This window comes from Cyanistes caeruleus, chromosome 4, assembly GCF_971803275.1.
Source record: "Cyanistes caeruleus chromosome 4, bCyaCae1.hap1.1, whole genome shotgun sequence".
NCBI lineage: Eukaryota > Metazoa > Chordata > Aves > Passeriformes > Paridae > Cyanistes > Cyanistes caeruleus.
This window is the reverse complement of record NC_141704.1, coordinates 72,890,203-72,959,850: the sequence shown is the minus strand read 5'-3', so window position 1 is coordinate 72,959,850 and position 69,648 is coordinate 72,890,203.

The following is a 69,648-nucleotide window of genomic DNA, read 5'->3' as shown; positions in this document are numbered from 1 at the left end:
CTTAATGCAAGCAGAAAGCTTTTGCACTGCGTCTGGCGAAGAGAACGTGTGACAGGAGAGCACAAGTTTGTGCAGCTCACCCCTGCCACTGACACAAGCACGGATTTGCAGCACCCTATTCCACCCATGGTGTGACAGGTTTCTGCGCTGTGCAGGGCATTTCTCTGCATCTGGGAGTCCAAGGGAAAGTAAAATTGTTGTCGCAGAGAGCAGCAACAGCAGTAGGGAGCAGCAGAAGGAAGTCTTGCCCGTACTTCTTCTACAAGACAACTAGAGACTTGTCAGCAAGCGGCTGAGCAGCATCTACGTTCCACTTGCAGTCTGAAAGTTTCGCCTGCCAGATGCCTGTTCAACACCTTCCTTATTCGCCTGCCCGCAGCGCTCGCGCTTTCCCCCGCCAGCGTGCTCAGACCGGCACTCTCCCTCTGACACACATGGTTCCTTGGCCGGTTGCCAAGAGCTCCGGAAAGCAGCTTCTGCCGAAGGAGGCTCGCCTCTTGCGGTTACCTTCTCTGAGCTCCGGAGTCCTGGCTTCTGCCTTTCTTGCTCTTAATGCAAGCAGAAAGCTTTTGCACTGCGTCTGGCGAGGAGAACGTGTGACAGGACAGCACATGTTTGTGCAGCTCACCCCTGCCACTGACACAAGCACGGATTTGCAGCACCCTATTCCACCCATGGTGTGACAGGTTTCTGCGCTGTGCAGGGCATTTCTCTGCATCTGGGAGTCCAAGGGAAAGTAAAATTGTTGTCGCAGAGAGCAGCAACAGCAGTAGGGAGCAGCAGAAGGAAGTCTTGCCCGTACTTCTTCTACAAGACAACTAGAGACTTGTCAGCAAGCGGCTGAGCAGCATCTACGTTCCACTTGCAGTCTGAAAGTTTCCCGTGCCACATGCCTGTTCAACACCTTCCTTATTCGCCTGCCCGCAGCGCTCGCGCTTTCCCCCGCCCGCGCTCTGACCGGCACTCTCCCTCTGACACACATGGTTCCTTGGCCGGTTGCCAAGAGCTCCGGAAAGCAGCTTCTGCCGAAGGAGGCTCGCCTCTTGCGGTTACCTTCTCTGAGCTCCGGAGTCCTGGCTTCTGCCTTTCTTGCTCTTAATGCAAGCAGAAAGCTTTTGCACTGCGTCTGGCGAGGAGAACGTGTGACAGGAGAGCACAAGTTTGTGCAGCTCACCCCTGCCACTGACACAAGCACGGATTTGCAGCACCCTATTCCACCCTTAGTGTGACAGGTTTCTGCGCTGTGCAGGGCATTTCTCTGCATCTGGGAGTCCAAGAGAAAGTAAAATTGTTGCCGCAGAGAGCAGCAACAGCAGTAGGGAGCAGCAGAAGGAAGTCGTTTCAGTACTTCTTCCACACGACATCTAGCAACTAATCAGCAAGCGTGCGGGCGGCAGCTATGTTCCACTTGCAATATGAAAGTTTCGCCTGCCAGATACCTGTTCAACACCTTCCTTATTCGCCTGCCCGCAGCGCTCGCTCTTTCCCCCGCCAGCGCGCTGATCGGCACGCTCCCTCTGACACACATGGTTCCTTGGCCGGTTGCCAAGAGCTCCGGAAAGCAGCTTCTGCCGAAGGAGGCTCGCCTCTTGCGGTTACCTTCTCTGAGCTCCGGAGTCCTGGCTTCTGCCTTTCTTGCTCTTAATGCAAGCAGAAAGCTTTTGCACTGCGTCTGGCGAGGAGAACGTGTGACAGGACAGCACATGTTTGTGCAGCTCACCCCTGCCACTGACACAAGCACGGATTTGCAGCACCCTATTCCACCTTTAGTGTGACAGGTTTCTGCGCTGTGCAGGGCATTTCTCTGCATCTGGGAGTCCAAGGGAAAGCGCAATTGTTGTCGCAGAGAGCAGCAACAGCAGTAGGGAGCAGCAGAAGGAACTCGTGGCCGTACTTCTTCTACAAGACAACTAGAGACTTGTCAGCAAGCGGCTGAGCAGCATCTACGTTCCACTTGCAGTCTGAAAGTTTCCCGTGCCACATGCCTGTTCAACACCTTCCTTATTCGCCTGCCCGCAGCGCTCGCTCTTTCCCCCGCCCGCGCTCTGACCGGCACTCTCCCTCTGACACACATGGTTCCTTGGCCGGTTGCCAAGAGCTCCGGAAAGCAGCTTCTGCCGAAGGAGGCTCGCCTCTTGCGGTTACCTTCTCTGAGCTCCGGAGTCCTGGCTTCTGCCTTTCTTGCTCTTAATGCAAGCAGAAAGCTTTTGCACTGCGTCTGGCGAGGAGAATGTGTGACAGGAGAGCACAAGTTTGTGCAGCTCACCCCTGCCACTGACACAAGCACGGATTTGCAGCACCCTATTCCACCCTTAGTGTGACAGGTTTCTGCGCTGTGCAGGGCATTTCTCTGCATCTGGGAGTCCAAGAGAAAGTAAAATTGTTGTCGCAGAGAGCAGCAACAGCAGTAGGGAGCAGCAGAAGGAAGTCGTTTCAGTACTTCTTCCACACGACATCTAGCAACTAATCAGCAAGCGTGCGAGCGGCAGCTATGTTCCACTTGCAATATGAAAGTTTCGCCTGCCAGATACCTGTTCAACACCTTCCTTATTCGCCTGCCCGCAGCGCTCGCTCTTTCCCCCGCCAGCGCGCTGATCGGCACGCTCCCTCTGACACACATGGTTCCTTGGCCGGTTGCCAAGAGCTCCGGAAAGCAGCTTCTGCCGAAGGAGGCTCGCCTCTTGCGGTTACCTTCTCTGAGCTCCGGAGTCCTGGCTTCTGCCTTTCTTGCTCTTAATGCAAGCAGAAAGCTTTTGCACTGCGTCTGGCGAGGAGAACGTGTGACAGGAGAGCACATGTTTGTGCAGCTCACCCCTGCCACTGAAAAAAGCACGGATTTGCAGCACCCTATTCCACCCATGGTGTGACAGGTTTCTGCGCTGTGCAGGGCATTTCTCTGCATCTGGGAGTCCAAGGGAAAGTAAAATTGTTGTCGCAGAGAGCAGCAACAGCAGTAGGGAGCAGCAGAAGGAAGTCGTGGCCGTACTTCTTCTACAAGACAACTAGAGACTTGTCAGCAAGCGGCTGAGCAGCATCTACGTTCCACTTGCAGTCTGAAAGTTTCCCGTGCCACATGCCTGTTCAACACCTTCCTTATTCGCCTGCCCGCAGCGCTCGCTCTTTCCCCCGCCCGCGCTCTGACCGGCACTCTCCCTCTGACACACATGGTTCCTTGGCCGGTTGCCAAGAGCTCCGGAAAGCAGCTTCTGCCGAAGGAGGCTCGCCTCTTGCGGTTACCTTCTCTGAGCTCCGGAGTCCTGGCTTCTGCCTTTCTTGCTCTTAATGCAAGCAGAAAGCTTTTGCACTGCGTCTGGCGAGGAGAACGTGTGACAGGACAGCACATGTTTGTGCAGCTCACCCCTGCCACTGACACAAGCACGGATTTGCAGCACCCTATTCCACCCATGGTGTGACAGGTTTCTGCGCTGTGCAGGGCATTTCTCTGCATCTGGGAGTCCAAGGGAAAGCGCAATTGTTGTCGCAGAGAGCAGCAACAGCAGTAGGGAGCAGCAGAAGGAAGTCTTGCCCGTACTTCTTCTACAAGACAACTAGAGACTTGTCAGCAAGCGGCTGAGCAGCATCTACGTTCCACTTGCAGTCTGAAAGTTTCCCGTGCCACATGCCTGTTCAACACCTTCCTTATTCGCCTGCCCGCAGCGCTCGCGCTTTCCCCCGCCCGCGCTCTGACCGGCACTCTCCCTCTGACACACATGGTTCCTTGGCCGGTTGCCAAGAGCTCCGGAAAGCAGCTTCTGCCGAAGGAGGCTCGCCTCTTGCAGTTACCTTCTCTGAGCTCCGGAGTCCTGGCTTCTGCCTTTCTTGCTCTTAATGCAAGCAGAAAGCTTTTGCTCTGCTTCTGGCGAGGAGAACGTGTGACAGGACAGCACATGTTTGTGCAGCTCACCCCTGCCACTGACACAAGCACGGATTTGCAGCACCCTATTCCACCCATGGTGTGACAGGTTTCTGCACTGTGCAGGGCATTTCTCTGCATCTGGGAGTCCAAGGGAAAGTAAAATTGTTGTCGCAGAGAGCAGCAACAGCAGTAGGGAGCAGCAGAAGGAAGTCGTGGCCGTACTTCTTCTACAAGACAACTAGAGACTTGTCAGCAAGCGGCTGAGCAGCATCTACGTTCCACTTGCAGTCTGAAAGTTTCCCGTGCCACATGCCTGTTCAACACCTTCCTTATTCGCCTGCCCGCAGCGCTCGCTCTTTCCCCCGCCCGCGCTCTGACCGGCACTCTCCCTCTGACACACATGGTTCCTTGGCCGGTTGCCAAGAGCTCCGGAAAGCAGCTTCTGCCGAAGGAGGCTCGCCTCTTGCGGTTACCTTCTCTGAGCTCCGGAGTCCTGGCTTCTGCCTTTCTTGCTCTTAATGCAAGCAGAAAGCTTTTGCACTGCGTCTGGCGAGGAGAACGTGTGACAGGAGAGCACAAGTTTGTGCAGCTCACCCCTGCCACTGACACAAGCACGGATTTGCAGCACCCTATTCCACCCTTAGTGTGACAGGTTTCTGCGCTGTGCAGGGCATTTCTCTGCATCTGGGAGTCCAAGGGAAAGTAAAATTGTTGTCGCAGAGAGCAGCAACAGCAGTAGGGAGCAGCAGAAGGAAGTCTTGCCCGTACTTCTTCTACAAGACAACTAGAGACTTGTCAGCAAGCGGCTGAGCAGCATCTACGTTCCACTTGCAATATGAAAGTTTCGCCTGCCAGATACCTGTTCAACACCTTCCTTATTCGCCTGCCCGCAGCGCTCACTCTTTCCCCCGCCAGCGCGCTGATCGGCACGCTCCCTCTGACACACATGGTTCCTTGGCCGGTTGCCAAGAGCTCCGGAAAGCAGCTTCTGCCGAAGGAGGCTCGCCTCTTGCGGTTACCTTCTCTGAGCTCCGGAGTCCTGGCTTCTGCCTTTCTTGCTCTTAATGCAAGCAGAAAGCTTTTGCACTGCGTCTGGCGAGGAGAACGTGTGACAGGACAGCACATGTTTGTGCAGCTCACCCCTGCCACTGACAAAAGCACGGATTTGCAGCACCCTATTCCACCCATGGTGTGACAGGTTTCTGCGCTGTGCAGGGCATTTCTCTGCATCTGGGAGTCCAAGGGAAAGCGCAATTGTTGTCGCAGAGAGCAGCAACAGCAGTAGGGAGCAGCAGAAGGAAGTCGTGGCCGTACTTCTTCTACAAGACAACTAGAGACTTGTCAGCAAGCGGCTGAGCAGCATCTACGTTCCACTTGCAGTCTGAAAGTTTCCCGTGCCACATGCATGTTCAACACCTTCCTTATTCGCCTGCCCGCAGCGCTCGCGCTTTCCCCCGCCCGCGCTCTGACCGGCACTCTCCCTCTGACACACATGGTTCCTTGGCCGGTTGCCAAGAGCTCCGGAAAGCAGCTTCTGCCGAAGGAGGCTCGCCTCTTGCGGTTACCTTCTCTGAGCTCCGGAGTCCTGGCTTCTGCCTTTCTTGCTCTTAATGCAAGCAGAAAGCTTTTGCACTGCGTCTCGCGAGGAGAACGTGTGACAGGACAGCACATGTTTGTGCAGCTCACCCCTGCCACTGACACAAGCACGGATTTGCAGCACCCTATTCCACCCATGGTGTGACAGGTTTCTGCGCTGTGCAGGGCATTTCTCTGCATCTGGGAGTCCAAGGGAAAGTAAAATTGTTGTCGCAGAGAGCAGCAACAGCAGTAGGGAGCAGCAGAAGGTTCGCCTGCCCGCAGCGCTCGCTCTTTCCCCCGCCCGCGCTCTGACCGGCACTCTCCCTCTGACACACATGGTTCCTTGGCCGGTTGCCAAGAGCTCCGGAAAGCAGCTTCTGCCGAAGGAGGCTCGCCTCTTGCGGTTACCTTCTCTGAGCTCCGGAGTCCTGGCTTCTGCCTTTCTTGCTCTTAATGCAAGCAGAAAGCTTTTGCACTGCGTCTGGCGAAGAGAACGTGTGACAGGAGAGCACAAGTTTGTGCAGCTCACCCCTGCCACTGACACAAGCACGGATTTGCAGCACCCTATTCCACCCATGGTGTGACAGGTTTCTGCGCTGTGCAGGGCATTTCTCTGCATCTGGGAGTCCAAGGGAAAGTAAAATTGTTGTCGCAGAGAGCAGCAACAGCAGTAGGGAGCAGCAGAAGGAAGTCTTGCCCGTACTTCTTCTACAAGACAACTAGAGACTTGTCAGCAAGCGGCTGAGCAGCATCTACGTTCCACTTGCAGTCTGAAAGTTTCCCGTGCCAGATGCCTGTTCAACACCTTCCTTATTCGCCTGCCCGCAGCGCTCGCGCTTTCCCCCGCCAGCGCGCTCAGACCGGCACTCTCCCTCTGACACACATGGTTCCTTGGCCGGTTGCCAAGAGCTCCGGAAAGCAGCTTCTGCCGAAGGAGGCTCGCCTCTTGCGGTTACCTTCTCTGAGCTCCGGAGTCCTGGCTTCTGCCTTTCTTGCTCTTAATGCAAGCAGAAAGCTTTTGCACTGCGTCTGGCGAGGAGAACGTGTGACAGGACAGCACATGTTTGTGCAGCTCACCCCTGCCACTGACACAAGCACGGATTTGCAGCACCCTATTCCACCCATGGTGTGACAGGTTTCTGCACTGTGCAGGGCATTTCTCTGCATCTGGGAGTCCAAGGGAAAGTAAAATTGTTGTCGCAGAGAGCAGCAACAGCAGTAGGGAGCAGCAGAAGGAAGTCTTGCCCGTACTTCTTCTACAAGACAACTAGAGACTTGTCAGCAAGCGGCTGAGCAGCATCTACGTTCCACTTGCAGTCTGAAAGTTTCCCGTGCCACATGCCTGTTCAACACCTTCCTTATTCGCCTGCCCGCAGCGCTCGCGCTTTCCCCCGCCCGCGCTCTGACCGGCACTCTCCCTCTGACACACATGGTTCCTTGGCCGGTTGCCAAGAGCTCCGGAAAGCAGCTTCTGCCGAAGGAGGCTCGCCTCTTGCGGTTACCTTCTCTGAGCTCCGGAGTCCTGGCTTCTGCCTTTCTTGCTCTTAATGCAAGCAGAAAGCTTTTGCACTGCGTCTGGCGAGGAGAACGTGTGACAGGAGAGCACAAGTTTGTGCAGCTCACCCCTGCCACTGACACAAGCACGGATTTGCAGCACCCTATTCCACCCTTAGTGTGACAGGTTTCTGCGCTGTGCAGGGCATTTCTCTGCATCTGGGAGTCCAAGAGAAAGTAAAATTGTTGCCGCAGAGAGCAGCAACAGCAGTAGGGAGCAGCAGAAGGAAGTCGTTTCAGTACTTCTTCCACACGACATCTAGCAACTAATCAGCAAGCGTGCGGGCGGCAGCTATGTTCCACTTGCAATATGAAAGTTTCGCCTGCCAGATACCTGTTCAACACCTTCCTTATTCGCCTGCCCGCAGCGCTCGCTCTTTCCCCCGCCAGCGCGCTGACCGGCACGCTCCCTCTGACACACATGGTTCCTTGGCCGGTTGCCAAGAGCTCCGGAAAGCAGCTTCTGCCGAAGGAGGCTCGCCTCTTGCGGTTACCTTCTCTGAGCTCCGGAGTCCTGGCTTCTGCCTTTCTTGCTCTTAATGCAAGCAGAAAGCTTTTGCACTGCGTCTGGCGAGGAGAACGTGTGACAGGAGAGCACAAGTTTGTGCAGCTCACCCCTGCCACTGACACAAGCACGGATTTGCAGCACCCTATTCCACCTTTAGTGTGACAGGTTTCTGCGCTGTGCAGGGCATTTCTCTGCATCTGGGAGTCCAAGGGAAAGCGCAATAGTTGTCGCAGAGAGCAGCAACAGCAGTAGGGAGCAGCAGAAGGTTCGCCTGCCCGCAGCGCTCGCTCTTTCCCCCGCCCGCGCTCTGACCGGCACTCTCCCTCTGACACACATGGTTCCTTGGCCGGTTGCCAAGAGCTCCGGAAAGCAGCTTCTGCCGAAGGAGGCTCGCCTCTTGCGGTTACCTTCTCTGAGCTCCGGAGTCCTGGCTTCTGCCTTTCTTGCTCTTAATGCAAGCAGAAAGCTTTTGCACTGCGTCTGGCGAGGAGAACGTGTGACAGGAGAGCACATGTTTGTGCAGCTCACCCCTGCCACTGACAAAAGCACGGATTTGCAGCACCCTATTCCACCCATGGTGTGACAGGTTTCTGCGCTGTGCAGGGCATTTCTCTGCATCTGGGAGTCCAAGGGAAAGCGCAATTGTTGTCGCAGAGAGCAGCAACAGCAGTAGGGAGCAGCAGAAGGAAGTCGTGGCCGTACTTCTTCTACAAGACAACTAGAGACTTGTCAGCAAGCGGCTGAGCAGCATCTACGTTCCACTTGCAGTCTGAAAGTTTCCCGTGCCACATGCCTGTTCAACACCTTCCTTATTCGCCTGCCCGCAGCGCTCGCGCTTTCCCCCGCCCGCGCTCTGACCGGCACTCTCCCTCTGACACACATGGTTCCTTGGCCGGTTGCCAAGAGCTCCGGAAAGCAGCTTCTGCCGAAGGAGGCTCGCCTCTTGCGGTTACCTTCTCTGAGCTCCGGAGTCCTGGCTTCTGCCTTTCTTGCTCTTAATGCAAGCAGAAAGCTTTTGCACTGCGTCTGGCGAGGAGAACGTGTGACAGGACAGCACATGTTTGTGCAGCTCACCCCTGCCACTGACACAAGCACGGATTTGCAGCACCCTATTCCACCCATGGTGTGACAGGTTTCTGCGCTGTGCAGGGCATTTCTCTGCATCTGGGAGTCCAAGGGAAAGCGCAATTGTTGTCGCAGAGAGCAGCAACAGCAGTAGGGAGCAGTAGAAGGTTCGCCTGCCCGCAGCGCTCGCTCTTTCCCCCGCCCGCGCTCTGACCGGCAATCTCCCTCTGACACACATGGTTCCTTGGCCGGTTGCCAAGAGCTCCGGAAAGCAGCTTCTGCCGAAGGAGGCTCGCCTCTTGCCGTTACCTTCTCTGAGCTCCGGAGTCCTGGCTTCTGCCTTTCTTGCTCTTAATGCAAGCAGAAAGCTTTTGCACTGCGTCTGGCGAGGAGAACGTGTGACAGGACAGCACATGTTTGTGCAGCTCACCCCTGCCACTGACACAAGCACGGATTTGCAGCACCCTATTCCACCCATGGTGTGACAGGTTTCTGCGCTGTGCAGGGCATTTCTCTGCATCTGGGAGTCCAAGGGAAAGTAAAATTGTTGTCGCAGAGAGCAGCAACAGCAGTAGGGAGCAGCAGAAGGAAGTCTTGCCCGTACTTCTTCTACAAGACAACTAGAGACTTGTCAGCAAGCGGCTGAGCAGCATCTACGTTCCACTTGCAGTCTGAAAGTTTCCCGTGCCACATGCCTGTTCAACACCTTCCTTATTCGCCTGCCCGCAGCACTCGCGCTTTCCCCCGCCAGTGCGCTCAGACCGGCACTCTCCCTCTGACACACATGGTTCCTTGGCCGGTTGCCAAGAGCTCCGGAAAGCAGCTTCTGCCGAAGGAGGCTCGCCTCTTGCGGTTACCTTCTCTGAGCTCCGGAGTCCTGGCTTCTGCCTTTCTTGCTCTTAATGCAAGCAGAAAGCTTTTGCACTGCGTCTGGCGAGGAGAACGTGTGACAGGACAGCACATGTTTGTGCAGCTCACCCCTGCCACTGACACAAGCACGGATTTGCAGCACCCTATTCCACCCATGGTGTGACAGGTTTCTGCGCTGTGCAGGGCATTTCTCTGCATCTGGGAGTCCAAGGGAAAGCGCAATTGTTGTCGCAGAGAGCAGCAACAGCAGTAGGGAGCAGCAGAAGGTTCGCCTGCCCGCAGCGCTCGCGCTTTCCCCCGCCCACGCTCTGACCGGCACTCTCCCTCTGACACACATGGTTCCTTGGCCGGTTGCCAAGAGCTCCGGAAAGCAGCTTCTGCCGAAGGAGGCTCGCCTCTTGCGGTTACCTTCTCTGAGCTCCGGAGTCCTGGCTTCTGCCTTTCTTGCTCTTAATGCAAGCAGAAAGCTTTTGCACTGCGTCTGGCGAGGAGAACGTGTGACAGGACAGCACATGTTTGTGCAGCTCACCCCTGCCACTGACACAAGCACGGATTTGCAGCACCCTATTCCACCCATGGTGTGACAGGTTTCTGCGCTGTGCAGGGCATTTCTCTGCATCTGGGAGTCCAAGGGAAAGTAAAATTGTTGTCGCAGAGAGCAGCAACAGCAGTAGGGAGCAGCAGAAGGAAGTCTTGCCCGTACTTCTTCTACAAGACAACTAGAGACTTGTCAGCAAGCGGCTGAGCAGCATCTACGTTCCACTTGCAGTCTGAAAGTTTCCCGTGCCAGATGCCTGTTCAACACCTTCCTTATTCGCCTGCCCGCAGCGCTCGCGCTTTCCCCCGCCAGCGCGCTCAGACCGGCACTCTCCCTCTGACACACATGGTTCCTTGGCCGGTTGCCAAGAGCTCCGGAAAGCAGCTTCTGCCGAAGGAGGCTCGCCTCTTGCGGTTACCTTCTCTGAGCTCCGGAGTCCTGGCTTCTGCCTTTCTTGCTCTTAATGCAAGCAGAAAGCTTTTGCACTGCGTCTGGCGAAGAGAACGTGTGACAGGAGAGCACAAGTTTGTGCAGCTCACCCCTGCCACTGACACAAGCACGGATTTGCAGCACCCTATTCCACCCATGGTGTGACAGGTTTCTGCGCTGTGCAGGGCATTTCTCTGCATCTGGGAGTCCAAGGGAAAGTAAAATTGTTGTCGCAGAGAGCAGCAACAGCAGTAGGGAGCAGCAGAAGGAAGTCTTGCCCGTACTTCTTCTACAAGACAACTAGAGACTTGTCAGCAAGCGGCTGAGCAGCATCTACGTTCCACTTGCAGTCTGAAAGTTTCCCGTGCCACATGCCTGTTCAACACCTTCCTTATTCGCCTGCCCGCAGCGCTCGCGCTTTCCCCCGCCAGCGCGCTCAGACCGGCACTCTCCCTCTGACACACATGGTTCCTTGGCCGGTTGCCAAGAGCTCCGGAAAGCAGCTTCTGCCGAAGGAGGCTCGCCTCTTGCGGTTACCTTCTCTGAGCTCCGGAGTCCTGGCTTCTGCCTTTCTTGCTCTTAATGCAAGCAGAAAGCTTTTGCACTGCGTCTGGCGAGGAGAACGTGTGACAGGACAGCACATGTTTGTGCAGCTCACCCCTGCCACTGACACAAGCACGGATTTGCAGCACCCTATTCCACCCATGGTGTGACAGGTTTCTGCACTGTGCAGGGCATTTCTCTGCATCTGGGAGTCCAAGGGAAAGTAAAATTGTTGTCGCAGAGAGCAGCAACAGCAGTAGGGAGCAGCAGAAGGAAGTCTTGCCCGTACTTCTTCTACAAGACAACTAGAGACTTGTCAGCAAGCGGCTGAGCAGCATCTACGTTCCACTTGCAGTCTGAAAGTTTCCCGTGCCACATGCCTGTTCAACACCTTCCTTATTCGCCTGCCCGCAGCGCTCGCGCTTTCCCCCGCCCGCGCTCTGACCGGCACTCTCCCTCTGACACACATGGTTCCTTGGCCGGTTGCCAAGAGCTCCGGAAAGCAGCTTCTGCCGAAGGAGGCTCGCCTCTTGCGGTTACCTTCTCTGAGCTCCGGAGTCCTGGCTTCTGCCTTTCTTGCTCTTAATGCAAGCAGAAAGCTTTTGCACTGCGTCTGGCGAGGAGAACGTGTGACAGGACAGCACAAGTTTGTGCAGCTCACCCCTGCCACTGACACAAGCACGGATTTGCAGCACCCTATTCCACCCTTAGTGTGACAGGTTTCTGCGCTGTGCAGGGCATTTCTCTGCATCTGGGAGTCCAAGAGAAAGTAAAATTGTTGCCGCAGAGAGCAGCAACAGCAGTAGGGAGCAGCAGAAGGAAGTCGTTTCAGTACTTCTTCCACACGACATCTAGCAACTAATCAGCAAGCGTGCGGGCGGCAGCTATGTTCCACTTGCAATATGAAAGTTTCGCCTGCCAGATACCTGTTCAACACCTTCCTTATTCGCCTGCCCGCAGCGCTCGCTCTTTCCCCCGCCAGCGCGCTGACCGGCACGCTCCCTCTGACACACATGGTTCCTTGGCCGGTTGCCAAGAGCTCCGGAAAGCAGCTTCTGCCGAAGGAGGCTCGCCTCTTGCGGTTACCTTCTCTGAGCTCCGGAGTCCTGGCTTCTGCCTTTCTTGCTCTTAATGCAAGCAGAAAGCTTTTGCACTGCGTCTGGCGAGGAGAACGTGTGACAGGAGAGCACAAGTTTGTGCAGCTCACCCCTGCCACTGACACAAGCACGGATTTGCAGCACCCTATTCCACCTTTAGTGTGACAGGTTTCTGCGCTGTGCAGGGCATTTCTCTGCATCTGGGAGTCCAAGGGAAAGCGCAATAGTTGTCGCAGAGAGCAGCAACAGCAGTAGGGAGCAGCAGAAGGTTCGCCTGCCCGCAGCGCTCGCTCTTTCCCCCGCCCGCGCTCTGACCGGCACTCTCCCTCTGACACACATGGTTCCTTGGCCGGTTGCCAAGAGCTCCGGAAAGCAGCTTCTGCCGAAGGAGGCTCGCCTCTTGCGGTTACCTTCTCTGAGCTCCGGAGTCCTGGCTTCTGCCTTTCTTGCTCTTAATGCAAGCAGAAAGCTTTTGCACTGCGTCTGGCGAGGAGAACGTGTGACAGGACAGCACATGTTTGTGCAGCTCACCCCTGCCACTGACACAAGCACGGATTTGCAGCACCCTATTCCACCCATGGTGTGACAGGTTTCTGCGCTGTGCAGGGCATTTCTCTGCATCTGGGAGTCCAAGGGAAAGCGCAATTGTTGTCGCAGAGAGCAGCAACAGCAGTAGGGAGCAGCAGAAGGTTCGCCTGCCCGCAGCGCTCGCTCTTTCCCCCGCCCGCGCTCTGACCGGCACTCTCCCTCTGACACACATGGTTCCTTGGCCGGTTGCCAAGAGCTCCGGAAAGCAGCTTCTGCCGAAGGAGGCTCGCCTCTTGCGGTTACCTTCTCTGAGCTCCGGAGTCCTGGCTTCTGCCTTTCTTGCTCTTAATGCAAGCAGAAAGCTTTTGCACTGCGTCTGGCGAGGAGAACGTGTGACAGGACAGCACATGTTTGTGCAGCTCACCCCTGCCACTGACACAAGCACGGATTTGCAGCACCCTATTCCACCCATGGTGTGACAGGTTTCTGCGCTGTGCAGGGCATTTCTCTGCATCTGGGAGTCCAAGGGAAAGTAAAATTGTTGTCGCAGAGAGCAGCAACAGCAGTAGGGAGCAGCAGAAGGAAGTCTTGCCCGTACTTCTTCTACAAGACAACTAGAGACTTGTCAGCAAGCGGCTGAGCAGCATCTACGTTCCACTTGCAGTCTGAAAGTTTCCCGTGCCACATGCCTGTTCAACACCTTCCTTATTCGCCTGCCCGCAGCACTCGCGCTTTCCCCCGCCAGTGCGCTCAGACCGGCACTCTCCCTCTGACACACATGGTTCCTTGGCCGGTTGCCAAGAGCTCCGGAAAGCAGCTTCTGCCGAAGGAGGCTCGCCTCTTGCGGTTACCTTCTCTGAGCTCCGGAGTCCTGGCTTCTGCCTTTCTTGCTCTTAATGCAAGCAGAAAGCTTTTGCACTGCGTCTGGCGAGGAGAACGTGTGACAGGACAGCACATGTTTGTGCAGCTCACCCCTGCCACTGACACAAGCACGGATTTGCAGCACCCTATTCCACCCATGGTGTGACAGGTTTCTGCGCTGTGCAGGGCATTTCTCTGCATCTGGGAGTCCAAGGGAAAGCGCAATTGTTGTCGCAGAGAGCAGCAACAGCAGTAGGGAGCAGCAGAAGGTTCGCCTGCCCGCAGCGCTCGCGCTTTCCCCCGCCCACGCTCTGACCGGCACTCTCCCTCTGACACACATGGTTCCTTGGCCGGTTGCCAAGAGCTCCGGAAAGCAGCTTCTGCCGAAGGAGGCTCGCCTCTTGCGGTTACCTTCTCTGAGCTCCGGAGTCCTGGCTTCTGCCTTTCTTGCTCTTAATGCAAGCAGAAAGCTTTTGCACTGCGTCTGGCGAGGAGAACGTGTGACAGGACAGCACATGTTTGTGCAGCTCACCCCTGCCACTGACACAAGCACGGATTTGCAGCACCCTATTCCACCCATGGTGTGACAGGTTTCTGCGCTGTGCAGGGCATTTCTCTGCATCTGGGAGTCCAAGGGAAAGTAAAATTGTTGTCGCAGAGAGCAGCAACAGCAGTAGGGAGCAGCAGAAGGAAGTCTTGCCCGTACTTCTTCTACAAGACAACTAGAGACTTGTCAGCAAGCGGCTGAGCAGCATCTACGTTCCACTTGCAGTCTGAAAGTTTCCCGTGCCAGATGCCTGTTCAACACCTTCCTTATTCGCCTGCCCGCAGCGCTCGCGCTTTCCCCCGCCAGCGCGCTCAGACCGGCACTCTCCCTCTGACACACATGGTTCCTTGGCCGGTTGCCAAGAGCTCCGGAAAGCAGCTTCTGCCGAAGGAGGCTCGCCTCTTGCGGTTACCTTCTCTGAGCTCCGGAGTCCTGGCTTCTGCCTTTCTTGCTCTTAATGCAAGCAGAAAGCTTTTGCACTGCGTCTGGCGAGGAGAACGTGTGACAGGAGAGCACAAGTTTGTGCAGCTCACCCCTGCCACTGACACAAGCACGGATTTGCAGCACCCTATTCCTCCCATGGTGTGACAGGTTTCTGCGCTGTGCAGGGCATTTCTCTGCATCTGGGAGTCCCAGGGAAAGTAAAATTGTTGCCGCAGAGAGCAGCAACAGCAGTAGGGAGCAGCAGAAGGAAGTCGTTTCAGTACTTCTTCCACACGACATCTAGCAACTAATCAGCAAGCGTGCGAGCGGCAGCTATGTTCCACTTGCAATATGAAAGTTTCGCCTGCCAGATACCTGTTCAACACCTTCCTTATTAGCCTGCCCGCAGCGCTCGCTCATTCCCCCGCCAGCGTGCTGATCGGCACGCTCCCTCTGACACACATGGTTCCTTGGCCGGTTGCCAAGAGCTCCGGAAAGCAGCTTCTGCCGAAGGAGGCTCGCCTCTTGCGGTTACCTTCTCTGAGCTCCGGAGTCCTGGCTTCTGCCTTTCTTGCTCTTAATGCAAGCAGAAAGCTTTTGCACTGCGTCTGGCGAGGAGAACGTGTGACAGGACAGCACAAGTTTGTGCAGCTCACCCCTGCCACTGACAAAAGCACGGATTTGCAGCACCCTATTCCACCCATGGTGTGACAGGTTTCTGCGCTGTGCAGGGCATTTCTCTGCATCTGGGAGTCCAAGGGAAAGCGCAATAGTTGTCGCAGAGAGCAGCAACAGCAGTAGGGAGCAGCAGAAGGTTCGCCTGCCCGCAGCGCTCGCTCTTTCCCCCGCCCGCGCTCTGACCGGCACTCTCCCTCTGACACACATGGTTCCTTGGCCGGTTGCCAAGAGCTCCGGAAAGCAGCTTCTGCCGAAGGAGGCTCGCCTCTTGCGGTTACCTTCTCTGAGCTCCGGAGTCCTGGCTTCTGCCTTTCTTGCTCTTAATGCAAGCAGAAAGCTTTTGCACTGCGTCTGGCGAGGAGAACGTGTGACAGGAGAGCACATGTTTGTGCAGCTCACCCCTGCCACTGACAAAAGCACGGATTTGCAGCACCCTATTCCACCCATGGTGTGACAGGTTTCTGCGCTGTGCAGGGCATTTCTCTGCATCTGGGAGTCCAAGGGAAAGCGCAATTGTTGTCGCAGAGAGCAGCAACAGCAGTAGGGAGCAGCAGAAGGAAGTCGTGGCCGTACTTCTTCTACAAGACAACTAGAGACTTGTCAGCAAGCGGCTGAGCAGCATCTACGTTCCACTTGCAGTCTGAAAGTTTCCCGTGCCACATGCCTGTTCAACACCTTCCTTATTCGCCTGCCCGCAGCGCTCGCGCTTTCCCCCGCCCGCGCTCTGACCGGCACTCTCCCTCTGACACACATGGTTCCTTGGCCGGTTGCCAAGAGCTCCGGAAAGCAGCTTCTGCCGAAGGAGGCTCGCCTCTTGCGGTTACCTTCTCTGAGCTCCGGAGTCCTGGCTTCTGCCTTTCTTGCTCTTAATGCAAGCAGAAAGCTTTTGCACTGCGTCTGGCGAGGAGAACGTGTGACAGGACAGCACAAGTTTGTGCAGCTCACCCCTGCCACTGACACAAGCACGGATTTGCAGCACCCTATTCCACCCTTAGTGTGACAGGTTTCTGCGCTGTGCAGGGCATTTCTCTGCATCTGGGAGTCCAAGAGAAAGTAAAATTGTTGCCGCAGAGAGCAGCAACAGCAGTAGGGAGCAGCAGAAGGAAGTCGTTTCAGTACTTCTTCCACACGACATCTAGCAACTAATCAGCAAGCGTGCGGGCGGCAGCTATGTTCCACTTGCAATATGAAAGTTTCGCCTGCCAGATACCTGTTCAACACCTTCCTTATTCGCCTGCCCGCAGCGCTCGCTCTTTCCCCCGCCAGCGCGCTGACCGGCACGCTCCCTCTGACACACATGGTTCCTTGGCCGGTTGCCAAGAGCTCCGGAAAGCAGCTTCTGCCGAAGGAGGCTCGCCTCTTGCGGTTACCTTCTCTGAGCTCCGGAGTCCTGGCTTCTGCCTTTCTTGCTCTTAATGCAAGCAGAAAGCTTTTGCACTGCGTCTGGCGAGGAGAACGTGTGACAGGAGAGCACAAGTTTGTGCAGCTCACCCCTGCCACTGACACAAGCACGGATTTGCAGCACCCTATTCCACCTTTAGTGTGACAGGTTTCTGCGCTGTGCAGGGCATTTCTCTGCATCTGGGAGTCCAAGGGAAAGCGCAATAGTTGTCGCAGAGAGCAGCAACAGCAGTAGGGAGCAGCAGAAGGTTCGCCTGCCCGCAGCGCTCGCTCTTTCCCCCGCCCGCGCTCTGACCGGCACTCTCCCTCTGACACACATGGTTCCTTGGCCGGTTGCCAAGAGCTCCGGAAAGCAGCTTCTGCCGAAGGAGGCTCGCCTCTTGCGGTTACCTTCTCTGAGCTCCGGAGTCCTGGCTTCTGCCTTTCTTGCTCTTAATGCAAGCAGAAAGCTTTTGCACTGCGTCTGGCGAGGAGAACGTGTGACAGGAGAGCACATGTTTGTGCAGCTCACCCCTGCCACTGACAAAAGCACGGATTTGCAGCACCCTATTCCACCCATGGTGTGACAGGTTTCTGCGCTGTGCAGGGCATTTCTCTGCATCTGGGAGTCCAAGGGAAAGCGCAATTGTTGTCGCAGAGAGCAGCAACAGCAGTAGGGAGCAGCAGAAGGAAGTCGTGGCCGTACTTCTTCTACAAGACAACTAGAGACTTGTCAGCAAGCGGCTGAGCAGCATCTACGTTCCACTTGCAGTCTGAAAGTTTCCCGTGCCACATGCCTGTTCAACACCTTCCTTATTCGCCTGCCCGCAGCGCTCGCGCTTTCCCCCGCCCGCGCTCTGACCGGCACTCTCCCTCTGACACACATGGTTCCTTGGCCGGTTGCCAAGAGCTCCGGAAAGCAGCTTCTGCCGAAGGAGGCTCGCCTCTTGCGGTTACCTTCTCTGAGATCCGGAGTGCTGGCTTCTGCCTTTCTTGCTCTTAATGCAAGCAGAAAGCTTTTGCACTGCGTCTGGCGAGGAGAACGTGTGACAGGACAGCACATGTTTGTGCAGCTCACCCCTGCCACTGACACAAGCACGGATTTGCAGCACCCTATTCCACCCATGGTGTGACAGGTTTCTGCGCTGTGCAGGGCATTTCTCTGCATCTGGGAGTCCAAGGGAAAGCGCAATTGTTGTCGCAGAGAGCAGCAACAGCAGTAGGGAGCAGCAGAAGGTTCGCCTGCCCGCAGCGCTCGCTCTTTCCCCCGCCCGCGCTCTGACCGGCACTCTCCCTCTGACACACATGGTTCCTTGGCCGGTTGCCAAGAGCTCCGGAAAGCAGCTTCTGCCGAAGGAGGCTCGCCTCTTGCCGTTACCTTCTCTGAGCTCCGGAGTCCTGGCTTCTGCCTTTCTTGCTCTTAATGCAAGCAGAAAGCTTTTGCACTGCGTCTGGCGAGGAGAACGTGTGACAGGACAGCACATGTTTGTGCAGCTCACCCCTGCCACTGACACAAGCACGGATTTGCAGCACCCTATTCCACCCATGGTGTGACAGGTTTCTGCGCTGTGCAGGGCATTTCTCTGCATCTGGGAGTCCAAGGGAAAGTAAAATTGTTGTCGCAGAGAGCAGCAACAGCAGTAGGGAGCAGCAGAAGGAAGTCTTGCCCGTACTTCTTCTACAAGACAACTAGAGACTTGTCAGCAAGCGGCTGAGCAGCATCTACGTTCCACTTGCAGTCTGAAAGTTTCCCGTGCCACATGCCTGTTCAACACCTTCCTTATTCGCCTGCCCGCAGCACTCGCGCTTTCCCCCGCCAGTGCGCTCAGACCGGCACTCTCCCTCTGACACACATGGTTCCTTGGCCGGTTGCCAAGAGCTCCGGAAAGCAGCTTCTGCCGAAGGAGGCTCGCCTCTTGCGGTTACCTTCTCTGAGCTCCGGAGTCCTGGCTTCTGCCTTTCTTGCTCTTAATGCAAGCAGAAAGCTTTTGCACTGCGTCTGGCGAGGAGAACGTGTGACAGGACAGCACATGTTTGTGCAGCTCACCCCTGCCACTGACACAAGCACGGATTTGCAGCACCCTATTCCACCCATGGTGTGACAGGTTTCTGCGCTGTGCAGGGCATTTCTCTGCATCTGGGAGTCCAAGGGAAAGCGCAATTGTTGTCGCAGAGAGCAGCAACAGCAGTAGGGAGCAGCAGAAGGTTCGCCTGCCCGCAGCGCTCGCGCTTTCCCCCGCCCACGCTCTGACCGGCACTCTCCCTCTGACACACATGGTTCCTTGGCCGGTTGCCAAGAGCTCCGGAAAGCAGCTTCTGCCGAAGGAGGCTCGCCTCTTGCGGTTACCTTCTCTGAGCTCCGGAGTCCTGGCTTCTGCCTTTCTTGCTCTTAATGCAAGCAGAAAGCTTTTGCACTGCGTCTGGCGAGGAGAACGTGTGACAGGACAGCACATGTTTGTGCAGCTCACCCCTGCCACTGACACAAGCACGGATTTGCAGCACCCTATTCCACCCATGGTGTGACAGGTTTCTGCGCTGTGCAGGGCATTTCTCTGCATCTGGGAGTCCAAGGGAAAGTAAAATTGTTGTCGCAGAGAGCAGCAACAGCAGTAGGGAGCAGCAGAAGGAAGTCTTGCCCGTACTTCTTCTACAAGACAACTAGAGACTTGTCAGCAAGCGGCTGAGCAGCATCTACGTTCCACTTGCAGTCTGAAAGTTTCCCGTGCCAGATGCCTGTTCAACACCTTCCTTATTCGCCTGCCCGCAGCGCTCGCGCTTTCCCCCGCCAGCGCGCTCAGACCGGCACTCTCCCTCTGACACACATGGTTCCTTGGCCGGTTGCCAAGAGCTCCGGAAAGCAGCTTCTGCCGAAGGAGGCTCGCCTCTTGCGGTTACCTTCTCTGAGCTCCGGAGTCCTGGCTTCTGCCTTTCTTGCTCTTAATGCAAGCAGAAAGCTTTTGCACTGCGTCTGGCGAGGAGAACGTGTGACAGGAGAGCACAAGTTTGTGCAGCTCACCCCTGCCACTGACACAAGCACGGATTTGCAGCACCCTATTCCTCCCATGGTGTGACAGGTTTCTGCGCTGTGCAGGGCATTTCTCTGCATCTGGGAGTCCCAGGGAAAGTAAAATTGTTGCCGCAGAGAGCAGCAACAGCAGTAGGGAGCAGCAGAAGGAAGTCGTTTCAGTACTTCTTCCACACGACATCTAGCAACTAATCAGCAAGCGTGCGAGCGGCAGCTATGTTCCACTTGCAATATGAAAGTTTCGCCTGCCAGATACCTGTTCAACACCTTCCTTATTAGCCTGCCCGCAGCGCTCGCTCATTCCCCCGCCAGCGTGCTGATCGGCACGCTCCCTCTGACACACATGGTTCCTTGGCCGGTTGCCAAGAGCTCCGGAAAGCAGCTTCTGCCGAAGGAGGCTCGCCTCTTGCGGTTACCTTCTCTGAGCTCCGGAGTCCTGGCTTCTGCCTTTCTTGCTCTTAATGCAAGCAGAAAGCTTTTGCACTGCGTCTGGCGAGGAGAACGTGTGACAGGACAGCACAAGTTTGTGCAGCTCACCCCTGCCACTGACAAAAGCACGGATTTGCAGCACCCTATTCCACCCATGGTGTGACAGGTTTCTGCGCTGTGCAGGGCATTTCTCTGCATCTGGGAGTCCAAGGGAAAGCGCAATAGTTGTCGCAGAGAGCAGCAACAGCAGTAGGGAGCAGCAGAAGGTTCGCCTGCCCGCAGCGCTCGCTCTTTCCCCCGCCCGCGCTCTGACCGGCACTCTCCCTCTGACACACATGGTTCCTTGGCCGGTTGCCAAGAGCTCCGGAAAGCAGCTTCTGCCGAAGGAGGCTCGCCTCTTGCGGTTACCTTCTCTGAGCTCCGGAGTCCTGGCTTCTGCCTTTCTTGCTCTTAATGCAAGCAGAAAGCTTTTGCACTGCGTCTGGCGAGGAGAACGTGTGACAGGAGAGCACATGTTTGTGCAGCTCACCCCTGCCACTGACAAAAGCACGGATTTGCAGCACCCTATTCCACCCATGGTGTGACAGGTTTCTGCGCTGTGCAGGGCATTTCTCTGCATCTGGGAGTCCAAGGGAAAGCGCAATTGTTGTCGCAGAGAGCAGCAACAGCAGTAGGGAGCAGCAGAAGGAAGTCGTGGCCGTACTTCTTCTACAAGACAACTAGAGACTTGTCAGCAAGCGGCTGAGCAGCATCTACGTTCCACTTGCAGTCTGAAAGTTTCCCGTGCCACATGCCTGTTCAACACCTTCCTTATTCGCCTGCCCGCAGCGCTCGCTCTTTCCCCCGCCCGCGCTCTGACCGGCACTCTCCCTCTGACACACATGGTTCCTTGGCCGGTTGCCAAGAGCTCCGGAAAGCAGCTTCTGCCGAAGGAGGCTCGCCTCTTGCGGTTACCTTCTCTGAGCTCCGGAGTCCTGGCTTCTGCCTTTCTTGCTCTTAATGCAAGCAGAAAGCTTTTGCACTGCGTCTGGCGAGGAGAACGTGTGACAGGACAGCACATGTTTGTGCAGCTCACCCCTGCCACTGACACAAGCACGGATTTGCAGCACCCTATTCCACCCATGGTGTGACAGGTTTCTGCGCTGTGCAGGGCATTTCTCTGCATCTGGGAGTCCAAGGGAAAGCGCAATTGTTGTCGCAGAGAGCAGCAACAGCAGTAGGGAGCAGCAGAAGGTTCGCCTGCCCGCAGCGCTCGCTCTTTCCCCCGCCCGCGCTCTGACCGGCACTCTCCCTCTGACACACATGGTTCCTTGGCCGGTTGCCAAGAGCTCCGGAAAGCAGCTTCTGCCGAAGGAGGCTCGCCTCTTGCGGTTACCTTCTCTGAGCTCCGGAGTCCTGGCTTCTGCCTTTCTTGCTCTTAATGCAAGCAGAAAGCTTTTGCACTGCGTCTGGCGAGGAGAACGTGTGACAGGACAGCACATGTTTGTGCAGCTCACCCCTGCCACTGACACAAGCACGGATTTGCAGCACCCTATTCCACCCATGGTGTGACAGGTTTCTGCGCTGTGCAGGGCATTTCTCTGCATCTGGGAGTCCAAGGGAAAGTAAAATTGTTGTCGCAGAGAGCAGCAACAGCAGTAGGGAGCAGCAGAAGGAAGTCTTGCCCGTACTTCTTCTACAAGACAACTAGAGACTTGTCAGCAAGCGGCTGAGCAGCATCTACGTTCCACTTGCAGTCTGAAAGTTTCCCGTGCCAGATGCCTGTTCAACACCTTCCTTATTCGCCTGCCCGCAGCGCTCGCGCTTTCCACCGCCAGCGCGCTCAGACCGGCACTCTCCCTCTGACACACATGGTTCCTTGGCCGGTTGCCAAGAGCTCCGGAAAGCAGCTTCTGCCGAAGGAGGCTCGCCTCTTGCGGTTACCTTCTCTGAGCTCCGGAGTCCTGGCTTCTGCCTTTCTTGCTCTTAATGCAAGCAGAAAGCTTTTGCACTGCGTCTGGCGAGGAGAACGTGTGACAGGACAGCACATGTTTGTGCAGCTCACCCCTGCCACTGACACAAGCACGGATTTGCAGCACCCTATTCCACCCATGGTGTGACAGGTTTCTGCGCTGTGCAGGGCATTTCTCTGCATCTGGGAGTCCAAGGGAAAGCGCAATTGTTGTCGCAGAGAGCAGCAACAGCAGTAGGGAGCAGCAGAAGGTTCGCCTGCCCGCAGCGCTCGCGCTTTCCCCCGCCCGCGCTCTGACCGGCACTCTCCCTCTGACACACATGGTTCCTTGGCCGGTTGCCAAGAGCTCCGGAAAGCAGCTTCTGCCGAAGGAGGCTCGCCTCTTGCGGTTACCTTCTCTGAGCTCCGGAGTCCTGGCTTCTGCCTTTCTTGCTCTTAATGCAAGCAGAAAGCTTTTGCACTGCGTCTGGCGAGGAGAACGTGTGACAGGACAGCACATGTTTGTGCAGCTCACCCCTGCCACTGACACAAGCACGGATTTGCAGCACCCTATTCCACCCATGGTGTGACAGGTTTCTGCGCTGTGCAGGGCATTTCTCTGCATCTGGGAGTCCAAGGGAAAGTAAAATTGTTGTCGCAGAGAGCAGCAACAGCAGTAGGGAGCAGCAGAAGGAAGTCTTGCCCGTACTTCTTCTACAAGACAACTAGAGACTTGTCAGCAAGCGGCTGAGCAGCATCTACGTTCCACTTGCAGTCTGAAAGTTTCCCGTGCCAGATGCCTGTTCAACACCTTCCTTATTCGCCTGCCCGCAGCGCTCGCGCTTTCCCCCGCCAGCGCGCTCAGACCGGCACTCTCCCTCTGACACACATGGTTCCTTGGCCGGTTGCCAAGAGCTCCGGAAAGCAGCTTCTGCCGAAGGAGGCTCGCCTCTTGCGGTTACCTTCTCTGAGCTCCGGAGTCCTGGCTTCTGCCTTTCTTGCTCTTAATGCAAGCAGAAAGCTTTTGCACTGCGTCTGGCGAGGAGAACGTGTGACAGGACAGCACATGTTTGTGCAGCTCACCCCTGCCACTGACACAAGCACGGATTTGCAGCACCCTATTCCACCCATGGTGTGACAGGTTTCTGCGCTGTGCAGGGCATTTCTCTGCATCTGGGAGTCCAAGGGAAAGCGCAATTGTTGTCGCAGAGAGCAGCAACAGCAGTAGGGAGCAGCAGAAGGTTTGCCTGCCCGCAGCGCTCGCGCTTTCCCCCGCCCGCGCTCTGACCAGCACTCTCCCTCTGACACACATGGTTCCTTGGCCGGTTGCCAAGAGCTCCGGAAAGCAGCTTCTGCCGAAGGAGGCTCGCCTCTTGCGGTTACCTTCTCTGAGCTCCGGAGTCCTGGCTTCTGCCTTTCTTGCTCTTAATGCAAGCAGAAAGCTTTTGCACTGCGTCTGGCGAGGAGAACGTGTGACAGGACAGCACATGTTTGTGCAGCTCACCCCTGCCACTGACACAAGCACGGATTTGCAGCACCCTATTCCACCCATGGTGTGACAGGTTTCTGCGCTGTGCAGGGCATTTCTCTGCATCTGGGAGTCCAAGGGAAAGTAAAATTGTTGTCGCAGAGAGCAGCAACAGCAGTAGGGAGCAGCAGAAGGAAGTCTTGCCCGTACTTCTTCTACAAGACAACTAGAGACTTGTCAGCAAGCGGCTGAGCAGCATCTACGTTCCACTTGCAGTCTGAAAGTTTCCCGTGCCAGATGCCTGTTCAACACCTTCCTTATTCGCCTGCCCGCAGCGCTCGCGCTTTCCCCCGCCAGCGCGCTCAGACCGGCACTCTCCCTCTGACACACATGGTTCCTTGGCCGGTTGCCAAGAGCTCCGGAAAGCAGCTTCTGCCGAAGGAGGCTCGCCTCTTGCGGTTACCTTCTCTGAGCTCCGGAGTCCTGGCTTCTGCCTTTCTTGCTCTTAATGCAAGCAGAAAGCTTTTGCACTGCGTCTGGCGAGGAGAACGTGTGACAGGACAGCACATGTTTGTGCAGCTCACCCCTGCCACTGACACAAGCACGGATTTGCAGCACCCTATTCCACCCATGGTGTGACAGGTTTCTGCGCTGTGCAGGGCATTTCTCTGCATCTGGGAGTCCAAGGGAAAGCGCAATTGTTGTCGCAGAGAGCAGCAACAGCAGTAGGGAGCAGCAGAAGGTTCGCCTGCCCGCAGCGCTTGCGCTTTCCCCCGCCCGCGCTCTGACCGGCACTCTCCCTCTGACACACATGGTTCCTTGGCCGGTTGCCAAGAGCTCCGGAAAGCAGCTTCTGCCGAAGGAGGCTCGCCTCTTGCGGTTACCTTCTCTGAGCTCCGGAGTCCTGGCTTCTGCCTTTCTTGCTCTTAATGCAAGCAGAAAGCTTTTGCACTGCGTCTGGCGAGGAGAACGTGTGACAGGACAGCACATGTTTGTGCAGCTCACCCCTGCCACTGACACAAGCACGGATTTGCAGCACCCTATTCCACCCATGGTGTGACAGGTTTCTGCGCTGTGCAGGGCATTTCTCTGCATCTGGGAGTCCAAGGGAAAGTAAAATTGTTGTCGCAGAGAGCAGCAACAGCAGTAGGGAGCAGCAGAAGGAAGTCTTGCCCGTACTTCTTCTACAAGACAACTAGAGACTTGTCAGCAAGCGGCTGAGCAGCATCTACGTTCCACTTGCAGTCTGAAAGTTTCCCGTGCCAGATGCCTGTTCAACAGCTTCCTTATTCGCCTGCCCGCAGCGCTCGCGCTTTCCCCCGCCAGCGCGCTCAGACCGGCACTCTCCCTCTGACACACATGGTTCCTTGGCCGGTTGCCAAGAGCTCCGGAAAGCAGCTTCTGCCGAAGGAGGCTCGCCTCTTGCGGTTACCTTCTCTGAGCTCCGGAGTCCTGGCTTCTGCCTTTCTTGCTCTTAATGCAAGCAGAAAGCTTTTGCACTGCGTCTGGCGAGGAGAACGTGTGACAGGACAGCACATGTTTGTGCAGCTCACCCCTGCCACTGACACAAGCACGGATTTGCAGCACCCTATTCCACCCATGGTGTGACAGGTTTCTGCGCTGTGCAGGGCATTTCTCTGCATCTGGGAGTCCAAGGGAAAGTAAAATTGTTGTCGCAGAGAGCAGCAACAGCAGTAGGGAGCAGCAGAAGGAAGTCTTGCCCGTACTTCTTCTACAAGACAACTAGAGACTTGTCAGCAAGCGGCTGAGCAGCATCTACGTTCCACTTGCAGTCTGAAAGTTTCCCGTGCCACATGCCTGTTCAACACCTTCCTTATTCGCCTGCCCGCAGCGCTCGCGCTTTCCCCCGCCCGCGCTCTGACCGGCACTCTCCCTCTGACACACATGGTTCCTTGGCCGGTTGCCAAGAGCTCCGGAAAGCAGCTTCTGCCGAAGGAGGCTCGCCTCTTGCGGTTACCTTCTCTGAGCTCCGGAGTCCTGGCTTCTGCCTTTCTTGCTCTTAATGCAAGCAGAAAGCTTTTGCACTGCGTCTGGCGAGGAGAACGTGTGACAGGAGAGCACAAGTTTGTGCAGCTCACCCCTGCCACTGACACAAGCACGGATTTGCAGCACCCTATTCCACCCTTAGTGTGACAGGTTTCTGCGCTGTGCAGGGCATTTCTCTGCATCTGGGAGTCCAAGAGAAAGTAAAATTGTTGCCGCAGAGAGCAGCAACAGCAGTAGGGAGCAGCAGAAGGAAGTCGTTTCAGTACTTCTTCCACACGACATCTAGCAACTAATCAGCAAGCGTGCGGGCGGCAGCTATGTTCCACTTGCAATATGAAAGTTTCGCCTGCCAGATACCTGTTCAACACCTTCCTTATTCGCCTGCCCGCAGCGCTTGCTCTTTCCCCCGCCAGCGCGCTGATCGGCACGCTCCCTCTGACACACATGGTTCCTTGGCCGGTTGCCAAGAGCTCCGGAAAGCAGCTTCTGCCGAAGGAGGCTCGCCTCTTGCGGTTACCTTCTCTGAGCTCCGGAGTCCTGGCTTCTGCCTTTCTTGCTCTTAATGCAAGCAGAAAGCTTTTGCACTGCGTCTGGCGAGGAGAACGTGTGACAGGAGAGCACAAGTTTGTGCAGCTCACCCCTGCCACTGACACAAGCACGGATTTGCAGCACCCTATTCCACCTTTAGTGTGACAGGTTTCTGCGCTGTGCAGGGCATTTCTCTGCATCTGGGAGTCCAAGGGAAAGCGCAATTGTTGTCGCAGAGAGCAGCAACAGCAGTAGGGAGCAGCAGAAGGAAGTCGTGGCCGTACTTCTTCTACAAGACAACTAGAGACTTGTCAGCAAGCGGCTGAGCAGCATCTACGTTCCACTTGCAGTCTGAAAGTTTCCCGTGCCAGATGCCTGTTCAACACCTTCCTTATTCGCCTGCCCGCAGCGCTCGCTCTTTCCCCCGCCCGCGCTCTGACCGGCACTCTCCCTCTGACACACATGGTTCCTTGGCCGGTTGCCAAGAGCTCCGGAAAGCAGCTTCTGCCGAAGGAGGCTCGCCTCTTGCGGTTACCTTCTCTGAGCTCCGGAGTCCTGGCTTCTGCCTTTCTTGCTCTTAATGCAAGCAGAAAGCTTTTGCACTGCGTCTGGCGAGGAGAATGTGTGACAGGAGAGCACAAGTTTGTGCAGCTCACCCCTGCCACTGACACAAGCACGGATTTGCAGCACCCTATTCCACCCTTAGTGTGACAGGTTTCTGCGCTGTGCAGGGCATTTCTCTGCATCTGGGAGTCCAAGAGAAAGTAAAATTGTTGTCGCAGAGAGCAGCAACAGCAGTAGGGAGCAGCAGAAGGAAGTCGTTTCAGTACTTCTTCCACACGACATCTAGCAACTAATCAGCAAGCGTGCGAGCGGCAGCTATGTTCCACTTGCAATATGAAAGTTTCGCCTGCCAGATACCTGTTCAACACCTTCCTTATTCGCCTGCCCGCAGCGCTCGCTCTTTCCCCCGCCAGCGCGCTGTTCGGCACGCTCCCTCTGACACACATGGTTCCTTGGCCGGTTGCCAAGAGCTCCGGAAAGCACCTTCTGCCGAAGGAGGCTCGCCTCTTGCGGTTACCTTCTCTGAGCTCCGGAGTCCTGGCTTCTGCCTTTCTTGCTCTTAATGCAAGCAGAAAGCTTTTGCACTGCGTCTGGCGAGGAGAACGTGTGACAGGAGAGCACATGTTTGTGCAGCTCACCCCTGCCACTGAAAAAAGCACGGATTTGCAGCACCCTATTCCACCCATGGTGTGACAGGTTTCTGCGCTGTGCAGGGCATTTCTCTGCATCTGGGAGTCCAAGGGAAAGTAAAATTGTTGTCGCAGAGAGCAGCAACAGCAGTAGGGAGCAGCAGAAGGAAGTCTTGCCCGTACTTCTTCTACAAGACAACTAGAGACTTGTCAGCAAGCGGCTGAGCAGCATCTACGTTCCACTTGCAGTCTGAAAGTTTCCCGTGCCAGATGCCTGTTCAACACCTTCCTTATTCGCCTGCCCGCAGCGCTCGCGCTTTCCACCGCCAGCGCGCTCAGACCGGCACTCTCCCTCTGACACACATGGTTCCTTGGCCGGTTGCCAAGAGCTCCGGAAAGCAGCTTCTGCCGAAGGAGGCTCGCCTCTTGCGGTTACCTTCTCTGAGCTCCGGAGTCCTGGCTTCTGCCTTTCTTGCTCTTAATGCAAGCAGAAAGCTTTTGCACTGCGTCTGGCGAGGAGAACGTGTGACAGGACAGCACATGTTTGTGCAGCTCACCCCTGCCACTGACACAAGCACGGATTTGCAGCACCCTATTCCACCCATGGTGTGACAGGTTTCTGCGCTGTGCAGGGCATTTCTCTGCATCTGGGAGTCCAAGGGAAAGCGCAATTGTTGTCGCAGAGAGCAGCAACAGCAGTAGGGAGCAGCAGAAGGTTCGCCTGCCCGCAGCGCTCGCGCTTTCCCCCGCCCGCGCTCTGACCGGCACTCTCCCTCTGACACACATGGTTCCTTGGCCGGTTGCCAAGAGCTCCGGAAAGCAGCTTCTGCCGAAGGAGGCTCGCCTCTTGCGGTTACCTTCTCTGAGCTCCGGAGTCCTGGCTTCTGCCTTTCTTGCTCTTAATGCAAGCAGAAAGCTTTTGCACTGCGTCTGGCGAGGAGAACGTGTGACAGGACAGCACATGTTTGTGCAGCTCACCCCTGCCACTGACACAAGCACGGATTTGCAGCACCCTATTCCACCCATGGTGTGACAGGTTTCTGCGCTGTGCAGGGCATTTCTCTGCATCTGGGAGTCCAAGGGAAAGTAAAATTGTTGTCGCAGAGAGCAGCAACAGCAGTAGGGAGCAGCAGAAGGAAGTCTTGCCCGTACTTCTTCTACAAGACAACTAGAGACTTGTCAGCAAGCGGCTGAGCAGCATCTACGTTCCACTTGCAGTCTGAAAGTTTCCCGTGCCAGATGCCTGTTCAACACCTTCCTTATTCGCCTGCCCGCAGCGCTCGCGCTTTCCCCCGCCAGCGCGCTCAGACCGGCACTCTCCCTCTGACACACATGGTTCCTTGGCCGGTTGCCAAGAGCTCCGGAAAGCAGCTTCTGCCGAAGGAGGCTCGCCTCTTGCGGTTACCTTCTCTGAGCTCCGGAGTCCTGGCTTCTGCCTTTCTTGCTCTTAATGCAAGCAGAAAGCTTTTGCACTGCGTCTGGCGAGGAGAACGTGTGACAGGACAGCACATGTTTGTGCAGCTCACCCCTGCCACTGACACAAGCACGGATTTGCAGCACCCTATTCCACCCATGGTGTGACAGGTTTCTGCGCTGTGCAGGGCATTTCTCTGCATCTGGGAGTCCAAGGGAAAGCGCAATTGTTGTCGCAGAGAGCAGCAACAGCAGTAGGGAGCAGCAGAAGGTTTGCCTGCCCGCAGCGCTCGCGCTTTCCCCCGCCCGCGCTCTGACCAGCACTCTCCCTCTGACACACATGGTTCCTTGGCCGGTTGCCAAGAGCTCCGGAAAGCAGCTTCTGCCGAAGGAGGCTCGCCTCTTGCGGTTACCTTCTCTGAGCTCCGGAGTCCTGGCTTCTGCCTTTCTTGCTCTTAATGCAAGCAGAAAGCTTTTGCACTGCGTCTGGCGAGGAGAACGTGTGACAGGACAGCACATGTTTGTGCAGCTCACCCCTGCCACTGACACAAGCACGGATTTGCAGCACCCTATTCCACCCATGGTGTGACAGGTTTCTGCGCTGTGCAGGGCATTTCTCTGCATCTGGGAGTCCAAGGGAAAGTAAAATTGTTGTCGCAGAGAGCAGCAACAGCAGTAGGGAGCAGCAGAAGGAAGTCTTGCCCGTACTTCTTCTACAAGACAACTAGAGACTTGTCAGCAAGCGGCTGAGCAGCATCTACGTTCCACTTGCAGTCTGAAAGTTTCCCGTGCCAGATGCCTGTTCAACACCTTCCTTATTCGCCTGCCCGCAGCGCTCGCGCTTTCCCCCGCCAGCGCGCTCAGACCGGCACTCTCCCTCTGACACACATGGTTCCTTGGCCGGTTGCCAAGAGCTCCGGAAAGCAGCTTCTGCCGAAGGAGGCTCGCCTCTTGCGGTTACCTTCTCTGAGCTCCGGAGTCCTGGCTTCTGCCTTTCTTGCTCTTAATGCAAGCAGAAAGCTTTTGCACTGCGTCTGGCGAGGAGAACGTGTGACAGGACAGCACATGTTTGTGCAGCTCACCCCTGCCACTGACACAAGCACGGATTTGCAGCACCCTATTCCACCCATGGTGTGACAGGTTTCTGCGCTGTGCAGGGCATTTCTCTGCATCTGGGAGTCCAAGGGAAAGCGCAATTGTTGTCGCAGAGAGCAGCAACAGCAGTAGGGAGCAGCAGAAGGTTCGCCTGCCCGCAGCGCTTGCGCTTTCCCCCGCCCGCGCTCTGACCGGCACTCTCCCTCTGACACACATGGTTCCTTGGCCGGTTGCCAAGAGCTCCGGAAAGCAGCTTCTGCCGAAGGAGGCTCGCCTCTTGCGGTTACCTTCTCTGAGCTCCGGAGTCCTGGCTTCTGCCTTTCTTGCTCTTAATGCAAGCAGAAAGCTTTTGCACTGCGTCTGGCGAGGAGAACGTGTGACAGGACAGCACATGTTTGTGCAGCTCACCCCTGCCACTGACACAAGCACGGATTTGCAGCACCCTATTCCACCCATGGTGTGACAGGTTTCTGCGCTGTGCAGGGCATTTCTCTGCATCTGGGAGTCCAAGGGAAAGTAAAATTGTTGTCGCAGAGAGCAGCAACAGCAGTAGGGAGCAGCAGAAGGAAGTCTTGCCCGTACTTCTTCTACAAGACAACTAGAGACTTGTCAGCAAGCGGCTGAGCAGCATCTACGTTCCACTTGCAGTCTGAAAGTTTCCCGTGCCAGATGCCTGTTCAACAGCTTCCTTATTCGCCTGCCCGCAGCGCTCGCGCTTTCCCCCGCCAGCGCGCTCAGACCGGCACTCTCCCTCTGACACACATGGTTCCTTGGCCGGTTGCCAAGAGCTCCGGAAAGCAGCTTCTGCCGAAGGAGGCTCGCCTCTTGCGGTTACCTTCTCTGAGCTCCGGAGTCCTGGCTTCTGCCTTTCTTGCTCTTAATGCAAGCAGAAAGCTTTTGCACTGCGTCTGGCGAGGAGAACGTGTGACAGGACAGCACATGTTTGTGCAGCTCACCCCTGCCACTGACACAAGCACGGATTTGCAGCACCCTATTCCACCCATGGTGTGACAGGTTTCTGCGCTGTGCAGGGCATTTCTCTGCATCTGGGAGTCCAAGGGAAAGTAAAATTGTTGTCGCAGAGAGCAGCAACAGCAGTAGGGAGCAGCAGAAGGAAGTCTTGCCCGTACTTCTTCTACAAGACAACTAGAGACTTGTCAGCAAGCGGCTGAGCAGCATCTACGTTCCACTTGCAGTCTGAAAGTTTCCCGTGCCACATGCCTGTTCAACACCTTCCTTATTCGCCTGCCCGCAGCGCTCGCGCTTTCCCCCGCCCGCGCTCTGACCGGCACTCTCCCTCTGACACACATGGTTCCTTGGCCGGTTGCCAAGAGCTCCGGAAAGCAGCTTCTGCCGAAGGAGGCTCGCCTCTTGCGGTTACCTTCTCTGAGCTCCGGAGTCCTGGCTTCTGCCTTTCTTGCTCTTAATGCAAGCAGAAAGCTTTTGCACTGCGTCTGGCGAGGAGAACGTGTGACAGGAGAGCACAAGTTTGTGCAGCTCACCCCTGCCACTGACACAAGCACGGATTTGCAGCACCCTATTCCACCCTTAGTGTGACAGGTTTCTGCGCTGTGCAGGGCATTTCTCTGCATCTGGGAGTCCAAGAGAAAGTAAAATTGTTGCCGCAGAGAGCAGCAACAGCAGTAGGGAGCAGCAGAAGGAAGTCGTTTCAGTACTTCTTCCACACGACATCTAGCAACTAATCAGCAAGCGTGCGGGCGGCAGCTATGTTCCACTTGCAATATGAAAGTTTCGCCTGCCAGATACCTGTTCAACACCTTCCTTATTCGCCTGCCCGCAGCGCTTGCTCTTTCCCCCGCCAGCGCGCTGATCGGCACGCTCCCTCTGACACACATGGTTCCTTGGCCGGTTGCCAAGAGCTCCGGAAAGCAGCTTCTGCCGAAGGAGGCTCGCCTCTTGCGGTTACCTTCTCTGAGCTCCGGAGTCCTGGCTTCTGCCTTTCTTGCTCTTAATGCAAGCAGAAAGCTTTTGCACTGCGTCTGGCGAGGAGAACGTGTGACAGGAGAGCACAAGTTTGTGCAGCTCACCCCTGCCACTGACACAAGCACGGATTTGCAGCACCCTATTCCACCTTTAGTGTGACAGGTTTCTGCGCTGTGCAGGGCATTTCTCTGCATCTGGGAGTCCAAGGGAAAGCGCAATTGTTGTCGCAGAGAGCAGCAACAGCAGTAGGGAGCAGCAGAAGGAAGTCGTGGCCGTACTTCTTCTACAAGACAACTAGAGACTTGTCAGCAAGCGGCTGAGCAGCATCTACGTTCCACTTGCAGTCTGAAAGTTTCCCGTGCCAGATGCCTGTTCAACACCTTCCTTATTCGCCTGCCCGCAGCGCTCGCTCTTTCCCCCGCCCGCGCTCTGACCGGCACTCTCCCTCTGACACACATGGTTCCTTGGCCGGTTGCCAAGAGCTCCGGAAAGCAGCTTCTGCCGAAGGAGGCTCGCCTCTTGCGGTTACCTTCTCTGAGCTCCGGAGTCCTGGCTTCTGCCTTTCTTGCTCTTAATGCAAGCAGAAAGCTTTTGCACTGCGTCTGGCGAGGAGAATGTGTGACAGGAGAGCACAAGTTTGTGCAGCTCACCCCTGCCACTGACACAAGCACGGATTTGCAGCACCCTATTCCACCCTTAGTGTGACAGGTTTCTGCGCTGTGCAGGGCATTTCTCTGCATCTGGGAGTCCAAGAGAAAGTAAAATTGTTGTCGCAGAGAGCAGCAACAGCAGTAGGGAGCAGCAGAAGGAAGTCGTTTCAGTACTTCTTCCACACGACATCTAGCAACTAATCAGCAAGCGTGCGAGCGGCAGCTATGTTCCACTTGCAATATGAAAGTTTCGCCTGCCAGATACCTGTTCAACACCTTCCTTATTCGCCTGCCCGCAGCGCTCGCTCTTTCCCCCGCCAGCGCGCTGTTCGGCACGCTCCCTCTGACACACATGGTTCCTTGGCCGGTTGCCAAGAGCTCCGGAAAGCACCTTCTGCCGAAGGAGGCTCGCCTCTTGCGGTTACCTTCTCTGAGCTCCGGAGTCCTGGCTTCTGCCTTTCTTGCTCTTAATGCAAGCAGAAAGCTTTTGCACTGCGTCTGGCGAGGAGAACGTGTGACAGGAGAGCACATGTTTGTGCAGCTCACCCCTGCCACTGAAAAAAGCACGGATTTGCAGCACCCTATTCCACCCATGGTGTGACAGGTTTCTGCGCTGTGCAGGGCATTTCTCTGCATCTGGGAGTCCAAGGGAAAGTAAAATTGTTGTCGCAGAGAGCAGCAACAGCAGTAGGGAGCAGCAGAAGGAAGTCGTGGCCGTACTTCTTCTACAAGACAACTAGAGACTTGTCAGCAAGCGGCTGAGCAGCATCTACGTTCCACTTGCAGTCTGAAAGTTTCCCGTGCCACATGCCTGTTCAACACCTTCCTTATTCGCCTGCCCGCAGCGCTCGCTCTTTCCCCCGCCCGCGCTCTGACCGGCACTCTCCCTCTGACACACATGGTTCCTTGGCCGGTTGCCAAGAGCTCCGGAAAGCAGCTTCTGCCGAAGGAGGCTCGCCTCTTGCGGTTACCTTCTCTGAGCTCCGGAGTCCTGGCTTCTGCCTTTCTTGCTCTTAATGCAAGCAGAAAGCTTTTGCACTGCGTCTGGCGAGGAGAACGTGTGACAGGAGAGCACAAGTTTGTGCAGCTCACCCCTGCCACTGACACAAGCACGGATTTGCAGCACCCTATTCCACCCTTAGTGTGACAGGTTTCTGCGCTGTGCAGGGCATTTCTCTGCATCTGGGAGTCCAAGAGAAAGTAAAATTGTTGCCGCAGAGAGCAGCAACAGCAGTAGGGAGCAGCAGAAGGAAGTCGTTTCAGTACTTCTTCCACACGACATCTAGCAACTAATCAGCAAGCGTGCGAGCGGCAGCTATGTTCCACTTGCAATATGAAAGTTTCGCCTGCCAGATACCTGTTCAACACCTTCCTTATTCGCCTGCCCGCAGCGCTCGCTCTTTCCCCCGCCAGCGCGCTGATCGGCACGCTCCCTCTGACACACATGGTTCCTTGGCCGGTTGCCAAGAGCTCCGGAAAGCAGCTTCTGCCGAAGGAGGCTCGCCTCTTGCGGTTACCTTCTCTGAGCTCCGGAGTCCTGGCTTCTGCCTTTCTTGCTCTTAATGCAAGCAGAAAGCTTTTGCACTGCGTCTGGCGAGGAGAACGTGTGACAGGACAGCACATGTTTGTGCAGCTCACCCCTGCCACTGACACAAGCACGGATTTGCAGCACCCTATTCCACCCATGGTGTGACAGGTTTCTGCACTGTGCAGGGCATTTCTCTGCATCTGGGAGTCCAAGGGAAAGCGCAATTGTTGTCGCAGAGAGCAGCAACAGCAGTAGGGAGCAGCAGAAGGAAGTCTTGCCCGTACTTCTTCTACAAGACAACTAGAGACTTGTCAGCAAGCGGCTGAGCAGCATCTACGTTCCACTTGCAGTCTGAAAGTTTCCCGTGCCACATGCCTGTTCAACACCTTCCTTATTCGCCTGCCCGCAGCGCTCGCGCTTTCCCCCGCCCGCGCTCTGACCGGCACTCTCCCTCTGACACACATGGTTCCTTGGCCGGTTGCCAAGAGCTCCGGAAAGCAGCTTCTGCCGAAGGAGGCTCGCCTCTTGCAGTTACCTTCTCTGAGCTCCGGAGTCCTGGCTTCTGCCTTTCTTGCTCTTAATGCAAGCAGAAAGCTTTTGCTCTGCTTCTGGCGAGGAGAACGTGTGACAGGACAGCACATGTTTGTGCAGCTCACCCCTGCCACTGACACAAGCACGGATTTGCAGCACCCTATTCCACCCATGGTGTGACAGGTTTCTGCGCTGTGCAGGGCATTTCTCTGCATCTGGGAGTCCAAGGGAAAGCGCAATTGTTGTCGCAGAGAGCAGCAACAGCAGTAGGGAGCAGCAGAAGGAAGTCGTGGCCGTACTTCTTCTACAAGACAACTAGAGACTTGTCAGCAAGCGGCTGAGCAGCATCTACGTTCCACTTGCAGTCTGAAAGTTTCCCGTGCCAGATGCCTGTTCAACACCTTCCTTATTCGCCTGCCCGCAGCGCTCGCTCTTTCCCCCGCCCGCGCTCTGACCGGCACTCTCCCTCTGACACACATGGTTCCTTGGCCGGTTGCCAAGAGCTCCGGAAAGCAGCTTCTGCCGAAGGAGGCTCGCCTCTTGCGGTTACCTTCTCTGAGCTCCGGAGTCCTGGCTTCTGCCTTTCTTGCTCTTAATGCAAGCAGAAAGCTTTTGCACTGCGTCTGGCGAGGAGAATGTGTGACAGGAGAGCACAAGTTTGTGCAGCTCACCCCTGCCACTGACACAAGCACGGATTTGCAGCACCCTATTCCACCCTTAGTGTGACAGGTTTCTGCGCTGTGCAGGGCATTTCTCTGCATCTGGGAGTCCAAGAGAAAGTAAAATTGTTGTCGCAGAGAGCAGCAACAGCAGTAGGGAGCAGCAGAAGGAAGTCGTTTCAGTACTTCTTCCACACGACATCTAGCAACTAATCAGCAAGCGTGCGAGCGGCAGCTATGTTCCACTTGCAATATGAAAGTTTCGCCTGCCAGATACCTGTTCAACACCTTCCTTATTCGCCTGCCCGCAGCGCTCGCTCTTTCCCCCGCCAGCGCGCTGTTCGGCACGCTCCCTCTGACACACATGGTTCCTTGGCCGGTTGCCAAGAGCTCCGGAAAGCACCTTCTGCCGAAGGAGGCTCGCCTCTTGCGGTTACCTTCTCTGAGCTCCGGAGTCCTGGCTTCTGCCTTTCTTGCTCTTAATGCAAGCAGAAAGCTTTTGCACTGCGTCTGGCGAGGAGAACGTGTGACAGGAGAGCACATGTTTGTGCAGCTCACCCCTGCCACTGAAAAAAGCACGGATTTGCAGCACCCTATTCCACCCATGGTGTGACAGGTTTCTGCGCTGTGCAGGGCATTTCTCTGCATCTGGGAGTCCCAGGGAAAGTAAAATTGTTGTCGCAGAGAGCAGCAACAGCAGTAGGGAGCAGCAGAAGGAAGTCGTGGCCGTACTTCTTCTACAAGACAACTAGAGACTTGTCAGCAAGCGGCTGAGCAGCATCTACGTTCCACTTGCAGTCTGAAAGTTTCCCGTGCCACATGCCTGTTCAACACCTTCCTTATTCGCCTGCCCGCAGCGCTCGCTCTTTCCCCCGCCCGCGCTCTGACCGGCACTCTCCCTCTGACACACATGGTTCCTTGGCCGGTTGCCAAGAGCTCCGGAAAGCAGCTTCTGCCGAAGGAGGCTCGCCTCTTGCGGTTACCTTCTCTGAGCTCCGGAGTCCTGGCTTCTGCCTTTCTTGCTCTTAATGCAAGCAGAAAGCTTTTGCACTGCGTCTGGCGAGGAGAACGTGTGACAGGACAGCACATGTTTGTGCAGCTCACCCCTGCCACTGACACAAGCACGGATTTGCAGCACCCTATTCCACCCATGGTGTGACAGGTTTCTGCACTGTGCAGGGCATTTCTCTGCATCTGGGAGTCCAAGGGAAAGCGCAATTGTTGTCGCAGAGAGCAGCAACAGCAGTAGGGAGCAGCAGAAGGAAGTCTTGCCCGTACTTCTTCTACAAGACAACTAGAGACTTGTCAGCAAGCGGCTGAGCAGCATCTACGTTCCACTTGCAGTCTGAAAGTTTCCCGTGCCACATGCCTGTTCAACACCTTCCTTATTCGCCTGCCCGCAGCGCTCGCGCTTTCCCCCGCCCGCGCTCTGACCGGCACTCTCCCTCTGACACACATGGTTCCTTGGCCGGTTGCCAAGAGCTCCGGAAAGCAGCTTCTGCCGAAGGAGGCTCGCCTCTTGCAGTTACCTTCTCTGAGCTCCGGAGTCCTGGCTTCTGCCTTTCTTGCTCTTAATGCAAGCAGAAAGCTTTTGCTCTGCTTCTGGCGAGGAGAACGTGTGACAGGACAGCACATGTTTGTGCAGCTCACCCCTGCCACTGACACAAGCACGGATTTGCAGCACCCTATTCCACCCATGGTGTGACAGGTTTCTGCACTGTGCAGGGCATTTCTCTGCATCTGGGAGTCCAAGGGAAAGTAAAATTGTTGTCGCAGAGAGCAGCAACAGCAGTAGGGAGCAGCAGAAGGAAGTCGTGGCCGTACTTCTTCTACAAGACAACTAGAGACTTGTCAGCAAGCGGCTGAGCAGCATCTACGTTCCACTTGCAGTCTGAAAGTTTCCCGTGCCACATGCCTGTTCAACACCTTCCTTATTCGCCTGCCCGCAGCGCTCGCTCTTTCCCCCGCCCGGGCTCTGACCGGCACTCTCCCTCTGACACACATGGTTCCTTGGCCGGTTGCCAAGAGCTCCGGAAAGCAGCTTCTGCCGAAGGAGGCTCGCCTCTTGCGGTTACCTTCTCTGAGCTCCGGAGTCCTGGCTTCTGCCTTTCTTGCTCTTAATGCAAGCAGAAAGCTTTTGCACTGCGTCTGGCGAGGAGAACGTGTGACAGGACAGCACAAGTTTGTGCAGCTCACCCCTGCCACTGACACAAGCACGGATTTGCAGCACCCTATTCCACCCTTAGTGTGACAGGTTTCTGCGCTGTGCAGGGCATTTCTCTGCATCTGGGAGTCCAAGAGAAAGTAAAATTGTTGTCGCAGAGAGCAGCAACAGCAGTAGGGAGCAGCAGAAGGAAGTCTTGCCCGTACTTCTTCTACAAGACAACTAGAGACTTGTCAGCAAGCGGCTGAGCAGCATCTACGTTCCACTTGCAATATGAAAGTTTCGCCTGCCAGATACCTGTTCAACACCTTCCTTATTCGCCTGCCCGCAGCGCTCACTCTTTCCCCCGCCCGCGCGCTGATCGGCACGCTCCCTCTGACACACATGGTTCCTTGGCCGCTTGCCAAGAGCTCCGGAAAGCAGCTTCTGCCGAAGGAGGCTCGCCTCTTGCGGTTACCTTCTCTGAGCTCCGGAGTCCTGGCTTCTGCCTTTCTTGCTCTTAATGCAAGCAGAAAGCTTTTGCACTGCGTCTGGCGAGGAGAACGTGTGACAGGACAGCACATGTTTGTGCAGCTCACCCCTGCCACTGACAAAAGCACGGATTTGCAGCACCGTATTCCACCCATGGTGTGACAGGTTTCTGCGCTGTGCAGGGCATTTCTCTGCATCTGGGAGTCCAAGGGAAAGTGCAATAGTTGTCGCAGAGAGCAGCAACAGCAGTAGGGAGCAGCAGAAGGTTCGCCTGCCCGCAGCGCTCGCTCTTTCCCCCGCCCGCGCTCTGACCGGCACTCTCCCTCTGACACACATGGTTCCTTGGCCGGTTGCCAAGAGCTCCGGAAAGCAGCTTCTGCCGAAGGAGGCTCGCCTCTTGCGGTTACCTTCTCTGAGCTCCGGAGTCCTGGCTTCTGCCTTTCTTGCTCTTAATGCAAGCAGAAAGCTTTTGCACTGCGTCTGGCGAGGAGAACGTGTGACAGGAGAGCACATGTTTGTGCAGCTCACCCCTGCCACTGACAAAAGCACGGATTTGCAGCACCCTATTCCACCCATGGTGTGACAGGTTTCTGCGCTGTGCAGGGCATTTCTCTGCATCTGGGAGTCCAAGGGAAAGCGCAATTGTTGTCGCAGAGAGCAGCAACAGCAGTAGGGAGCAGCAGAAGGAAGTCTTGCCCGTACTTCTTCTACAAGACAACTAGAGACTTGTCAGCAAGCGGCTGAGCAGCATCTACGTTCCACTTGCAGTCTGAAAGTTTCCCGTGCCACATGCATGTTCAACACCTTCCTTATTCGCCTGCCCGCAGCGCTCGCGCTTTCCCCCGCCCGCGCTCTGACCGGCACTCTCCCTCTGACACACATGGTTCCTTGGCCGGTTGCCAAGAGCTCCGGAAAGCAGCTTCTGCCGAAGGAGGCTCGCCTCTTGCGGTTACCTTCTCTGAGCTCCGGAGTCCTGGCTTCTGCCTTTCTTGCTCTTAATGCAAGCAGAAAGCTTTTGCACTGCGTCTCGCGAGGAGAACGTGTGACAGGACAGCACATGTTTGTGCAGCTCACCCCTGCCACTGACACAAGCACGGATTTGCAGCACCGTATTCCACCCATGGTGTGACAGGTTTCTGCGCTGTGCAGGGCATTTCTCTGCATCTGGGAGTCCAAGGGAAAGTAAAATTGTTGTCGCAGAGAGCAGCAACAGCAGTAGGGAGCAGCAGAAGGTTCGCCTGCCCGCAGCGCTCGCTCTTTCCCCCGCCCGCGCTCTGACCGGCACTCTCCCTCTGACACACATGGTTCCTTGGCCGGTTGCCAAGAGCTCCGGAAAGCAGCTTCTGCCGAAGGAGGCTCGCCTCTTGCGGTTACCTTCTCTGAGCTCCGGAGTCCTGGCTTCTGCCTTTCTTGCTCTTAATGCAAGCAGAAAGCTTTTGCACTGCGTCTGGCGAAGAGAACGTGTGACAGGAGAGCACAAGTTTGTGCAGCTCACCCCTGCCACTGACACAAGCACGGATTTGCAGCACCCTATTCCACCCATGGTGTGACAGGTTTCTGCGCTGTGCAGGGCATTTCTCTGCATCTGGGAGTCCAAGGGAAAGTAAAATTGTTGTCGCAGAGAGCAGCAACAGCAGTAGGGAGCAGCAGAAGGAAGTCTTGCCCGTACTTCTTCTACAAGACAACTAGAGACTTGTCAGCAAGCGGCTGAGCAGCATCTACGTTCCACTTGCAGTCTGAAAGTTTCGCCTGCCAGATGCCTGTTCAACACCTTCCTTATTCGCCTGCCCGCAGCGCTCGCGCTTTCCCCCGCCAGCGTGCTCAGACCGGCACTCTCCCTCTGACACACATGGTTCCTTGGCCGGTTGCCAAGAGCTCCGGAAAGCAGCTTCTGCCGAAGGAGGCTCGCCTCTTGCGGTTACCTTCTCTGAGCTCCGGAGTCCTGGCTTCTGCCTTTCTTGCTCTTAATGCAAGCAGAAAGCTTTTGCACTGCGTCTGGCGAGGAGAACGTGTGACAGGACAGCACATGTTTGTGCAGCTCACCCCTGCCACTGACACAAGCACGGATTTGCAGCACCCTATTCCACCCATGGTGTGACAGGTTTCTGCGCTGTGCAGGGCATTTCTCTGCATCTGGGAGTCCAAGGGAAAGTAAAATTGTTGTCGCAGAGAGCAGCAACAGCAGTAGGGAGCAGCAGAAGGAAGTCTTGCCCGTACTTCTTCTACAAGACAACTAGAGACTTGTCAGCAAGCGGCTGAGCAGCATCTACGTTCCACTTGCAGTCTGAAAGTTTCCCGTGCCACATGCCTGTTCAACACCTTCCTTATTCGCCTGCCCGCAGCGCTCGCGCTTTCCCCCGCCCGCGCTCTGACCGGCACTCTCCCTCTGACACACATGGTTCCTTGGCCGGTTGCCAAGAGCTCCGGAAAGCAGCTTCTGCCGAAGGAGGCTCGCCTCTTGCGGTTACCTTCTCTGAGCTCCGGAGTCCTGGCTTCTGCCTTTCTTGCTCTTAATGCAAGCAGAAAGCTTTTGCACTGCGTCTGGCGAGGAGAACGTGTGACAGGAGAGCACAAGTTTGTGCAGCTCACCCCTGCCACTGACACAAGCACGGATTTGCAGCACCCTATTCCACCCTTAGTGTGACAGGTTTCTGCGCTGTGCAGGGCATTTCTCTGCATCTGGGAGTCCAAGAGAAAGTAAAATTGTTGCCGCAGAGAGCAGCAACAGCAGTAGGGAGCAGCAGAAGGAAGTCGTTTCAGTACTTCTTCCACACGACATCTAGCAACTAATCAGCAAGCGTGCGGGCGGCAGCTATGTTCCACTTGCAATATGAAAGTTTCGCCTGCCAGATACCTGTTCAACACCTTCCTTATTCGCCTGCCCGCAGCGCTCGCTCTTTCCCCCGCCAGCGCGCTGATCGGCACGCTCCCTCTGACACACATGGTTCCTTGGCCGGTTGCCAAGAGCTCCGGAAAGCAGCTTCTGCCGAAGGAGGCTCGCCTCTTGCGGTTACCTTCTCTGAGCTCCGGAGTCCTGGCTTCTGCCTTTCTTGCTCTTAATGCAAGCAGAAAGCTTTTGCACTGCGTCTGGCGAGGAGAACGTGTGACAGGAGAGCACAAGTTTGTGCAGCTCACCCCTGCCACTGACACAAGCACGGATTTGCAGCACCCTATTCCACCTTTAGTGTGACAGGTTTCTGCGCTGTGCAGGGCATTTCTCTGCATCTGGGAGTCCAAGGGAAAGCGCAATTGTTGTCGCAGAGAGCAGCAACAGCAGTAGGGAGCAGCAGAAGGAACTCGTGGCCGTACTTCTTCTACAAGACAACTAGAGACTTGTCAGCAAGCGGCTGAGCAGCATCTACGTTCCACTTGCAGTCTGAAAGTTTCCCGTGCCACATGCCTGTTCAACACCTTCCTTATTCGCCTGCCCGCAGCGCTCGCTCTTTCCCCCGCCCGCGCTCTGACCGGCACTCTCCCTCTGACACACATGGTTCCTTGGCCGGTTGCCAAGAGCTCCGGAAAGCAGCTTCTGCCGAAGGAGGCTCGCCTCTTGCGGTTACCTTCTCTGAGCTCCGGAGTCCTGGCTTCTGCCTTTCTTGCTCTTAATGCAAGCAGAAAGCTTTTGCACTGCGTCTGGCGAGGAGAATGTGTGACAGGAGAGCACAAGTTTGTGCAGCTCACCCCTGCCACTGACACAAGCACGGATTTGCAGCACCCTATTCCACCCTTAGTGTGACAGGTTTCTGCGCTGTGCAGGGCATTTCTCTGCATCTGGGAGTCCAAGAGAAAGTAAAATTGTTGTCGCAGAGAGCAGCAACAGCAGTAGGGAGCAGCAGAAGGAAGTCGTTTCAGTACTTCTTCCACACGACATCTAGCAACTAATCAGCAAGCGTGCGAGCGGCAGCTATGTTCCACTTGCAATATGAAAGTTTCGCCTGCCAGATACCTGTTCAACACCTTCCTTATTCGCCTGCCCGCAGCGCTCGCTCTTTCCCCCGCCAGCGCGCTGATCGGCACGCTCCCTCTGACACACATGGTTCCTTGGCCGGTTGCCAAGAGCTCCGGAAAGCAGCTTCTGCCGAAGGAGGCTCGCCTCTTGCGGTTACCTTCTCTGAGCTCCGGAGTCCTGGCTTCTGCCTTTCTTGCTCTTAATGCAAGCAGAAAGCTTTTGCACTGCGTCTGGCGAGGAGAACGTGTGACAGGAGAGCACATGTTTGTGCAGCTCACCCCTGCCACTGAAAAAAGCACGGATTTGCAGCACCCTATTCCACCCATGGTGTGACAGGTTTCTGCGCTGTGCAGGGCATTTCTCTGCATCTGGGAGTCCAAGGGAAAGTAAAATTGTTGTCGCAGAGAGCAGCAACAGCAGTAGGGAGCAGCAGAAGGAAGTCGTGGCCGTACTTCTTCTACAAGACAACTAGAGACTTGTCAGCAAGCGGCTGAGCAGCATCTACGTTCCACTTGCAGTCTGAAAGTTTCCCGTGCCACATGCCTGTTCAACACCTTCCTTATTCGCCTGCCCGCAGCGCTCGCTCTTTCCCCCGCCCGCGCTCTGACCGGCACTCTCCCTCTGACACACATGGTTCCTTGGCCGGTTGCCAAGAGCTCCGGAAAGCAGCTTCTGCCGAAGGAGGCTCGCCTCTTGCGGTTACCTTCTCTGAGCTCCGGAGTCCTGGCTTCTGCCTTTCTTGCTCTTAATGCAAGCAGAAAGCTTTTGCACTGCGTCTGGCGAGGAGAACGTGTGACAGGACAGCACATGTTTGTGCAGCTCACCCCTGCCACTGACACAAGCACGGATTTGCAGCACCCTATTCCACCCATGGTGTGACAGGTTTCTGCGCTGTGCAGGGCATTTCTCTGCATCTGGGAGTCCAAGGGAAAGCGCAATTGTTGTCGCAGAGAGCAGCAACAGCAGTAGGGAGCAGCAGAAGGAAGTCTTGCCCGTACTTCTTCTACAAGACAACTAGAGACTTGTCAGCAAGCGGCTGAGCAGCATCTACGTTCCACTTGCAGTCTGAAAGTTTCCCGTGCCACATGCCTGTTCAACACCTTCCTTATTCGCCTGCCCGCAGCGCTCGCGCTTTCCCCCGCCCGCGCTCTGACCGGCACTCTCCCTCTGACACACATGGTTCCTTGGCCGGTTGCCAAGAGCTCCGGAAAGCAGCTTCTGCCGAAGGAGGCTCGCCTCTTGCGGTTACCTTCTCTGAGCTCCGGAGTCCTGGCTTCTGCCTTTCTTGCTCTTAATGCAAGCAGAAAGCTTTTGCACTGCGTCTGGCGAGGAGAACGTGTGACAGGAGAGCACAAGTTTGTGCAGCTCACCCCTGCCACTGACACAAGCACGGATTTGCAGCACCCTATTCCACCCTTAGTGTGACAGGTTTCTGCGCTGTGCAGGGCATTTCTCTGCATCTGGGAGTCCAAGAGAAAGTAAAATTGTTGCCGCAGAGAGCAGCAACAGCAGTAGGGAGCAGCAGAAGGAAGTCGTTTCAGTACTTCTTCCACACGACATCTAGCAACTAATCAGCAAGCGTGCGGGCGGCAGCTATGTTCCACTTGCAATATGAAAGTTTCGCCTGCCAGATACCTGTTCAACACCTTCCTTATTCGCCTGCCCGCAGCGCTCGCTCTTTCCCCCGCCAGCGCGCTGATCGGCACGCTCCCTCTGACACACATGGTTCCTTGGCCGGTTGCCAAGAGCTCCGGAAAGCAGCTTCTGCCGAAGGAGGCTCGCCTCTTGCGGTTACCTTCTCTGAGCTCCGGAGTCCTGGCTTCTGCCTTTCTTGCTCTTAATGCAAGCAGAAAGCTTTTGCACTGCGTCTGGCGAGGAGAACGTGTGACAGGAGAGCACAAGTTTGTGCAGCTCACCCCTGCCACTGACACAAGCACGGATTTGCAGCACCCTATTCCACCTTTAGTGTGACAGGTTTCTGCGCTGTGCAGGGCATTTCTCTGCATCTGGGAGTCCAAGGGAAAGCGCAATTGTTGTCGCAGAGAGCAGCAACAGCAGTAGGGAGCAGCAGAAGGAACTCGTGGCCGTACTTCTTCTACAAGACAACTAGAGACTTGTCAGCAAGCGGCTGAGCAGCATCTACGTTCCACTTGCAGTCTGAAAGTTTCCCGTGCCACATGCCTGTTCAACACCTTCCTTATTCGCCTGCCCGCAGCGCTCGCTCTTTCCCCCGCCCGCGCTCTGACCGGCACTCTCCCTCTGACACACATGGTTCCTTGGCCGGTTGCCAAGAGCTCCGGAAAGCAGCTTCTGCCGAAGGAGGCTCGCCTCTTGCGGTTACCTTCTCTGAGCTCCGGAGTCCTGGCTTCTGCCTTTCTTGCTCTTAATGCAAGCAGAAAGCTTTTGCACTGCGTCTGGCGAGGAGAATGTGTGACAGGAGAGCACAAGTTTGTGCAGCTCACCCCTGCCACTGACACAAGCACGGATTTGCAGCACCCTATTCCACCCTTAGTGTGACAGGTTTCTGCGCTGTGCAGGGCATTTCTCTGCATCTGGGAGTCCAAGAGAAAGTAAAATTGTTGTCGCAGAGAGCAGCAACAGCAGTAGGGAGCAGCAGAAGGAAGTCGTTTCAGTACTTCTTCCACACGACATCTAGCAACTAATCAGCAAGCGTGCGAGCGGCAGCTATGTTCCACTTGCAATATGAAAGTTTCGCCTGCCAGATACCTGTTCAACACCTTCCTTATTCGCCTGCCCGCAGCGCTCGCTCTTTCCCCCGCCAGCGCGCTGATCGGCACGCTCCCTCTGACACACATGGTTCCTTGGCCGGTTGCCAAGAGCTCCGGAAAGCAGCTTCTGCCGAAGGAGGCTCGCCTCTTGCGGTTACCTTCTCTGAGCTCCGGAGTCCTGGCTTCTGCCTTTCTTGCTCTTAATGCAAGCAGAAAGCTTTTGCACTGCGTCTGGCGAGGAGAACGTGTGACAGGAGAGCACATGTTTGTGCAGCTCACCCCTGCCACTGAAAAAAGCACGGATTTGCAGCACCCTATTCCACCCATGGTGTGACAGGTTTCTGCGCTGTGCAGGGCATTTCTCTGCATCTGGGAGTCCAAGGGAAAGTAAAATTGTTGTCGCAGAGAGCAGCAACAGCAGTAGGGAGCAGCAGAAGGAAGTCGTGGCCGTACTTCTTCTACAAGACAACTAGAGACTTGTCAGCAAGCGGCTGAGCAGCATCTACGTTCCACTTGCAGTCTGAAAGTTTCCCGTGCCACATGCCTGTTCAACACCTTCCTTATTCGCCTGCCCGCAGCGCTCGCTCTTTCCTCCGCCCGCGCTCTGACCGGCACTCTCCCTCTGACACACATGGTTCCTTGGCCGGTTGCCAAGAGCTCCGGAAAGCAGCTTCTGCCGAAGGAGGCTCGCCTCTTGCGGTTACCTTCTCTGAGCTCCGGAGTCCTGGCTTCTGCCTTTCTTGCTCTTAATGCAAGCAGAAAGCTTTTGCACTGCGTCTGGCGAGGAGAACGTGTGACAGGACAGCACATGTTTGTGCAGCTCACCCCTGCCACTGACACAAGCACGGATTTGCAGCACCCTATTCCACCCATGGTGTGACAGGTTTCTGCGCTGTGCAGGGCATTTCTCTGCATCTGGGAGTCCAAGGGAAAGCGCAATTGTTGTCGCAGAGAGCAGCAACAGCAGTAGGGAGCAGCAGAAGGAAGTCTTGCCCGTACTTCTTCTACAAGACAACTAGAGACTTGTCAGCAAGCGGCTGAGCAGCATCTACGTTCCACTTGCAGTCTGAAAGTTTCCCGTGCCACATGCCTGTTCAACACCTTCCTTATTCGCCTGCCCGCAGCGCTCGCGCTTTCCCCCGCCCGCGCTCTGACCGGCACTCTCCCTCTGACACACATGGTTCCTTGGCCGGTTGCCAAGAGCTCCGGAAAGCAGCTTCTGCCGAAGGAGGCTCGCCTCTTGCAGTTACCTTCTCTGAGCTCCGGAGTCCTGGCTTCTGCCTTTCTTGCTCTTAATGCAAGCAGAAAGCTTTTGCTCTGCTTCTGGCGAGGAGAACGTGTGACAGGACAGCACATGTTTGTGCAGCTCACCCCTGCCACTGACACAAGCACGGATTTGCAGCACCCTATTCCACCCATGGTGTGACAGGTTTCTGCGCTGTGCAGGGCATTTCTCTGCATCTGGGAGTCCAAGGGAAAGTAAAATTGTTGTCGCAGAGAGCAGCAACAGCAGTAGGGAGCAGCAGAAGGAAGTCGTGGCCGTACTTCTTCTACAAGACAACTAGAGACTTGTCAGCAAGCGGCTGAGCAGCATCTACGTTCCACTTGCAGTCTGAAAGTTTCCCGTGCCACATGCCTGTTCAACACCTTCCTTATTCGCCTGCCCGCAGCGCTCGCTCTTTCCCCCGCCCGCGCTCTGACCGGCACTCTCCCTCTGACACACATGGTTCCTTGGCCGGTTGCCAAGAGCTCCGGAAAGCAGCTTCTGCCGAAGGAGGCTCGCCTCTTGCGGTTACCTTCTCTGAGCTCCGGAGTCCTGGCTTCTGCCTTTCTTGCTCTTAATGCAAGCAGAAAGCTTTTGCACTGCGTCTGGCGAGGAGAACGTGTGACAGGACAGCACATGTTTGTGCAGCTCACCCCTGCCACTGACACAAGCACGGATTTGCAGCACCCTATTCCACCCATGGTGTGACAGGTTTCTGCGCTGTGCAGGGCATTTCTCTGCATCTGGGAGTCCAAGGGAAAGCGCAATTGTTGTCGCAGAGAGCAGCAACAGCAGTAGGGAGCAGCAGAAGGAAGTCTTGCCCGTACTTCTTCTACAAGACAACTAGAGACTTGTCAGCAAGCGGCTGAGCAGCATCTACGTTCCACTTGCAGTCTGAAAGTTTCCCGTGCCACATGCCTGTTCAACACCTTCCTTATTCGCCTGCCCGCAGCGCTCGCGCTTTCCCCCGCCCGCGCTCTGACCGGCACTCTCCCTCTGACACACATGGTTCCTTGGCCGGTTGCCAAGAGCTCCGGAAAGCAGCTTCTGCCGAAGGAGGCTCGCCTCTTGCAGTTACCTTCTCTGAGCTCCGGAGTCCTGGCTTCTGCCTTTCTTGCTCTTAATGCAAGCAGAAAGCTTTTGCTCTGCTTCTGGCGAGGAGAACGTGTGACAGGACAGCACATGTTTGTGCAGCTCACCCCTGCCACTGACACAAGCACGGATTTGCAGCACCCTATTCCACCCATGGTGTGACAGGTTTCTGCACTGTGCAGGGCATTTCTCTGCATCTGGGAGTCCAAGGGAAAGTAAAATTGTTGTCGCAGAGAGCAGCAACAGCAGTAGGGAGCAGCAGAAGGAAGTCGTGGCCGTACTTCTTCTACAAGACAACTAGAGACTTGTCAGCAAGCGGCTGAGCAGCATCTACGTTCCACTTGCAGTCTGAAAGTTTCCCGTGCCACATGCCTGTTCAACACCTTCCTTATTCGCCTGCCCGCAGCGCTCGCTCTTTCCCCCGCCCGCGCTCTGACCGGCACTCTCCCTCTGACACACATGGTTCCTTGGCCGGTTGCCAAGAGCTCCGGAAAGCAGCTTCTGCCGAAGGAGGCTCGCCTCTTGCGGTTACCTTCTCTGAGCTCCGGAGTCCTGGCTTCTGCCTTTCTTGCTCTTAATGCAAGCAGAAAGCTTTTGCACTGCGTCTGGCGAGGAGAACGTGTGACAGGAGAGCACAAGTTTGTGCAGCTCACCCCTGCCACTGACACAAGCACGGATTTGCAGCACCCTATTCCACCCTTAGTGTGACAGGTTTCTGCGCTGTGCAGGGCATTTCTCTGCATCTGGGAGTCCAAGGGAAAGTAAAATTGTTGTCGCAGAGAGCAGCAACAGCAGTAGGGAGCAGCAGAAGGAAGTCTTGCCCGTACTTCTTCTACAAGACAACTAGAGACTTGTCAGCAAGCGGCTGAGCAGCATCTACGTTCCACTTGCAATATGAAAGTTTCGCCTGCCAGATACCTGTTCAACACCTTCCTTATTCGCCTGCCCGCAGCGCTCACTCTTTCCCCCGCCAGCGCGCTGATCGGCACGCTCCCTCTGACACACATGGTTCCTTGGCCGGTTGCCAAGAGCTCCGGAAAGCAGCTTCTGCCGAAGGAGGCTCGCCTCTTGCGGTTACCTTCTCTGAGCTCCGGAGTCCTGGCTTCTGCCTTTCTTGCTCTTAATGCAAGCAGAAAGCTTTTGCACTGCGTCTGGCGAGGAGAACGTGTGACAGGACAGCACATGTTTGTGCAGCTCACCCCTGCCACTGACAAAAGCACGGATTTGCAGCACCCTATTCCACCCATGGTGTGACAGGTTTCTGCGCTGTGCAGGGCATTTCTCTGCATCTGGGAGTCCAAGGGAAAGCGCAATTGTTGTCGCAGAGAGCAGCAACAGCAGTAGGGAGCAGCAGAAGGAAGTCGTGGCCGTACTTCTTCTACAAGACAACTAGAGACTTGTCAGCAAGCGGCTGAGCAGCATCTACGTTCCACTTGCAGTCTGAAAGTTTCCCGTGCCACATGCATGTTCAACACCTTCCTTATTCGCCTGCCCGCAGCGCTCGCGCTTTCCCCCGCCCGCGCTCTGACCGGCACTCTCCCTCTGACACACATGGTTCCTTGGCCGGTTGCCAAGAGCTCCGGAAAGCAGCTTCTGCCGAAGGAGGCTCGCCTCTTGCGGTTACCTTCTCTGAGCTCCGGAGTCCTGGCTTCTGCCTTTCTTGCTCTTAATGCAAGCAGAAAGCTTTTGCACTGCGTCTCGCGAGGAGAACGTGTGACAGGACAGCACATGTTTGTGCAGCTCACCCCTGCCACTGACACAAGCACGGATTTGCAGCACCCTATTCCACCCATGGTGTGACAGGTTTCTGCGCTGTGCAGGGCATTTCTCTGCATCTGGGAGTCCAAGGGAAAGTAAAATTGTTGTCGCAGAGAGCAGCAACAGCAGTAGGGAGCAGCAGAAGGTTCGCCTGCCCGCAGCGCTCGCTCTTTCCCCCGCCCGCGCTCTGACCGGCACTCTCCCTCTGACACACATGGTTCCTTGGCCGGTTGCCAAGAGCTCCGGAAAGCAGCTTCTGCCGAAGGAGGCTCGCCTCTTGCGGTTACCTTCTCTGAGCTCCGGAGTCCTGGCTTCTGCCTTTCTTGCTCTTAATGCAAGCAGAAAGCTTTTGCACTGCGTCTGGCGAAGAGAACGTGTGACAGGAGAGCACAAGTTTGTGCAGCTCACCCCTGCCACTGACACAAGCACGGATTTGCAGCACCCTATTCCACCCATGGTGTGACAGGTTTCTGCGCTGTGCAGGGCATTTCTCTGCATCTGGGAGTCCAAGGGAAAGTAAAATTGTTGTCGCAGAGAGCAGCAACAGCAGTAGGGAGCAGCAGAAGGAAGTCTTGCCCGTACTTCTTCTACAAGACAACTAGAGACTTGTCAGCAAGCGGCTGAGCAGCATCTACGTTCCACTTGCAGTCTGAAAGTTTCCCGTGCCAGATGCCTGTTCAACACCTTCCTTATTCGCCTGCCCGCAGCGCTCGCGCTTTCCCCCGCCAGCGCGCTCAGACCGGCACTCTCCCTCTGACACACATGGTTCCTTGGCCGGTTGCCAAGAGCTCCGGAAAGCAGCTTCTGCCGAAGGAGGCTCGCCTCTTGCGGTTACCTTCTCTGAGCTCCGGAGTCCTGGCTTCTGCCTTTCTTGCTCTTAATGCAAGCAGAAAGCTTTTGCACTGCGTCTGGCGAGGAGAACGTGTGACAGGACAGCACATGTTTGTGCAGCTCACCCCTGCCACTGACACAAGCACGGATTTGCAGCACCCTATTCCACCCATGGTGTGACAGGTTTCTGCACTGTGCAGGGCATTTCTCTGCATCTGGGAGTCCAAGGGAAAGTAAAATTGTTGTCGCAGAGAGCAGCAACAGCAGTAGGGAGCAGCAGAAGGAAGTCTTGCCCGTACTTCTTCTACAAGACAACTAGAGACTTGTCAGCAAGCGGCTGAGCAGCATCTACGTTCCACTTGCAGTCTGAAAGTTTCCCGTGCCACATGCCTGTTCAACACCTTCCTTATTCGCCTGCCCGCAGCGCTCGCGCTTTCCCCCGCCCGCGCTCTGACCGGCACTCTCCCTCTGACACACATGGTTCCTTGGCCGGTTGCCAAGAGCTCCGGAAAGCAGCTTCTGCCGAAGGAGGCTCGCCTCTTGCGGTTACCTTCTCTGAGCTCCGGAGTCCTGGCTTCTGCCTTTCTTGCTCTTAATGCAAGCAGAAAGCTTTTGCACTGCGTCTGGCGAGGAGAACGTGTGACAGGAGAGCACAAGTTTGTGCAGCTCACCCCTGCCACTGACACAAGCACGGATTTGCAGCACCCTATTCCACCCTTAGTGTGACAGGTTTCTGCGCTGTGCAGGGCATTTCTCTGCATCTGGGAGTCCAAGAGAAAGTAAAATTGTTGCCGCAGAGAGCAGCAACAGCAGTAGGGAGCAGCAGAAGGAAGTCGTTTCAGTACTTCTTCCACACGACATCTAGCAACTAATCAGCAAGCGTGCGGGCGGCAGCTATGTTCCACTTGCAATATGAAAGTTTCGCCTGCCAGATACCTGTTCAACACCTTCCTTATTCGCCTGCCCGCAGCGCTCGCTCTTTCCCCCGCCAGCGCGCTGACCGGCACGCTCCCTCTGACACACATGGTTCCTTGGCCGGTTGCCAAGAGCTCCGGAAAGCAGCTTCTGCCGAAGGAGGCTCGCCTCTTGCGGTTACCTTCTCTGAGCTCCGGAGTCCTGGCTTCTGCCTTTCTTGCTCTTAATGCAAGCAGAAAGCTTTTGCACTGCGTCTGGCGAGGAGAACGTGTGACAGGAGAGCACAAGTTTGTGCAGCTCACCCCTGCCACTGACACAAGCACGGATTTGCAGCACCCTATTCCACCTTTAGTGTGACAGGTTTCTGCGCTGTGCAGGGCATTTCTCTGCATCTGGGAGTCCAAGGGAAAGCGCAATTGTTGTCGCAGAGAGCAGCAACAGCAGTAGGGAGCAGCAGAAGGAACTCGTGGCCGTACTTCTTCTACAAGACAACTAGAGACTTGTCAGCAAGCGGCTGAGCAGCATCTACGTTCCACTTGCAGTCTGAAAGTTTCCCGTGCCACATGCCTGTTCAACACCTTCCTTATTCGCCTGCCCGCAGCGCTCGCTCTTTCCCCCGCCCGCGCTCTGACCGGCACTCTCCCTCTGACACACATGGTTCCTTGGCCGGTTGCCAAGAGCTCCGGAAAGCAGCTTCTGCCGAAGGAGGCTCGCCTCTTGCGGTTACCTTCTCTGAGCTCCGGAGTCCTGGCTTCTGCCTTTCTTGCTCTTAATGCAAGCAGAAAGCTTTTGCACTGCGTCTGGCGAGGAGAATGTGTGACAGGAGAGCACAAGTTTGTGCAGCTCACCCCTGCCACTGACACAAGCACGGATTTGCAGCACCCTATTCCACCCTTAGTGTGACAGGTTTCTGCGCTGTGCAGGGCATTTCTCTGCATCTGGGAGTCCAAGAGAAAGTAAAATTGTTGTCGCAGAGAGCAGCAACAGCAGTAGGGAGCAGCAGAAGGAAGTCGTTTCAGTACTTCTTCCACACGACATCTAGCAACTAATCAGCAAGCGTGCGAGCGGCAGCTATGTTCCACTTGCAATATGAAAGTTTCGCCTGCCAGATACCTGTTCAACACCTTCCTTATTCGCCTGCCCGCAGCGCTCGCTCTTTCCCCCGCCAGCGCGCTGATCGGCACGCTCCCTCTGACACACATGGTTCCTTGGCCGGTTGCCAAGAGCTCCGGAAAGCAGCTTCTGCCGAAGGAGGCTCGCCTCTTGCGGTTACCTTCTCTGAGCTCCGGAGTCCTGGCTTCTGCCTTTCTTGCTCTTAATGCAAGCAGAAAGCTTTTGCACTGCGTCTGGCGAGGAGAACGTGTGACAGGAGAGCACATGTTTGTGCAGCTCACCCCTGCCACTGAAAAAAGCACGGATTTGCAGCACCCTATTCCACCCATGGTGTGACAGGTTTCTGCGCTGTGCAGGGCATTTCTCTGCATCTGGGAGTCCAAGGGAAAGTAAAATTGTTGTCGCAGAGAGCAGCAACAGCAGTAGGGAGCAGCAGAAGGAAGTCGTGGCCGTACTTCTTCTACAAGACAACTAGAGACTTGTCAGCAAGCGGCTGAGCAGCATCTACGTTCCACTTGCAGTCTGAAAGTTTCCCGTGCCACATGCCTGTTCAACACCTTCCTTATTCGCCTGCCCGCAGCGCTCGCTCTTTCCCCCGCCCGCGCTCTGACCGGCACTCTCCCTCTGACACACATGGTTCCTTGGCCGGTTGCCAAGAGCTCCGGAAAGCAGCTTCTGCCGAAGGAGGCTCGCCTCTTGCGGTTACCTTCTCTGAGCTCCGGAGTCCTGGCTTCTGCCTTTCTTGCTCTTAATGCAAGCAGAAAGCTTTTGCACTGCGTCTGGCGAGGAGAACGTGTGACAGGAGAGCACAAGTTTGTGCAGCTCACCCCTGCCACTGACACAAGCACGGATTTGCAGCACCCTATTCCACCCTTAGTGTGACAGGTTTCTGCGCTGTGCAGGGCATTTCTCTGCATCTGGGAGTCCAAGAGAAAGTAAAATTGTTGCCGCAGAGAGCAGCAACAGCAGTAGGGAGCAGCAGAAGGAAGTCGTTTCAGTACTTCTTCCACACGACATCTAGCAACTAATCAGCAAGCGTGCGAGCGGCAGCTATGTTCCACTTGCAATATGAAAGTTTCGCCTGCCAGATACCTGTTCAACACCTTCCTTATTCGCCTGCCCGCAGCGCTCGCTCTTTCCCCCGCCAGCGCGCTGATCGGCACGCTCCCTCTGACACACATGGTTCCTTGGCCGGTTGCCAAGAGCTCCGGAAAGCAGCTTCTGCCGAAGGAGGCTCGCCTCTTGCGGTTACCTTCTCTGAGCTCCGGAGTCCTGGCTTCTGCCTTTCTTGCTCTTAATGCAAGCAGAAAGCTTTTGCACTGCGTCTGGCGAGGAGAACGTGTGACAGGACAGCACATGTTTGTGCAGCTCACCCCTGCCACTGACACAAGCACGGATTTGCAGCACCCTATTCCACCCATGGTGTGACAGGTTTCTGCGCTGTGCAGGGCATTTCTCTGCATCTGGGAGTCCAAGGGAAAGCGCAATTGTTGTCGCAGAGAGCAGCAACAGCAGTAGGGAGCAGCAGAAGGAAGTCTTGCCCGTACTTCTTCTACAAGACAACTAGAGACTTGTCAGCAAGCGGCTGAGCAGCATCTACGTTCCACTTGCAGTCTGAAAGTTTCCCGTGCCACATGCCTGTTCAACACCTTCCTTATTCGCCTGCCCGCAGCGCTCGCGCTTTCCCCCGCCCGCGCTCTGACCGGCACTCTCCCTCTGACACACATGGTTCCTTGGCCGGTTGCCAAGAGCTCCGGAAAGCAGCTTCTGCCGAAGGAGGCTCGCCTCTTGCAGTTACCTTCTCTGAGCTCCGGAGTCCTGGCTTCTGCCTTTCTTGCTCTTAATGCAAGCAGAAAGCTTTTGCTCTGCTTCTGGCGAGGAGAACGTGTGACAGGACAGCACATGTTTGTGCAGCTCACCCCTGCCACTGACACAAGCACGGATTTGCAGCACCCTATTCCACCCATGGTGTGACAGGTTTCTGCACTGTGCAGGGCATTTCTCTGCATCTGGGAGTCCAAGGGAAAGTAAAATTGTTGTCGCAGAGAGCAGCAACAGCAGTAGGGAGCAGCAGAAGGAAGTCGTGGCCGTACTTCTTCTACAAGACAACTAGAGACTTGTCAGCAAGCGGCTGAGCAGCATCTACGTTCCACTTGTAGTCTGAAAGTTTCCCGTGCCACATGCCTGTTCAACACCTTCCTTATTCGCCTGCCCGCAGCGCTCGCTCTTTCCCCCGCCCGCGCTCTGACCGGCACTCTCCCTCTGACACACATGGTTCCTTGGCCGGTTGCCAAGAGCTCCGGAAAGCAGCTTCTGCCGAAGGAGGCTCGCCTCTTGCGGTTACCTTCTCTGAGCTCCGGAGTCCTGGCTTCTGCCTTTCTTGCTCTTAATGCAAGCAGAAAGCTTTTGCACTGCGTCTGGCGAGGAGAACGTGTGACAGGACAGCACAAGTTTGTGCAGCTCACCCCTGCCACTGACACAAGCACGGATTTGCAGCACCCTATTCCACCCTTAGTGTGACAGGTTTCTGCGCTGTGCAGGGCATTTCTCTGCATCTGGGAGTCCAAGAGAAAGTAAAATTGTTGTCGCAGAGAGCAGCAACAGCAGTAGGGAGCAGCAGAAGGAAGTCTTGCCCGTACTTCTTCTACAAGACAACTAGAGACTTGTCAGCAAGCGGCTGAGCAGCATCTACGTTCCACTTGCAATATGAAAGTTTCGCCTGCCAGATACCTGTTCAACACCTTCCTTATTCGCCTGCCCGCAGCGCTCACTCTTTCCCCCGCCAGCGCGCTGATCGGCACGCTCCCTCTGACACACATGGTTCCTTGGCCGGTTGCCAAGAGCTCCGGAAAGCAGCTTCTGCCGAAGGAGGCTCGCCTCTTGCGGTTACCTTCTCTGAGCTCTGGAGTCCTGGCTTCTGCCTTTCTTGCTCTTAATGCAAGCAGAAAGCTTTTGCACTGCGTCTGGCGAGGAGAACGTGTGACAGGACAGCACATGTTTGTGCAGCTCACCCCTGCCACTGACAAAAGCACGGATTTGCAGCACCCTATTCCACCCATGGTGTGACAGGTTTCTGCGCTGTGCAGGGCATTTCTCTGCATCTGGGAGTCCAAGGGAAAGTGCAATAGTTGTCGCAGAGAGCAGCAACAGCAGTAGGGAGCAGCAGAAGGTTCGCCTGCCCGCAGCGCTCGCTCTTTCCCCCGCCCGCGCTCTGACCGGCACTCTCCCTCTGACACACATGGTTCCTTGGCCGGTTGCCAAGAGCTCCGGAAAGCAGCTTCTGCCGAAGGAGGCTCGCCTCTTGCGGTTACCTTCTCTGAGCTCCGGAGTCCTGGCTTCTGCCTTTCTTGCTCTTAATGCAAGCAGAAAGCTTTTGCACTGCGTCTGGCGAGGAGAACGTGTGACAGGAGAGCACATGTTTGTGCAGCTCACCCCTGCCACTGACAAAAGCACGGATTTGCAGCACCCTATTCCACCCATGGTGTGACAGGTTTCTGCGCTGTGCAGGGCATTTCTCTGCATCTGGGAGTCCAAGGGAAAGCGCAATTGTTGTCGCAGAGAGCAGCAACAGCAGTAGGGAGCAGCAGAAGGAAGTCGTGGCCGTACTTCTTCTACAAGACAACTAGAGACTTGTCAGCAAGCGGCTGAGCAGCATCTACGTTCCACTTGCAGTCTGAAAGTTTCCCGTGCCACATGCATGTTCAACACCTTCCTTATTCGCCTGCCCGCAGCGCTCGCGCTTTCCCCCGCCCGCGCTCTGACCGGCACTCTCCCTCTGACACACATGGTTCCTTGGCCGGTTGCCAAGAGCTCCGGAAAGCAGCTTCTGCCGAAGGAGGCTCGCCTCTTGCGGTTACCTTCTCTGAGCTCCGGAGTCCTGGCTTCTGCCTTTCTTGCTCTTAATGCAAGCAGAAAGCTTTTGCACTGCGTCTCGCGAGGAGAACGTGTGACAGGACAGCACATGTTTGTGCAGCTCACCCCTGCCACTGACACAAGCACGGATTTGCAGCACCCTATTCCACCCATGGTGTGACAGGTTTCTGCGCTGTGCAGGGCATTTCTCTGCATCTGGGAGTCCAAGGGAAAGTAAAATTGTTGTCGCAGAGAGCAGCAACAGCAGTAGGGAGCAGCAGAAGGTTCGCCTGCCCGCAGCGCTCGCTCTTTCCCCCGCCCGCGCTCTGACCGGCACTCTCCCTCTGACACACATGGTTCCTTGGCCGGTTGCCAAGAGCTCCGGAAAGCAGCTTCTGCCGAAGGAGGCTCGCCTCTTGCGGTTACCTTCTCTGAGCTCCGGAGTCCTGGCTTCTGCCTTTCTTGCTCTTAATGCAAGCAGAAAGCTTTTGCACTGCGTCTGGCGAAGAGAACGTGTGACAGGAGAGCACAAGTTTGTGCAGCTCACCCCTGCCACTGACACAAGCACGGATTTGCAGCACCCTATTCCACCCTTAGTGTGACAGGTTTCTGCGCTGTGCAGGGCATTTCTCTGCATCTGGGAGTCCAAGAGAAAGTAAAATTGTTGCCGCAGAGAGCAGCAACAGCAGTAGGGAGCAGCAGAAGGCAGTCGTTTCAGTACTTCTTCCACACGACATCTAGCAACTAATCAGCAAGCGTGCGAGCGGCAGCTATGTTCCACTTGCAATATGAAAGTTTCGCCTGCCAGATACCTGTTCAACACCTTCCTTATTCGCCTGCCCACAGCGCTCGCTCTTTCCCCCGCCAGCGCGCTGATCGGCACGCTCCCTCTGACACACATGGTTCCTTGGCCGGTTGCCAAGAGCTCCGGAAAGCAGCTTCTGCCGAAGGAGGCTCGCCTCTTGCGGTTACCTTCTCTGAGCTCCGGAGTCCTGGCTTCTGCCTTTCTTGCTCTTAATGCAAGCAGAAAGCTTTTGCACTGCGTCTGGCGAGGAGAACGTGTGACAGGAGAGCACAAGTTTGTGCAGCTCACCCCTGCCACTGACACAAGCACGGATTTGCAGCACCCTATTCCACCCTTAGTGTGACAGGTTTCTGCGCTGTGCAGGGCATTTCTCTGCATCTGGGAGTCCAAGAGAAAGTAAAATTGTTGCCGCAGAGAGCAGCAACAGCAGTAGGGAGCAGCAGAAGGAAGTCGTTTCAGTACTTCTTCCACACGACATCTAGCAACTAATCAGCAAGCGTGCGAGCGGCAGCTATGTTCCACTTGCAATATGAAAGTTTCGCCTGCCAGATACCTGTTCAACACCTTCCTTATACGCCTGCCCGCAGCGCTCGCGCTTTCCCCCGCCAGCGCGCTGATCGGCACGCTCCCTCTGACACACATGGTTCCTTGGCCGGTTGCCAAGAGCTCCGGAAAGCAGCTTCTGCCGAAGGAGGCTCGCCTCTTGCGGTTACCTTCTCTGAGCTCCGGAGTCCTGGCTTCTGCCTTTCTTGCTCTTAATGCAAGCAGAAAGCTTTTGCACTGCGTCTGGCGAGGAGAACGTGTGACAGGACAGCACATGTTTGTGCAGCTCACCCCTGCCACTGACACAAGCACGGATTTGCAGCACCCTATTCCACCCTTAGTGTGACAGGTTTCTGCGCTGTGCAGGGCATTTCTCTGCATCTGGGAGTCCAAGGGAAAGTAAAATTGTTGTCGCAGAGAGCAGCAACAGCAGTAGGGAGCAGCAGAAGGAAGTCTTGCCCGTACTTCTTCTACAAGACAACTAGAGACTTGTCAGCAAGCGGCTGAGCAGCATCTACGTTCCACTTGCAGTCTGAAAGTTTCCCGTGCCACATGCCTGTTCAACACCTTCCTTATTCGCCTGCCCGCAGCGCTCGCGCTTTCCCCCGCCCGCGCTCTGACCGGCACTCTCCCTCTGACACACATGGTTCCTTGGCCGGTTGCCAAGAGCTCCGGAAAGCAGCTTCTGCCGAAGGAGGCTCGCCTCTTGCGGTTACCTTCTCTGAGCTCCGGAGTCCTGGCTTCTGCCTTTCTTGCTCTTAATGCAAGCAGAAAGCTATTGCACTGCGTCTGGCGAGGAGAACGTGTGACAGGACAGCACATGTTTGTGCAGCTCACCCCTGCCACTGACAAAAGCACGGATTTGCAGCACCCTATTCCACCCATGGTGTGACAGGTTTCTGCGCTGTGCAGGGCATTTCTCTGCATCTGGGAGTCCAAGGGAAAGCGCAATTGTTGTCGCAGAGAGCAGCAACAGCAGTAGGGAGCAGCAGAAGGTTCGCCTGCCCGCAGCGCTCGCTCTTTCCCCCGCCCGCGCTCTGACCGGCACTCTCCCTCTGACACACATGGTTCCTTGGCCGGTTGCCAAGAGCTCCGGAAAGCAGCTTCTGCCGAAGGAGGCTCGCCTCTTGCGGTTACCTTCTCTGAGCTCCGGAGTCCTGGCTTCTGCCTTTCTTGCTCTTAATGCAAGCAGAAAGCTTTTGCACTGCGTCTGGCGAGGAGAACGTGTGACAGGAGAGCACAAGTTTGTGCAGCTCACCCCTGCCACTGACACAAGCACGGATTTGCAGCACCCTATTCCACCCATGGTGTGACAGGTTTCTGCGCTGTGCAGGGCATTTCTCTGCATCTGGGAGTCCCAGGGAAAGTAAAATTGTTGCCGCAGAGAGCAGCAACAGCAGTAGGGAGCAGCAGAAGGAAGTCGTTTCAGTACTTCTTCCACACGACATCTAGCAACTAATCAGCAAGCGTGCGAGCGGCAGCTATGTTCCACTTGCAATATGAAAGTTTCGCCTGCCAGATACCTGTTCAACACCTTCCTTATTCGCCTGCCCGCAGCGCTCGCTCTTTCCCCCGCCAGCGTGCTGATCGGCACGCTCCCTCTGACACACATGGTTCCTTGGCCGGTTGCCAAGAGCTCCGGAAAGCAGCTTCTGCCGAAGGAGGCTCGCCTCTTGCGGTTACCTTCTCTGAGCTCCGGAGTCCTGGCTTCTGCCTTTCTTGCTCTTAATGCAAGCAGAAAGCTTTTGCACTGCGTCTGGCGAGGAGAACGTGTGACAGGACAGCACATGTTTGTGCAGCTCACCCCTGCCACTGACAAAAGCACGGATTTGCAGCACCCTATTCCACCCATGGTGTGACAGGTTTCTGCGCTGTGCAGGGCATTTCTCTGCATCTGGGAGTCCAAGGGAAAGCGCAATTGTTGTCGCAGAGAGCAGCAACAGCAGTAGGGAGCAGCAGAAGGAACTCGTGGCCGTACTTCTTCTACAAGACAACTAGAGACTTGTCAGCAAGCGGCTGAGCAGCATCTACGTTCCACTTGCAGTCTGAAAGTTTCCCGTGCCACATGCCTGTTCAACACCTTCCTTATTCGCCTGCCCGCAGCGCTCGCGCTTTCCCCCGCCAGCGGGCTCAGACCGGCACTCTCCCTCTGACACACATGGTTCCTTGGCCGGTTGCCAAGAGCTCCGGAAAGCAGCTTCTGCCGAAGGAGGCTCGCCTCTTGCGGTTACCTTCTCTGAGCTCCGGAGTCCTGGCTTCTGCCTTTCTTGCTCTTAATGCAAGCAGAAAGCTTTTGCACTGCGTCTGGCGAGGAGAACGTGTGACAGGACAGCACATGTTTGTGCAGCTCACCCCTGCCACTGACACAAGCACGGATTTGCAGCACCCTATTCCACCCTTAGTGTGACAGGTTTCTGCGCTGTGCAGGGCATTTCTCTGCATCTGGGAGTCCAAGGGAAAGTAAAATTGTTGTCGCAGAGAGCAGCAACAGCAGTAGGGAGCAGCAGAAGGAAGTCTTGCCCGTACTTCTTCTACAAGACAACTAGAGACTTGTCAGCAAGCGGCTGAGCAGCATCTACGTTCCACTTGCAGTCTGAAAGTTTCCCGTGCCACATGCCTGTTCAACACCTTCCTTATTTGCCTGCCCGCAGCGCTCGCGCTTTCCCCCGCCCGCGCTCTGACCGGCACTCTCCCTCTGACACACATGGTTCCTTGGCCGGCTGCCAAGAGCTCCGGAAAGCAGCTTCTGCCGAAGGAGGCTCGCCTCTTGCGGTTACCTTCTCTGAGCTCCGGAGTCCTGGCTTCTGCCTTTCTTGCTCTTAATGCAAGCAGAAAGCTTTTGCACTGCGTCTGGCGAGGAGAACGTGTGACAGGAGAGCACAAGTTTGTGCAGCTCACCCCTGCCACTGACACAAGCACGGATTTGCAGCACCCTATTCCACCCATGGTGTGACAGGTTTCTGCGCTGTGCAGGGCATTTCTCTGCATCTGGGAGTCCAAGGGAAAGCGCAAGTGTTGTCGCAGAGAGCAGCAACAGCAGTAGGGAGCAGCAGAAGATTCGCCTGCCCGCAGCGCTCGCTCTTTCCCCCGCCCGCGCTCTGACCGGCACTCTCCCTCTGACACACATGGTTCCTTGGCCGGTTGCCAAGAGCTCCGGAAAGCAGCTTCTGCCGAAGGAGGCTCGCCTCTTGCGGTTACCTTCTCTGAGCTCCGGAGTCCTGGCTTCTGCCTTTCTTGCTCTTAATGCAAGCAGAAAGCTTTTGCACTGCGTCTGGCGAGGAGAACGTGTGACAGGACAGCACATGTTTGTGCAGCTCACCCCTGCCACTGACACAAGCACGGATTTGCAGCACCCTATTTCACCCATGGTGTGACAGGTTTCTGCGCTGTGCAGGGCATTTCTCTGCATCTGGGAGTCCAAGGGAATGTAAAATTGTTGTCGCAGAGAGCAGCAACAGCAGTAGGGAGCCGCAGAAGGAAGTCTTGCCCGTACTTCTTCTACAAGACAACTAGAGACTTGTCAGCAAGCGGCTGAGCAGCATCTACGTTCCACTTGCAGTCTGAAAGTTTCCCGTGCCAGATGCCTGTTCAACACCTTCCTTATTCGCCTGCCCGCAGCGCTCGCGCTTTCCCCCGCCAGCGCGCTCAGACCGGCACTCTCCCTCTGACACACATGGTTCCTTGGCCGGTTGCCAAGAGCTCCGGAAAGCAGCTTCTGCCGAAGGAGGCTCGCCTCTTGCGGTTACCTTCTCTGAGCTCCGGAGTCCTGGCTTCTGCCTTTCTTGCTCTTAATGCAAGCAGAAAGCTTTTGCACTGCGTCTGGCGAGGAGAACGTGTGACAGGACAGCACATGTTTGTGCAGCTCACCCCTGCCACTGACACAAGCACGGATTTGCAGCACCCTATTCCACCCATGGTGTGACAGGTTTCTGCGCTGTGCAGGGCATTTCTCTGCATCTGGGAGTCCAAGGGAAAACGCAATTGTTGTCGCAGAGAGCAGCAACAGCAGTAGGGAGCAGCAGAAGGTTCGCCTGCCCGCAGCGCTCGCTCTTTCCCCCGCCCGCGCTCTGACCGGCACTCTCCCTCTGACACACATGGTTCCTTGGCCGGTTGCCAAGAGCTCCGGAAAGCAGCTTCTGCCGAAGGAGGCTCGCCTCTTGCGGTTACCTTCTCTGAGCTCCGGAGTCCTGGCTTCTGCCTTTCTTGCTCTTAATGCAAGCAGAAAGCTTTTGCACTGCGTCTGGCGAGGAGAACGTGTGACAGGACAGCACATGTTTGTGCAGCTCACCCCTGCCACTGACACAAGCACGGATTTGCAGCACCCTATTCCACCCATGGTGTGACAGGTTTCTGCGCTGTGCAGGGCATTTCTCTGCATCTGGGAGTCCAAGGGAAAGTAAAATTGTTGTCGCAGAGAGCAGCAACAGCAGTAGGGAGCAGCAGAAGGAAGTCTTGCCCGTACTTCTTCTACAAGACAACTAGAGACTTGTCAGCAAGCGGCTGAGCAGCATCTACGTTCCACTTGCAGTCTGAAAGTTTCCCGTGCCAGATGCCTGTTCAACACCTTCCTTATTCGCCTGCCCGCAGCGCTCGCGCTTTCCCCCGCCCGCGCTCTGACCGGCACTCTCCCTCTGACACACATGGTTCCTTGGCCGGTTGCCAAGAGCTCCGGAAAGCAGCTTCTGCCGAAGGAGGCTCACCTCTTGCGGTTACCTTCTCTGAGCTCCGGAGTCCTGGCTTCTGCCTTTCTTGCTCTTAATGCAAGCAGAAAGCTTTTGCACTGCGTCTGGCGAGGAGAACGTGTGACAGGACAGCACAAGTTTGTGCAGCTCACCCCTGCCACTGACAAAAGCACGGATTTGCAGCACCCTATTCCACCCATGGTGTGACAGGTTTCTGCGCTGTGCAGGGCATTTCTCTGCATCTGGGAGTCCAAGGGAAAGCGCAATTGTTGTCGCAGAGAGCAGCAACAGCAGTAGGGAGCAGCAGAAGGAAGTCGTGGCCGTACTTCTTCTACAAGACAACTAGAGACTTGTCAGCAAGCGGCTGAGCAGCATCTACGTTCCACTTGCAGTCTGAAAGTTTCCCGTGCCACATGCCTGTTCAACACCTTCCTTATTCGCCTGCCCGCAGCGCTCGCTCTTTCCCCCGCCCGCGCTCTGACCGGCACTCTCCCTCTGACACACATGGTTCCTTGGCCGGTTGCCAAGAGCTCCGGAAAGCAGCTTCTGCCGAAGGAGGCTCGCCTCTTGCGGTTACCTTCTCTGAGCTCCGGAGTCCTGGCTTCTGCCTTTCTTGCTCTTAATGCAAGCAGAAAGCTTTTGCACTGCGTCTGGCGAGGAGAACGTGTGACAGGAGAGCACAAGTTTGTGCAGCTCACCCCTGCCACTGACACAAGCACGGATTTGCAGCACCCTATTCCACCCTTAGTGTGACAGGTTTCTGCGCTGTGCAGGGCATTTCTCTGCATCTGGGAGTCCAAGAGAAAGTAAAATTGTTGCCGCAGAGAGCAGCAACAGCAGTAGGGAGCAGCAGAAGGAAGTCGTTTCAGTACTTCTTCCACACGACATCTAGCAACTAATCAGCAAGCGTGCGAGAGGCAGCTATGTTCCACTTGCAATATGAAAGTTTCGCCTGCCAGATACCTGTTCAACACCTTCCTTATTCGCCTGCCCGCAGCGCTCGCTCTTTCCCCCGCCAGCGCGCTGATCGGCACGCTCCCTCTGACACACATGGTTCCTTGGCCGGTTGCCAAGAGCTCCGGAAAGCAGCTTCTGCCGAAGGAGGCTCGCCTCTTGCGGTTACCTTCTCTGAGCTCCGGAGTCCTGGCTTCTGCCTTTCTTGCTCTTAATGCAAGCAGAAAGCTTTTGCACTGCGTCTGGCGAGGAGAATGTGTGACAGGAGAGCACAAGTTTGTGCAGCTCACCCCTGCCACTGACACAAGCACGGATTTGCAGCACCCTATTCCACCCTTAGTGTGACAGGTTTCTGCGCTGTGCAGGGCATTTCTCTGCATCTGGGAGTCCAAGGGAAAGTAAAATTGTTGTCGCAGAGAGCAGCAACAGCAATAGGGAGCAGCAGAAGGAAGTCTTGCCCGTACTTCTTCTACAAGACAACTAGAGACTTGTCAGCAAGCGGCTGAGCAGCATCTACGTTCCACTTGCAGTCTGAAAGTTTCCCGTGCCAGATGCCTGTTCAACACCTTCCTTATTCGCCTGCCCGCAGCGCTCGCGCTTTCCCCCGCCCGCGCTCTGACCGGCACTCTCCCTCTGACACACATGGTTCCTTGGCCGGTTGCCAAGAGCTCCGGAAAGCAGCTTCTGCCGAAGGAGGCTCGCCTCTTGCGGTTACCTTCTCTGAGCTCCGGAGTCCTGGCTTCTGCCTTTCTTGCTCTTAATGCAAGCAGAAAGCTTTTGCACTGCGTCTGGCGAGGAGAACGTGTGACAGGACAGCACATGTTTGTGCAGCTCACCCCTGCCACTGACACAAGCACGGATTTGCAGCACCCTATTCCACCCATGGTGTGACAGGTTTCTGCGCTGTGCAGGGCATTTCTCTGCATCTGGGAGTCCAAGGGAAAGTAAAATTGTTGTCGCAGAGAGCAGCAACAGCAGTAGGGAGCAGCAGAAGGAAGTCTTGCCCGTACTTCTTCTACAAGACAACTAGAGACTTGTCAGCAAGCGGCTGAGCAGCATCTACGTTCCACTTGCAGTCTGAAAGTTTCCCGTGCCACATGCCTGTTCAACACCTTCCTTATTCGCCTGCCCGCAGCGCTCGCGCTTTCCCCCGCCCGCGCTCTGACCGGCACTCTCCCTCTGACACACATGGTTCCTTGGCCGGTTGCCAAGAGCTCCGGAAAGCAGCTTCTGCCGAAGGAGGCTCGCCTCTTGCGGTTACCTTCTCTGAGCTCCGGAGTCCTGGCTTCTGCCTTTCTTGCTCTTAATGCAAGCAGAAAGCTTTTGCACTGCGTCTGGCGAGGAGAACGTGTGACAGGACAGCACATGTTTGTGCAGCTCACCCCTGCCACTGACACAAGCACGGATTTGCAGCACCCTATTCCACCCATGGTGTGACAGGTTTCTGCGCTGTGCAGGGCATTTCTCTGCATCTGGGAGTCCCAGGGAAAGTAAAATTGTTGTCGCAGAGAGCAGCAACAGCAGTAGGGAGCAGCAGAAGGAAGTCTTGCCCGTACTTCTTCTACAAGACAACTAGAGACTTGTCAGCAAGCGGCTGAGCAGCATCTACGTTCCACTTGCAGTCTGAAAGTTTCCCGTGCCACATGCCTGTTCAACACCTTCCTTATTCGCCTGCCCGCAGCGCTCGCGCTTTCCCCCGCCCGCGCTCTGACCGGCACTCTCCCTCTGACACACATGGTTCCTTGGCCGGTTGCCAAGAGCTCCGGAAAGCACCTTCTGCCGAAGGAGGCTCGCCTCTTGCGGTTACCTTCTCTGAGCTCCGGAGTCCTGGCTTCTGCCTTTCTTGCTCTTAATGCAAGCAGAAAGCTTTTGCACTGCGTCTGGCGAGGAGAACGTGTGACAGGAGAGCACAAGTTTGTGCAGCTCACCCCTGCCACTGACACAAGCACGGATTTGCAGCACCCTATTCCACCCTTAGTGTGACAGGTTTCTGCGCTGTGCAGGGCATTTCTCTGCATCTGGGAGTCCAAGAGAAAGTAAAATTGTTGCCGCAGAGAGCAGCAACAGCAGTAGGGAGCAGCAGAAGGAAGTCGTTTCAGTACTTCTTCCACACGACATCTAGCAACTAATCAGCAAGCGTGCGAGCGGCAGCTATGTTCCACTTGCAATATGAAAGTTTCGCCTGCCAGATACCTGTTCAACACCTTCCTTATTCGCCTGCCCGCAGCGCTCGCTCTTTCCCCCGCCAGCGCGCTGACCGGCACGCTCCCTCTGACACACATGGTTCCTTGGCCGGTTGCCAAGAGCTCCGGAAAGCAGCTTCTGCCGAAGGAGGCTCGCCTCTTGCGGTTACCTTCTCTGAGCTCCGGAGTCCTGGCTTCTGCCTTTCTTGCTCTTAATGCAAGCAGAAAGCTTTTGCACTGCGTCTGGCGAGGAGAACGTGTGACAGGACAGCACATGTTTGTGCAGCTCACCCCTGCCACTGACACAAGCACGGATTTGCAGCACCCTATTCCACCCATGGTGTGACAGGTTTCTGCGCTGTGCAGGGCATTTCTCTGCATCTGGGAGTCCAAGGGAAAGTAAAATTGTTGTCGCAGAGAGCAGCAACAGCAGTAGGGAGCAGCAGAAGGAAGTCTTGCCCGTACTTCTTCTACAAGACAACTAGAGACTTGTCAGCAAGCGGCTGAGCAGCATCTACGTTCCACTTGCAGTCTGAAAGTTTCCCGTGCCACATGCCTGTTCAACACCTTCCTTATTCGCCTGCCCGCAGCGCTCGCGCTTTCCCCCGCCCGCGCTCTGACCGGCACTCTCCCTCTGACACACATGGTTCCTTGGCCGGTTGCCAAGAGCTCCGGAAAGCAGCTTCTGCCGAAGGAGGCTCGCCTCTTGCGGTTACCTTCTCTGAGCTCCGGAGTCCTGGCTTCTGCCTTTCTTGCTCTTAATGCAAGCAGAAAGCTTTTGCATGCGTCTGGCGAGGAGAACGTGTGACAGGACAGCACATGTTTGTGCAGCTCACCCCTGCCACTGACACAAGCACGGATTTGCAGCACCGTATTCCACCCATGGTGTGACAGGTTTCTGCGCTGTGCAGGGCATTTCTCTGCATCTGGGAGTCCAAGGGAAAGCGCAATTGTTGTCGCAGAGAGCAGCAACAGCAGTAGGGAGCAGCAGAAGGTTCGCCTGCCCGCAGCGCTCGCTCTTTCCCCCGCCCGCGCTCTGACCGGCACTCTCCCTCTGACACACATGGTTCCTTGGCCGGTTGCCAAGAGCTCCGGAAAGCAGCTTCTGCCGAAGGAGGCTCGCCTCTTGCGGTTACCTTCTCTGAGCTCCGGAGTCCTGGCTTCTGCCTTTCTTGCTCTTAATGCAAGCAGAAAGCTTTTGCACTGCGTCTGGCGAGGAGAACGTGTGACAGGACAGCACATGTTTGTGCAGCTCACCCCTGCCACTGACACAAGCACGGATTTGCAGCACCCTATTCCACCCATGGTGTGACAGGTTTCTGCGCTGTGCAGGGCATTTCTCTGCATCTGGGAGTCCAAGGGAAAGTAAAATTGTTGTCGCAGAGAGCAGCAACAGCAGTAGGGAGCAGCAGAAGGAAGTCTTGCCCGTACTTCTTCTACAAGACAACTAGAGACTTGTCAGCAAGCGGCTGAGCAGCATCTACGTTCCACTTGCAGTCTGAAAGTTTCCCGTGCCACATGCCTGTTCAACACCTTCCTTATTCGCCTGCCCGCAGCGCTCGCGCTTTCCCCCGCCCGCGCTCTGACCGGCACTCTCCCTCTGACACACATGGTTCCTTGGCCGGTTGCCAAGAGCTCCGGAAAGCAGCTTCTGCCGAAGGAGGCTCGCCTCTTGCGGTTACCTTCTCTGAGCTCCGGAGTCCTGGCTTCTGCCTTTCTTGCTCTTAATGCAAGCAGAAAGCTTTTGCACTGCGTCTGGCGAGGAGAACGTGTGACAGGACAGCACATGTTTGTGCAGCTCACCCCTGCCACTGACACAAGCACGGATTTGCAGCACCCTATTCCACCCATGGTGTGACAGGTTTCTGCGCTGTGCAGGGCATTTCTCTGCATCTGGGAGTCCCAGGGAAAGTAAAATTGTTGTCGCAGAGAGCAGCAACAGCAGTAGGGAGCAGCAGAAGGAAGTCTTGCCCGTACTTCTTCTACAAGACAACTAGAGACTTGTCAGCAAGCGGCTGAGCAGCATCTACGTTCCACTTGCAGTCTGAAAGTTTCCCGTGCCACATGCCTGTTCAACACCTTCCTTATTCGCCTGCCCGCAGCGCTCGCGCTTTCCCCCGCCCGCGCTCTGACCGGCACTCTCCCTCTGACACACATGGTTCCTTGGCCGGTTGCCAAGAGCTCCGGAAAGCAGCTTCTGCCGAAGGAGGCTCGCCTCTTGCGGTTACCTTCTCTGAGCTCCGGAGTCCTGGCTTCTGCCTTTCTTGCTCTTAATGCAAGCAGAAAGCTTTTGCACTGCGTCTGGCGAGGAGAACGTGTGACAGGACAGCACAAGTTTGTGCAGCTCACCCCTGCCACTGACACAAGCACGGATTTGCAGCACCCTATTCCACCCTTAGTGTGACAGGTTTCTGCGCTGTGCAGGGCATTTCTCTGCATCTGGGAGTCCAAGAGAAAGTAAAATTGTTGCCGCAGAGAGCAGCAACAGCAGTAGGGAGCAGCAGAAGGAAGTCGTTTCAGTACTTCTTCCACACGACATCTAGCAACTAATCAGCAAGCGTGCGAGCGGCAGCTATGTTCCACTTGCAATATGAAAGTTTCGCCTGCCAGATACCTGTTCAACACCTTCCTTATTCGCCTGCCCGCAGCGCTCGCTCTTTCCCCCGCCAGCGCGCTGATCGGCACGCTCCCTCTGACACACATGGTTCCTTGGCCGGTTGCCAAGAGCTCCGGAAAGCAGCTTCTGCCGAAGGAGGCTCGCCTCTTGCGGTTACCTTCTCTGAGCTCCGGAGTGCTGGCTTCTGCCTTTCTTGCTCTTAATGCAAGCAGAAAGCTTTTGCACTGCGTCTGGCGAGGAGAACGTGTGACAGGACAGCACATGTTTGTGCAGCTCACCCCTGCCACTGACACAAGCACGGATTTGCAGCACCCTATTCCACCCATGGTGTGACAGGTTTCTGCGCTGTGCAGGGCATTTCTCTGCATCTGGGAGTCCAAGGGAAAGTAAAATTGTTGTCGCAGAGAGCAGCAACAGCAGTAGGGAGCAGCAGAAGGAAGTCTTGCCCGTACTTCTTCTACAAGACAACTAGAGACTTGTCAGCAAGCGGCTGAGCAGCATCTACGTTCCACTTGCAGTCTGAAAGTTTCCCGTGCCACATGCCTGTTCAACACCTTCCTTATTCGCCTGCCCGCAGCGCTTGCGCTTTCCCCCGCCCGCGCTCTGACCGGCACTTTCCCTCTGACACACATGGTTCCTTGGCCGGTTGCCAAGAGCTCCGGAAAGCAGCTTCTGCCGAAGGAGGCTCGCCTCTTGCGGTTACCTTCTCTGAGCTCCGGAGTCCTGGCTTCTGCCTTTCTTGCTCTTAATGCAAGCAGAAAGCTTTTGCACTGCGTCTGGCGAGGAGAACGTGTGACAGGACAGCACATGTTTGTGCAGCTCACCCCTGCCACTGACACAAGCACGGATTTGCAGCACCCTATTCCACCCATGGTGTGACAGGTTTCTGCGCTGTGCAGGGCATTTCTCTGCATCTGGGAGTCCAAGGGAAAGTAAAATTGTTGTCGCAGAGAGCAGCAACAGCAGTAGGGAGCAGCAGAAGGAAGTCTTGCCCGTACTTCTTCTACAAGACAACTAGAGACTTGTCAGCAAGCGGCTGAGCAGCATCTACGTTCCACTTGCAGTCTGAAAGTTTCCCGTGCCAGATGCCTGTTCAACACCTTCCTTATTCGCCTGCCCGCAGCGCTCGCGCTTTCCCCCGCCCGCGCTCTGACCGGCACTCTCCCTCTGACACACATGGTTCCTTGGCCGGTTGCCAAGAGCTCCGGAAAGCAGCTTCTGCCGAAGGAGGCTCGCCTCTTGCGGTTACCTTCTCTGAGCTCCGGAGTCCTGGCTTTTGCCTTTCTTGCTCTTAATGCAAGCAGAAAGCTTTTGCACTGCGTCTGGCGAGGAGAACGTGTGACAGGACAGCACATGTTTGTGCAGCTCACCCCTGCCACTGACACAAGCACGGATTTGCAGCACCCTATTCCACCCTTAGTGTGACAGGTTTCTGCGCTGTGCAGGGCATTTCTCTGCATCTGGGAGTCCAAGGGAAAGTAAAATTGTTGTCGCAGAGAGCAGCAACAGCAATAGGGAGCAGCAGAAGGAAGTCTTGCCCGTACTTCTTCTACAAGACAACTAGAGACTTGTCAGCAAGCGGCTGAGCAGCATCTACGTTCCACTTGCAGTCTGAAAGTTTCCCGTGCCAGATGCCTGTTCAACACCTTCCTTATTCGCCTGCCCGCAGCGCTCGCGCTTTCCCCCGCCCGCGCTCTGACCGGCACTCTCCCTCTGACACACATGGTTCCTTGGCCGGTTGCCAAGAGCTCCGGAAAGCAGCTTCTGCCGAAGGAGGCTCGCCTCTTGCGGTTACCTTCTCTGAGCTCCGGAGTCCTGGCTTCTGCCTTTCTTGCTCTTAATGCAAGCAGAAAGCTTTTGCACTGCGTCTGGCGAGGAGAACGTGTGACAGGACAGCACATGTTTGTGCAGCTCACCCCTGCCACTGACACAAGCACGGATTTGCAGCACCCTATTCCACCCATGGTGTGACAGGTTTCTGCGCTGTGCAGGGCATTTCTCTGCATCTGGGAGTCCAAGGGAAAGTAAAATTGTTGTCGCAGAGAGCAGCAACAGCAGTAGGGAGCAGCAGAAGGAAGTCTTGCCCGTACTTCTTCTACAAGACAACTAGAGACTTGTCAGCAAGCGGCTGAGCAGCATCTACGTTCCACTTGCAGTCTGAAAGTTTCCCGTGCCACATGCCTGTTCAACACCTTCCTTATTCGCCTGCCCGCAGCGCTCGCGCTTTCCCCCGCCCGCGCTCTGACCGGCACTCTCCCTCTGACACACATGGTTCCTTGGCCGGTTGCCAAGAGCTCCGGAAAGCAGCTTCTGCCGAAGGAGGCTCGCCTCTTGCGGTTACCTTCTCTGAGCTCCGGAGTCCTGGCTTCTGCCTTTCTTGCTCTTAATGCAAGCAGAAAGCTTTTGCACTGCGTCTGGCGAGGAGAACGTGTGACAGGACAGCACATGTTTGTGCAGCTCACCCCTGCCACTGACACAAGCACGGATTTGCAGCACCCTATTCCACCCATGGTGTGACAGGTTTCTGCGCTGTGCAGGGCATTTCTCTGCATCTGGGAGTCCCAGGGAAAGTAAAATTGTTGTCGCAGAGAGCAGCAACAGCAGTAGGGAGCAGCAGAAGGAAGTCTTGCCCGTACTTCTTCTACAAGACAACTAGAGACTTGTCAGCAAGCGGCTGAGCAGCATCTACGTTCCACTTGCAGTCTGAAAGTTTCCCGTGCCACATGCCTGTTCAACACCTTCCTTATTCGCCTGCCCGCAGCGCTCGCGCTTTCCCCCGCCCGCGCTCTGACCGGCACTCTCCCTCTGACACACATGGTTCCTTGGCCGGTTGCCAAGAGCTCCGGAAAGCACCTTCTGCCGAAGGAGGCT